At 53.1% G+C, this 70600-nt stretch overlaps 2 protein-coding genes across 4 annotated transcripts; both read left to right on the forward strand.

Annotated features, from left to right (window-relative positions):
• Positions 1–6777: 6777 nt before the first annotated feature.
• Positions 6778–43135, forward strand: MAP3K1 (mitogen-activated protein kinase kinase kinase 1). Of its 2 annotated transcripts, none has more exons than XM_069745894.1 (20): positions 6778–7083; positions 29021–29171; positions 29424–29618; positions 29899–30099; positions 32301–32417; positions 33205–33353; positions 34581–34702; positions 35855–35936; positions 36013–36211; positions 36332–36616; positions 36693–36814; positions 36899–36990; positions 37213–37402; positions 37665–38925; positions 39197–39349; positions 39647–39809; positions 39895–40026; positions 40134–40276; positions 40357–40488; positions 40670–43135. In XM_069745894.1, the coding sequence occupies exons 1-20, from the start codon at positions 6824–6826 to the stop codon at positions 40817–40819; spliced, it is 4299 nt and encodes a 1432-aa protein (XP_069601995.1). In that variant the 5' UTR covers positions 6778–6823; the 3' UTR covers positions 40820–43135. The 2 variants fall into 2 exon arrangements, with proteins under 2 accessions (XP_069601995.1, XP_069601996.1); XM_069745895.1 differs by having other exon boundaries at positions 36016–36211.
• A 15836-nt stretch (positions 43136–58971) lies between these two features.
• On the forward strand, positions 58972–66572 carry SETD9 (SET domain containing 9). 2 transcript variants are annotated; one of them, XM_069745898.1, is made up of 6 exons: positions 58972–59268; positions 60260–60565; positions 64453–64512; positions 65393–65508; positions 65617–65722; positions 65823–66572. In XM_069745898.1, the coding sequence occupies exons 1-6, from the start codon at positions 59165–59167 to the stop codon at positions 65908–65910; spliced, it is 780 nt and encodes a 259-aa protein (XP_069601999.1). In that variant the 5' UTR covers positions 58972–59164; the 3' UTR covers positions 65911–66572. The 2 variants fall into 2 exon arrangements, with proteins under 2 accessions (XP_069601999.1, XP_069601998.1); XM_069745897.1 differs by having other exon boundaries at positions 58986–59268; positions 60260–60603; positions 64389–64512; positions 65823–66104.
• Positions 66573–70600: the final 4028 nt, after the last annotated feature.

Consider the following 70600-nt stretch of genomic DNA (forward strand, 5'->3'; position numbering starts at 1 on the left):
CTGCGCCCTCTTCCCCGCACTCCTCGCCCCGCACGCTGCGCCCTCTCCCCCGCACTCTGCGCCTTCTTCACCTGCACGCTGCGCCCTCTTCCTCCGCACTCCTCGCCCCACACGCTGCGCCCTCTTCCTCCGCACTCCTCGCCCGTACACTGCGCCCTATTCCTCCGCACTCCTCGCCCGCACGCTGCGCCCTCTTCCCCCGCACTCCTCGCCCCGCACTCCTCGCCCGCACCCTGCACCCTCTCCCCCCACACTCCTCGCCCGCACGGTGTGCCCTCTTCCCCAGCACCCTCTCCAACGCACTCCTCGTCACGCACGCTGCGCCCTCTTCCCCCGCACGCTGCATCCTCTTCCCCCGCACCCTCTCCAACGCACTCCTCGCCCCGCACCCTGCGCCCTCTCCCCCCACACTCCTCGCCCGCACGGTGCACCCACTTCCCCGCACTCCTCGCCCCGCACCCTCTCCACCGCACTCCTCGTCCCGCACGCTGCGCCCTGTCCCCCGCACGCTGCGCCCTCTTCCCCTGCACCCTCTCCCCACCCCGCACGCTGCGCCCTCTTCCCCGCACTCCTCGCCCGCACTCTGCGCCCTCTTCCCCCGCACCCTCTTCACCGCACTCCTCGTCCCGCACGCTGCGCCCTCTCCCCTCGCACCCTCTGCCCTGTTCCCCGCAAGCTGCGCCCTCTTCCCCGCCCCCTCTCCACCACACTCCTCGTCCCGCACGCTGCACCCTCTTCCCCCCCACCCTCTTCACCGCACTCCTCGTCCCGCACGCTGCGCCCTCTTCCCCGCACTCCTCGCCCCGCACGCTGCGCCCTCTTCCCTCTTCACCGCACTCCTCGTCCCGCACGCTGCGCCCTCTTCCCCGCACTCCTCGCCCCGCACGCTGCGCCCTCTTCCCCCGCACCCTCTTCACCGCACTCCTCGTCCCGCACGCTGCGCCCTCTTCCCCCGCACGCTGCGCCCTCTTCCCTCGCACCCTCTTCACCGCACTCCTCGTCCCGCACGCTGCGCCCTCTTCCCCGCACTCCGCGCCCTCTTCCCCCGCACCCTCTTCACCGCACTCCTCGTCCCGCACGCTGCGCCCTCTTCCCCGCACGCTGCGCCCTCTTCCCCGCACTCCTCGCCCCGCACCCTCTTCACCACACTCCTCGTCCCGCACGCTGCGCCCTGTTCCCCGCACTCCTCGCCCTGCACGCTGCGCCCTCTTCCCCGCACTCCTCGCCCCGCACGCTGCGCCCTCTTCTCCGCACTCCTCGTCCCGCACGCTGCGTCCTCTTCCCCGCACTCCTCGCCCCGCACGCTGCGCCCTCTTCCCCCGCACCCTCTTCACCGCACTCCTCGTCCCGCACGCTGTGCCCTCTTCCCCCGCACCCTCTTCACCGCACTCTGCGCCCTGTTCCCCGCCCTCTTCCCCCGCACCCTCTTCACCGCACTCCTCGTCCCGCACGCTGCGCCCTCTTCCCCGCACTCCTCGCCCCACACGCTGCGCCCTCTTCCCCCGCACCCCCTTCACCGCACTCCTCGTCCCGCACGCTGCGCCCTCTTCCCCGCACTCCTCGCCCCGCACGCTGCGCCCTCTTCCCCGCACTCCTCGCCCCGCACCCTCTTCACCACACTCCTCGTCCCGCACGCTGCGCCCTCTTCCCCGCACTCCTCGCCCCGCACGCTGCGCCCTCTTCCCCGCACTCCTCGCCCTCTTCCCCGCACTCCTCCGCCCCGCACGCTGCGCCCTCTTCCCCGCACTCCTCCGCCCCGCACGCTGCGCCCTCTTCCCCGCACTCCTCGCCCCGCACGCTGCGCCCTCTTCCCCGCACTCCTCGTCCCGCACGCTGCGCCCTCTTCCCCGCACTCCTCCGCCCCGCACGCTGCGCCCTCTTCCCCGCACGCTGCGCCCTCTTCCCCGCACTCCTCGTCCCGCACGCTGCGCCCTCTTCCCCGCACTCCTCGCCCCGCACGCTGCGCCCTCTTCCCCCGCACCCTCTTCACCGCACTCCTCGTCCCGCACGCTGCGCCCTCTTCCCCCGCACCCTCTTCACCGCACTCCTCGCCCCGCACGCTGCGCCCTCTTCCCCGCACTCCTCGCCCCGCACGCTGCGCCCTCTTCCCCGCACGCTGCGCCCTCTTCCCCTGCACCCTCTTCACCGCACTCCTCGCCCCGCACGCTGCGCCCTCTTCCCCCACACTCCTCGCGCCGCACGCTGCGCCCTTTTCCCCGCTCGCTGTGCCCTCTTCCCTGCACTACTCCGCCCCGCACGCTGCGCCCTCTTCCCCGCACTCCTCGCCCCGCCCCGCACGCTGCGCCCTCTTCACCGCACCCTCTTCACCGCACTCCTCGTCCCGCACGCTGCGCCCTCTTCCCCCGCACCCCTCGCCCCGCACGCTGCGCCCTCTTCCCCGCACTCCTCGCCCCGCATGCTGCACCCTCTTCCCCGCACTCCTCGCCCCGCACGCTGCGCCCTCTTCCCCGCACCCTCTTCCCCTGCACCCTCTTCACCGCACTCCTCGTCCCGCACGCTGCGCCCTCTTCCCCTGCACCCTCTTCACCGCACTCCTCGCCCCGCACGCTGCACCCTCTTCCCCGCACTCCTCGCCCCGCCCCGCACGCTGCGCCCTCTTCCCCGCACCCTCTTCACCGCACTCCTCGTCCCACACGCTGCGCCCTCTTCCCCTGCACCCTCTTCACCGCACTCCTCGCCCCGCACGCTGCGCCCTCTTCCCCGCACTCCTCGCCCCGCACGCTGCGCCCTCTTCCCCGCACTCCTCCGCCCCGCACGCTGCGCCCTCTTCCCCGCACTCCTCGCCCCGCACGCTGCGCCCTCTTCCCCGCACGCTGCGCCCTCTCCCCTCGCACCCTCTGCCCTGTTCCCCGCACGCTGCGCCCTCTTCCCCGCCCCCTCTCCACCACACTCCTCGTCCCGCACGCTGCACCCTCTTCCCCCCCACCCTCTTCCCCGCACTCCTCGTCCCGCACGCTGCGCCCTCTTCCCCGCACTCCTCGCCCCGCACGCTGCGCCCTCTTCCCTCTTCACCGCACTCCTCGTCCCGCACGCTGCGCCCTCTTCCCCGCACTCCTCGCCCCGCACGCTGCGCCCTCTTCCCCCGCACCCTCGTCCCGCACGCTGCGCCCTCTTCCCCCGCACGCTGCGCCCTCTTCCCTCGCACCCTCTTCACCGCACTCCTCGTCCCGCACGCTGCGCCCTCTTCCCCGCACTCCGCGCCCTCTTCCCCCGCACCCTCTTCACCGCACTCCTCGTCCCGCACGGTGCGCCCTCTTCCCCGCACTCCTCGCCCCGCACGCTGCGCCCTCTTCCCCGCACTCCTCGCCCCGCACCCTCTTCACCACACTCCTCGTCCCGCACGCTGCGCCCTGTTCCCCGCACTCCTCGCCCTGCACGCTGCGCCCTCTTCCCCGCACTCCTCGCCCCCTTCTCCGCACTCCTCGTCCCGCACGCTGCGCCCTCTTCCCCGCACTCCTCGCCCCGCACGCTGCGCCCTCTTCCCCCGCACCCTCTTCACCGCACTCCTCGTCCCGCACGCTGTGCCCTCTTCCCCCGCACCCTCTTCACCGCACTCTGCGCCCTGTTCCCCGCCCTCTTCCCCCGCACCCTCTTCACCGCACTCCTCGTCCCGCACGCTGCGCCCTCTTCCCCGCACTCCTCGCCCCGCACGCTGCGCCCTCTTCCCCCGCACCCCCTTCACCGCACTCCTCGTCCCGCACGCTGCGCCCTCTTCCCCGCACTCCTCGCCCCGCACCCTCTTCACCACACTCCTCGTCCCGCACGCTGCGCCCTCTTCCCCGCACTCCTCGCCCCGCACGCTGCGCCCTCTTCCCCGCACGCTGCGCCCTCTTCCCCGCACTCCTCCGCCCCGCACGCTGCGCCCTCTTCCCCGCACTCCTCCGCCCCGCACGCTGCGCCCTCTTCCCCGCACTCCTCGTCCCGCACGCTGCGCCCTCTTCCCCGCACTCCTCGCCCCGCACGCTGCGCCCTCTTCCCCCGCACCCTCTTCACCGCACTCCTCGTCCCGCACGCTGCGCCCTCTTCCCCCGCACCCTCTTCACCGCACTCCTCGTCCCGCACGCTGCGCCCTCTTCCCCGCACTCCTCGCCCCGCACGCTGCGCCCTCTTCCCCCGCACCCTCTTCACCGCACTCTGCGCCCTGTTCCCCGCACTCCTCGCCCCGCACCCTCTTCACCACACTCCTCGTCCCGCACACTGAGCCCTCTTCCCCCACACTCCTCGCCCCGCACGCTGCGCCCTCTTCCCCGCACTCCTCGCCCCGCACGCTGCGCCCTCTTCCCCGCACGCTGCGCCCTCTTCCCCGCACTACTCAGCCCCGCACTCCTCGCCCTCTTCACCGCACTCCTCGTCCCCGCACGCTGCGCCCTCTTCCCCCGCACCCTCTTCACCGCACTCCTCGCCCCGCACGCTGCGCCCTCTTCCCCGCACTCCTCACCCCGCACGCTGCGCCCTCTTCCCCGCACTCCTCGTCCCGCACGCTGCGCCCTCTTCCCCGCACGCCTCGCCCCGCACGCTGCGCCCTCTTCCCCCACACTCCTCGCCCCGCACGCTGCGCCCTCTTCCCCCACACTCCTCGCCCCGCACGCTGCACCCTCTTCCCCGCACTCCTCGCCCCGCCCCGCACGCTGCGCCCTCTTCCCCGCACCCTCTTCACCGCACTCCTCGTCCCGCACGCTGCGCCCTCTTCCCCTGCACCCTCTTCACCGCACTCCTCGTCCCGCACGCTGCGCCCTCTTCCCCGCACGCTGCGCCCTCTTCCCCTGCACCCTCTTCACCGCACTCCTCGCCCCGCACGCTGCGCCCTCTTCCCCGCACTCCTCGCCCCGCACGCTGCGCCCTCTTCCCCGCACGCCTCGCCCCGCACGCTGCGCCCTCTTCCCCGCACTCCTCGCCCCGCACGCTGCACCCTCTTCCCCGCACTCCTCGCCCCGCACGCTGCGCCCTCTTCCCCGCACCCTCTTCACCGCACTCCTCGTCCCGCACGCTGCGCCCTCTTCCCCTGCACCCTCTTCACCGCACTCCTCGTCCCGCACGCTGCGCCCTCTTCCCCGCACGCTGCGCCCTCTTCCCCTGCACCCTCTTCACCGCACGCTGCGCCCTCTTCCCCGCACTCCTCGCCCCGCCCCGCACGCTGCGCCCTCTTCCCCGCACTCCTCGTCCCGCACGCTGCGCCCTCTTCCCCTGCACCCTCTTCACCGCACTCCTCGCCCCGCACGCTGCGCCCTCTTCCCCGCACTCCTCGCCCCGCACGCTGCGCCCTCTTCCCCGCACTCCTCGCCCCGCCCCGCACGCTGCGCCCTCTTCCCCGCACCCTCTTCACCGCACTCCTCGTTCCGCACGCTGCGCCCTCTTCCCCTGCACCCTCTTCACCGCACTCCTCGCCCCGCACGCTGCGCCCTCTTCCTCGCACTCCTCGCCCCGCACGCTGCGCCCTCTTCCCCGCACTCCTCGCCCCGCACGCTGCGCCCTCTTCCCCGCACTCCTCGCCCCGCACGCTGCGCCCTCTTCCCCGCACTCCTCGCCCCGCCCCGCACGCTGCGCCCTCTTCCCCGCACTCCTCGTCCCGCACGCTGCGCCCTCTTCCCCGCACGCCTCGCCCCGCACGCTGCGCCCTCTTCCCCCACACTCCTCGCCCCGCACGCTGCGCCCTCTTCCCCTGCACCCTCTTCACCGCACTCCTCGCCCCGCACGCTGCGCCCTCTTCCCCGCACTCCTCGCCCCGCACGCTGCGCCCTCTTCCCCGCACTCCTCGCCCCGCCCCGCACGCTGCGCCCTCTTCCCCGCACTCCTCGTTCCGCACGCTGCGCCCTCTTCCCCTGCACCCTCTTCACCGCACTCCTCGCCCCGCACGCTGCGCCCTCTTCCTCGCACTCCTCGCCCCGCACGCTGCGCCCTCTTCCCCGCACTCCTCGCCCCGCACGCTGCGCCCTCTTCCCCGCACTCCTCGCCCCGCCCCGCACGCTGCGCCCTCTTCCCCGCACCCTCTTCACCGCACTCCTCGTCCCGCACGCTGCGCCCTCTTCCCCTGCACCCTCTTCACCGCACTCCTCGCCCCGCACGCTGCGCCCTCTTCCCCGCACTCCTCGCCCCGCACGCTGCGCCCTCTTCCCCGCACCCTCTCCCCCGCACGCTGCGCCCTCTTCCCCCGCACGCTGCGCCCTCTTCCCCCGCACCCTGTCCCCCGCACCCTCTCCCCCGCACGCTGCGCCCTCTTCCCCCGCACCCTCTCCCCCGCACGCTGCGCCCTCTTCCCCCGCACCCTCTCCCCCGCACGCTGCGCCCTCTTCCCCCGCACCCTCTCCCCCGCACCCTCTCCCCCGCACGATGCGTTTCCTCTCCTGTGCTCTGCTCTGACCGACGCTGCTCTCCAGGTAGCTCCTAGGCTCCGACCGTTTGAACTACGTGCCCGGCCTCATGTGGGCGGTAGAGGACACGCCCACGCACAGATTACGCACTCTACGTAAGTCGCTACCTGTACTCTACTCATTTTACGTAAGATTGTGCGCGATTTGCGTAACACCGCAGCACAGGTGAACGGAGGATCCTTTATAGACATCCTCCTACCATAACCTGGCGGCTCTGTGCTCCTCCGCCCACACCGGAACCTACGGAGCGATTCGGCTGGCCAGTGAGCTGGGCAGTGTTACCACTGAGAGCTCTACGCCATTTACGTACCTGGCCAATCCATCCCAGGTTACGTAAACTGCGTCCATCCCAGTGGCCGCCCCTCGCTGACTTGTAGACTCCGCCCCCTTCTCCTGGGCGGCCCACACACGAATGTAAACCTGGCCCCAGGAAGATGGCGGCGGCGGCGGCGGGGAGTCGGAGCTCGTCGTCCGGATTATCCGCAGCCGCGGGCGGCGTCACGACCCCCGGGAGTCCGGAGACGGGGCGGCAGCACGGCGGAGAGGCGGAAACCGGGGCCGGGGAGACCAGGGCGGATGACTGGAGGCGGAAGCAGCTGCGCAGAGTGCGGAGTGTGGATGTGGAGAAGGAGCCCGGGGAGCTGGAGCCCGGAGGCAGCGGCGAGGCCGGGGAGCCCGGGAGCCTGAGTGCCGGGTACGTGCGGACTACAGCGCCCAGCATGGCCGGTCACAGGGGAGAGGGCTGCGGCTTCTCTCCGCACAGCGCTGCTGCCGGTCAGTGAGGGGTCGGTGCATCCAGCGCTACTGCCGGTCAGTGAGGGGTCGGTGCGTCCAGCGCTGCTGCCGGTCAGTGAGGGGTCGGTGCTTCCAGCGCTGCTGCCGGTCAGTGAGGGGTCGGTGCATCCAGCGCTGCTGCCGGTCAGTGAGGGGTCGGTGCATCCAGCGCTGCTGCCGGTCAGTGAGGGGACGGTGCATCCAGCGCTGCTGCCGGTCAGTAAGAGGTCGATGCATCCAGCGCTGCTGCCGGTCAGTGAGGGGTCGGTGCATCCAGCGCTGCTGCCGGTCAGTGAGGGGTCGGTGCATCCAGCGCTGCTGCCGGTCAGTAAGAGGTCGGTGCATCCAGCGCTGCTGCCGGTCAGTGAGGGGACGGTGCATCCAGCGCTGCTGCCGGTCAGTGAGGGGTCGGTGCATCCAGCGCTGCTGCCGGTCAGTGAGTGGTCGGTGCATCCAGCGCTGCTGCCGGTCAGTGAGGGGACGGTGCATCCAGCGCTGCTGCCGGTCAGTGAGAGGTCGGTGCATCCAGCGCTGCTGCCGGTCAGTGGTCGGTGCATCCAGCGCTGCTGCCGGTCAGTGGTCGGTGCATCCAGCGCTGCTGCCGGTCAGTGAGGGGACGGTGCATCCAGCGCTGCTGCCGGTCAGTGAGGGGACGGTGCATCCAGCGCTGCTGCCGGTCAGTGAGGGGTCGGTGCATCCAGCGCTGCTGCCGGTCAGTGGTCGGTGCATCCAGCGCTGCTGCCGGTCAGTGGTCGGTGCATCCAGCGCTGCTGCCGGTCAGTGAGGGGTCGGTGCATCCAGTGCTGCTGCCGGTCAGTGAGGGGTCGGTGCATCCAGCGCTGCTGCCGGTCAGTGAGGGGTCGGTGCATCCAGCGCTGCTGCCGGTCAGTGAGGGGTCGGTGCATCCAGCGCTGCTGCCGGTCAGTGAGGGGTCGGTGCATCCAGCGCTGCTGCCGGTCAGTGAGGGGTCGGTGCATCCAGCGCTGCTGCCGGTCAGTGAGAGGTCGGTGCATCCAGCGCTGCTGCCGGTCAGTGGTCGGTGCATCCAGCGCTGCTGCCGGTCAGTGAGGGGTCGGTGCATCCAGCGCTGCTGCCGGTCAGTGAGGGGTCGGTGCATCCAGTGCTGCTGCCGGTCAGTGGTCGGTGCATCCAGCGCTGCTGCCGGTCAGTGAGGGGTTGGTGCATCCAGCGCTGCTGCCGGTCAGTGAGGGGTCGGTGCATCCAGCGCTGCTGCCGGTCAGTAAGAGGTCGGTGCATCCAGCGCTGCTGCCGGTCATTAAGAGGTCGGTTCATCCAGCGTTGCTGCCGGTCAGTAAGAGGTCGGTGCATCCAGCGCTGCTGCCGGTCAGTGAGTGGTCGGTGCATCCAGCGCTGCTGCCGGTCAGTGAGTGGTCGGTGCATCCAGCGCTGCTGCCGGTCAGTGAGTGGTCGGTGCATCCAGCGCTGCTGCCGGTCAGTGAGTGGTCGGTGCATCCAGCGCTGCTGCCGGTCAGTGAGTGGTCGGTGCATCCAGCGCTGCTGCCGGTCAGTGAGTGGTCGGTGCATCCAGCGCTGCTGCCGGTCAGTGAGTGGTCGGTGCATGCATAGCTTGTGCACAGCTGAGGGGCCGTTACAGTTGTGTCTGGTACAGATTGATACATTTTAACCAGTCAGCAGAGATCAGGGGGATCCAAGCTCCGTTCGCTGCCAGCAAGCAGCCTGTGGTGTCCCTGCTCTGTGCGCCCTCGCTGCGGTGTCGTGTCAGTGTGTAACCTCTCGGGGTCCACACAACAGATGTGGAGGGTGGGCGACCAGGACGGGTCAGGATCTCTGCTTGCTGTGGGGTGACGTGTCAGTGTTGTTTCCATGCTGCTGGTTGTACGCTACAATGTTTCACACTGGATGCAATTGTGACAAAGCTTCAGCTGAGGCAGGAGGAGCCGTGCGCAGGGTTACGGCTCTGAATGGAATCGACAGTGTTGTCGTTCACTGCCAGCAAGCAGACAGCGCGATATTGGAGCCTGGCGTGCTGCAACGTTTAGGAACTTTCCCAGTTTAATGTTGGTGTCATCAGGTTACCTGCAGTCCTGTGTAACGGGCGGCGCGCGCTCCACACTGCTACATGAGTATTTTTATCTTTATGGATACTTCTCACATTCTGTGTGCGGCCCCTCAGGGTGGTCTGTAGGGGACAACTGCAGGAGGTGAAGCCTCTGGAGCTGTCACTCATTGCTGCCCAGTGACGGGGGGGACCACCGGGGCATGGTGACGACGGTGGGGACACCGTGGCATGGAGGGGGGGGGACACCGGGGCATGGTGACGACGCGGGGGACCACCGGGGCATGGTGACGACGGGGGGGACCGCCAGGGCATGGTGATGACGGGGGGGACCGCCAGGGCATGGTGATGACGGGGGGGACCACCGGGGCATGGTGACGACGGGGGGGACCACCGGGGCATGGTGACGACGGGGGGGACCGCCAGGGCATGGTGACGACGGGAAGGGACCACCGGGGCATGGTGACGACGGCGGGGACACCGTGGCATGGAGGAGGGGGGGACACCGTGGCATGGTGACGACGGGGGGGACACAGTGGCATGGTGACGACGGGGGGGGGGGGGGACACAGTGGCATGGTGACGACGGGGGGGGGGGACACACAGTGGCATGGTGACGACGGGGGGGGGGACGGGACACCGGGGCATGGTGACGACGGGGGGGGGGACCACCGGGGCATGGTGATGACGGGGGGGGGGACCGCCGGGGCATGGTGATGACGGGGGGGGGACCGCCAGGGCATGGTGATGACGAGGGGGGACCGCCAGGGCATGGTGACGACGGGGGGGGAGGGGGACCACCGGGGCATGGTGACGACGGGGGGGGGAGGGAGACCACCGGGGCATGGTGACGACGGGGGGGGGGGGGGGAGGATGACCACCGGGGCATGGTGACGACGGGGGGGGGGAGGGGGACCACCGGGGCATGGTGACGACGGGGGGGAGGGGGACCACCGGGGCATGGTGACGACGGGGGGGAGGGGGACCACCGGGGCATGGTGACGACGGGGGGGGGGGGGGAGGATGACCACCGGGGCATGGTGACGACGGGGGGGAGGGGGACCACCGGGGCATGGTGACGACGGGGGGGAGGGGGACCACCGGGGCATGGTGACGACGGGGGGGAGGGGGACCACCGGGGCATGGTGACGACGGGGGGAGGGGGACCACCGGGGCAAGGTGACGACGGGGGGGAGGGGGACCACCGGGGCATGGTGACGACGGGGGGGGAGGGGGACCACCGGGGCATGGTGACGACGGGGGGGGGGGGGAGGGAGACCACCGGGGCATGGTGACGACGGGGGGGGGGGGGGGGGGGGGGTGATGACCACCGGGGCATGGTGACGACGGGGGGGAGGGGGACCACCGGGGCATGGTGACGACGGGGGGGGGGGGGGGAGGATGACCACCGGGGCATGGTGACGACGGGGGGGGGTGATGACCACCGGGGCATGGTGACGACGGGGGGGGAGGGGGACCAACGGGGCATGGTGACGACGGGGGGGGGGGGGGGAGGATGACCACCGGGGCATGGTGACGACGGGGGGGGTGATGACCACCGGGGCATGGTGACGACGGGGGGGGGGGGGGGTGATGACCACCGGGGCATGGTGACGACGGGGGGAAGGGGGACCACCGGGGCATGGTGACGACGGGGGGGGGGGGGGGAGGATGACCACCGGGGCATGGTGACGACGGGGGGGGAGGGGGACCAACGGGGCATGGCGACGACGGGGGGACCACCGGGGCATGGTGACGGGGCGCCATGTGCATGCCACTGGTCATACGGCCGCTGCTGTGTGTACCACCTGTAATGTCCTGGTGGAGAGGGGTCTAGGTTCTGGCTGTCTGGGTCCTGGTGGCCCGCTGCCTCTGGCGGCCCGCTGCCCGGGTCATTGCTGCAGGCCGCGCTGCCCTCCTATATTGTGCATTCATTAATTAGGTAAATGCCTGCTGATGCCAGGCCGGGCACAGATGGACGGTGGCATTTCAGAAACATAACTGCTGCCGTCTGTTTACGGCTTGAATTCGTCTTTGTTTCTCCTCCCGCGGGGTCGGTTTGTGTGTGAGCCCCAGGTTGTAGCAGAGCGCTGGCAAGGAAAGAGTTAAGGGAGATCAAACCGTCCTTTTTTTTTTTTATCTGCTTTATGTGTAGCTGTGCAAACATTGGGGTCCCAGCAGCCTGTTCCTGTCACCCGCCTCCTCCTCTGCTGCACACAATGCTGCTCTGTCTGCGGTGGCACCGCTCTCCTGGAGACCTCACCTGTGCCCGGCGGCGGGGGGCAATGGCGGAGTGTGTGCAGGTAAGGCGTAGAATACCGCCACACCGTGCATGTTGTGCACTTGTGACACGTGTCGGACTGTGGCCCCTGGCTGAGACCTCGGGGACCCCGGTAATATTGCTGTGTCCGCTTCACGTACACCCCCTAGGCTTCTGTATACACATTGCTCCTAAATACTGTGAAGCGTCACTGAACATAGCGGAATTACCACGTAAAGCTTTGTGCTCCCTCGGTACAACATGAGCTCTGCTTGTCGTGGGGGACGGGTCGGATTTTGTGGTGTTTGCTCCTCTTTGTCCGTCTTTAGGTGGTCTTTGGACCTGGATTATGATTTATGTATTTATTTTGTTTTTACCCCCCCTTGCTCGGTATAACATGAGCTTCATCCGCAGTGTGGGGACAGGTGGGGATTAGTTGTGTTTGGTTTCTCCCCGTCCTCATATATTGACAAGTATGTAGAAACCTTAGGTGGTCTTTGGACCTGGACTATGAAATGTTTTCCTTTTTGTACCCCTTTCCCCTCCTTGTAGCACCTGGTATAACATGAGCTTCACGGCAGTCCTGGACAGGTTAGCTTTACTTGTATTTTTTTTTTCTTCTATATTTCTTTAATACTGTCGGCATATCTATATATACGTGTGTGTGGCATCTGCGACGTGTGACACTACAAGTCCCAGCGTTCCATGTAAGGAGCATGCTGGGCTTTATAGTGTCGCTGCAGAGCTTCCAGTGCTGGTGTATATGGTGGAGAACGGGGCTATAAGGCTTCATCCGCGCTGTGGTGGAACTAGCGGCCGCCCGCTGCATGCCCCGTCGCAGAATGCCGCACACGTTATATGCCAGCGGGAAACATTGCTCCACCGCCCTATAGCTGCTGCGTCATGTCCGCGGGGTCATCGGATGGGTGACTATTGGGGGTCACCGCAGCAGTGGGGTCGGGGGGAGGGCGTTTGTTTCTTTTCTTAGTATGTGTGCAGGGTGCTGCTGGCAGCCGCAGCGCTCGGGTAAGTGCTCCCGGTATAGCCGAGCCTCCGATGGGGGGTGGTGATCCTTTTAAACATATGTGTCAGGGCAGCGAGGGGGTCACAAGCGCAGGAAATGGCCCAGAGCTCGGCCCTCTTGCTGCACTTTTCTCCGCTTTTCTTCGGCCACTTTGTGTCGGAGTTCTCCTTAATCCCCTGAAATAAACGCGGACAGAAATAACATCTGAGCCATTAATAGGATGAGCCAGAAAGCCAAATAGTGCGGCTCATTGTGTCTTACCAGAAAATCAGGGAGCCTCGTGTTATCCCCCCCTTCCCGCTGGTGGTGGCCACGTCCTGGCTATTTATAGCCCCCTGTGTATCTGTGCCCCCAATGTTGGCTATGTGGCTGTGCCCCTAGTGTTAGGGCACTCAGATATTGCAGGGTCTCATACACTGAATCCCCGCAGGGTTTTATGCTTTTTCCGTTATTGCGCTATGATTTCTCAATGCTGCAGGGTTCTGGGGTCTTCCCTGCCCCACCATAGTGTGGTACAGACCGGCTGACGTCCTTCGGGCTGTCGGGAGGTCAGAGCAGCTGATCCGCGGCGTTCACCGATACAGTAGAGCTGCGGCTTTGCTCAGGATTTATCGCAGCGCGATCTGCACCAAAGACCGGGGTAGATGCAGAGTTCACACTGTGAACTCGATGTCTGCGCTGATTTTTTTTTTAGCGACCGGTTTGACATCAGTTGCAGAAAATCTGCCCGGTCTGAATATAGCAAATGTTCTAAACTTCTGCCTGCAGCCACCACTAGAGGGAGCTAATGTGTTCCAATGTCTGAAAATAGTTTTAAAAGTTTGGCCAAACTTTTCCTTTTTGGATAAAGCTAGGCGGCATTTCTGTGCTTTGTGCAATTCACTATGAATTATATTATGAATTTGTATGGATAGATGTTGCCAGTCGGTAACGAGTGTTGGGTGACGGCACTCAGTTTTACGGTAGTTTTGGTGCCTCCTTCGCTCCATTTGTAGAATGAGTGTATTGGTGTAATGGTGGATGATGTAATGTTAATGGAAAATGCATGGTCAATGTGTCCAGAAGAGGAGGGTCCCTGCACTGTCTCCCCCAGTAGATGTGTCTAGAAAAGGAGGGTCCCTGCACTGTCACCCCCAGTAGATGTCCAGAAGAGGAGGGTCCCTGCACTGTCACCCCCAGTAGATGTCTAGAAAAGGAGGGTCCCTGCACTGTCACCCACATTAGATGTGTCCAGAAGAGGAGGGTCCCCGCACTCTCGCCCCCAGTATATGTGTCCAGAAGATGAGGGTCCCTGCAGTGTCACCTTCAGTAGATGTCCAGAAGAGGAGGGTCCCCACAGTGTCCTGGATGTGTCCAGAAGGAGGGTCCCCACAGTGTCGCCCCCAGTAGATGTGTCCAGAAGGAGGGTCCCCACAGTAGGTGTCCAGAAGAGGAGGGTCCCCACAGTGTCCTGGATGTGTCCAGAAGGAGGGTCCCCACAGTGTTCTGGATGTGTCCAGAAGGAGGGTCCCCACAGTGTCGCCCTCAGTAGATGTCCAGAAGAGGAGGGTCCCCACAGTGTCGCCCTCAGTAGATGTGTCCAGAAGGAGGGTCCCCGCAGTGTCGCCCTCAGTAGATGTGTCCAGAAGGAGGGTCCCCGCAGTGTCGCCCTCAGTAGATGTGTCCAGAAGGAGGGTCCCCGCAGTGTCGCCCTCAGTAGATGTCCAGAAGAGGAGGGTCCCCGCAGTGTCGCCCCCAGTAGATGTGTCCAGAAGGAGGGTCCCCGCAGTGTCGCCCTCAGTAGATGTCCAGAAGAGGAGGGTCCTCGCAGTGTCGCCCTCAGTAGATGTCCGGAAGAGGAGGGTCCTCGCAGTGTTGCCCTCAGTAGATGTCCAGAAGAGGAGGGTCCTCGCAGTGTCGCCCTCAGTAGATGTCCAGAAGAGGAGGGTCCCCACAGTGTCGCCCTCAGTAGATGTCCAGAAGACTAGGGTCCCCACAGTGTCTCCTTCAGTAGATGTCCAGAAGAGGAGGGTCCCCACAGTGTCGCCCCCAGTAGATGTGTCCAGAAGGAGGGTCCCCACAGTAGGTGTCCAGAAGAGGAGGGTCCCCACAGTGTCACCCCCAGTAGATGTGTCCAGAAGGAGGGTCCCCACAGTGTCGCCCTCAGTAGATGTCCAGAAGAGGAGGGTCCCCACAGTGTCGCCCTCAGTAGATGTGTCCAGAAGGAGGGTCCCCGCAGTGTCGCCCTCAGTAGATGTGTCCAGAAGGAGGGTCCCCGCAGTGTCGCCCTCAGTAGATGTCCAGAAGAGGGTCCCCGCAGTGTCGCCCCCAGTAGATGTGTCCAGAAGGAGGGTCCCCGCAGTGTCGCCCTCAGTAGATGTCCAGAAGAGGAGGGTCCTCGCAGTGTCGCCCTCAGTAGATGTGTCCAGAAGGAGGGTCCCCGCAGTGTCGCCCCCAGTAGATGTCCAGAAGAGGAGGGTCCCCGCAGTGTCGCCCCCAGTAGATGTGTCCAGAAGACGAGGGTCCCCACAGTGTCGCCCCCAGTAGATGTCCAGAAGAGGAGGGTCCCCGCAGTGTCGCCCTCAGTAGATGTGTCCAGAAGACGAGGGTCCCCGCAGTGTCACCCCCAGTAGATGTCCAGAAGACGAGGGTCCCCGCAGTGTCGCCCCCAGTAGATGTCCAGAAGAGGAAGGTCCCCACAGTGTCACCCCCAGTAGGTGTCCAGAAGAGGAAGGTCCCCACATTGTCGCCCTCAGTAGATGTCCAGAAGACGAGGGTCCCCGCAGTGTCACCCCCAGTAGATGTGTCCAGAAGAGGAGGGTCCCCGCAGTGTTTTTATGTGGTCCCAATGATAACCTCCTGACCCATTGCATGTGGAGGAGTTTTTGGAAAATTGTCTGACGTGCCGCACCCACCGCGATACAAATAATGTTTCTCATTGTCAGGAGGCAGCGCAGCAGAACCGAGAGTCACAATCCATACATGAATGGGGCCGGAATTCAGCCTCGGTCGTGGCCTTCAGAACCGTCCACAGGATGGCACGCTGCATTACTCTGGATACGGAGGGAAATGAATGATGTGTGAGCTGCGCGGCACATAGGAGCACTCCACCTGCGCCCACAGACGTGGTGCTGTTCAGCTTCTAGGGGAGCGGTCAGTGTGGCTGCGCAGCGGAGCACGGACTCTGGGAGAGAAGAGTGTTTGGGCTTTATGTACAGTCGTGGCCGAAAGTTTTCACCTTTTGTCTTTTCAATGTTTTTCGGACTATCGGATGTTTCTACAGTTACTTACGATTATCAACCTTTCATAAGATTTTACACTTCTATTTACAAATGCATAAAGTTTTTGTAAAGACTCAGAAGTCTGGAGAATAAGGGGCAGCGCACAGAAACTTCATGGCTTTATCGCTATGTGCCCACGTTGCTGATTCGTGTGCAGATTTTTCTGCACCGTTTTTGCAAAATCCACATGTAAAACGCACTGCGGATTTACCGCATTTTTGTGCGGATTCCACCTGCGGTTTTACACCTGCGGATTCCTATACAGGAACAGGTGTAAAATGCTGCGGAATCCCCACAAATAATTGACATGCTGCGGAATAAACAATGCTGCGTTTCCGCGCGGTATTTTCCCCAGCATGTGCACTGCGGATTTGGTTTTCCATAGGTTTACATGGTGCTGTAAACTCATGGAGAACTGCTGCGAATCTGCACCGTGTGCACATTCCCTAGAAGTGTAAAAAAAAAAATGTTTAACATTGTACTTCAGTAACCAGAGAAACCGCCAACTAAAAGGACAAAATTATGAAAGCCAAAACTTTTGACCACGACTGTGCCTGTCACTATATGGCTGCCGTGTGATTTCCGGGGCGGCCTCGTACGGCTGCAGGAGGCGCTGACCGCTGCGGCTCGGCTTCCTGTGTGGGTTTTGGTGCAGCGTATCCTCTTGTCATAAGACGTTCCCGTCCTTATCTGCGGATCAGAATGGGGCATCCTGTAATGGATGGGTGCTGGCAGGGCCCGGATCCACGTCCTGCTACCCAGTGCTACCGGGAAGTGACGGCCCGCCTCAGCCCGTGGCCGCAGCGCTGGGAGTCTGTTAATAGATCGCGGGTGCATGCCTGGAATATTTGGTTGCTGTCCCAGTTTCAGCACCGGGACCCGAAACTGACCTCGGGGTTATGTAAAGTTGATGAGTCCGTCAGTGTGGAGCACCTAACCAGGTGCTGGGCTCCTTCCAGTAGAGAAACGCGAGGGCGTCCGGCAGCCCCCGGGGGCAGCTTGTGCTTTCTCTGAATCTAAACGTCACCGACCGATGACCTCCTGCAGCTGCCTTCATCTCTCCGATAAGATGGCCTGGGAATCCGCACGCTGCCCCCATAGCCGCAGTCAATTCACTAAAGAGGATGATGGCAACTTAATTAGTTTAATTTCCTCACCATTTTCAAGACCTCTGCTTGCCGTCAGTGAAAGTAACACTTCTGTTCATTCAGAGGCATAACTGGTCCTGTTCTCAGTGGATACATTGTATCCAGTGTAGACGATGCTCTGTGAGCGAAATGTATCAAATGGGTTGTAACAAATGGCGAGCTGCCCACACACCCTGGATAGCGGGCAGGTCATCTCCTTTGACCCTCTGTGCCCCACAATGTAGACTTTTATTGTTTGTCCTGGTTGTATTATGGCCACTTGTGACATATCAGCACTTCACTGCTCTTCATGGATTACTTGGTGACCGCTGTGCCCAGTCATCATAGATCATAGGTCGTCTATAGCGCGTAGAGCGGGAAGATTGAGCTTTTTCCGAACTACATACTACCTGTGTAGAAGGAAGGTTCAGGGCTGTGGTAGATGACCGACCAACCCGCCACATTCACTGACTTCACCCAACTTTAGTGTTGCTCTATATCCTGAGAGCATGATGGTGCTTGTAGTTTTGCAAAGGCTGGAGAGCCACTGCCTAACCTCTCGCCTTATGGATCATTGCTTCGGCTCATGTAGGACAACCGCCATCCCCTATAATGTCTGTCACCTATGGACATGCCGGGGAAGGGTCCTCCTTCCAGATATTGGAGACCCTGACTATGCTCCCGGTCTGTAGTAGAGCCATGTATTAGCTAAGCATGTGCCAGCAGGAATGCCCCCTGGCAGCGCTGTGTCAGGGACACCTGGTTTGGGACTTATGTCCATGCCTGGCATCTGCAGCACAGTAATACTTCTGGCAACGTGCAGGTCACCGTGCGCCCGCCATGTCCTCGTGTGCAGATTTACATGGACGCTTTCACTTGGATTCTCTGGTTTGTCTGCAGCGATGCGCACGATGTTCTCTTGTGATTCTGGCTGCAGCTCAGACATGTGAGACCCCCGCAGGGTGAGACCCTGCATATATGAGCCTCTGACATTATCTCAGAATTCAGCAAGGGAAGTATATGAGCATGTGCTCTCTAAATGGGATCATCCATGTAATATATGTGTCTGTGGTCAGGTTCTGAGCTGAAGACCCCCACTCTCACATCCTGTAGGGGGGTCCATGCCTTTTGGGGTTAGGACACATAAAGAGAATTTATTCTTGGTAGCCGAGTGCAAAACTTGGATCAAAATGTCTCATTTGTGTCTATTCTTAATGCAGAAGGGACGTTATTAGCGTTAATGAGCCTCTTGCCCCATGCCAGGGGTCTGTCCTGGGAGCGGGGTCACTTCAAGGCTCCTATATACGGGCGGGCTGCATGAGACGCTCATAAGGGAGCTCCTATAGATCCCGAGATAAGACATGTAGCGTGTTCTCTTCACGTGGAGATAAGGACGTGCTTGACATTCAGTCATTCGTGAAGTAACAGGATTTACTTTCCTACCGAGTTTGCAGCGCGGTTAAGCTGTACGATTACGGTGACGCCGGCTGACGTGTGACCAGAGACCTAAAATGTCACTTGCTCCAAGCATGTGACTTCCCGAGCCTTCTGTCAACAAGCGTAGGGGGTTTCCTTCTCGTGGGGCGGCGAAGTGAGCGACTGGTGTGGACAGAAGAGGAAGGGGCTCCCAAATGTGGGAGATGTCATGCAGCCTGGATGACGACGTATGAGGTGACCCGCAGAGACATCCCTGAATATGATCTATCTGACTATTTCTCATTGGAATATATAATGAAGAAGGGGGACGGCGCCACAAATAAGCCTACAGGGCAGTGGTGTCTTAATGGTGCTGACATGGCAGGAATCTGGCACTGCTGTTACTTTGGCTGGGAAATACAGTGGCTTGCGAAAGTATTCACCCGTCTTGTGACATTACAAACTGTGTACATATTTTTGTAATCCGACTTGTCTGTGATGCATTTGCACTAAACAGTCTTAAGTTGGTGAAGTGAGAAAAATATAGGTGTAAATGAAATGTATGGGATCAAATAACTAAAAATTGGCATGTGCATATGTGTTCACCCCGTTTGCGAAGAAGCCCCTAAAAATTTCTGGTGCAAGCAATTCCCTTCATAAGCCCCATGCTTTGTGACAGGATGTCCCCTGTATGCAATCTAAGTGTCACATGTCTGTCAGTATATACTGTACACTTTACTTTTTCTGAAAGGCCACAGAGGCTGCAACACCATTAACAAGAGGCTCCACTAACCAGACACCATGAAGACCAAGGAGATCTCCAGACAAGACCATGAAGACCAAGGAGATCTCCAGACAAGACCATGAAGACCAAGGAGATCTCCAGACAAGACCATGAAGACCAAGGAGATCTCCAGACAAGACCATGAAGACCAAGGAGATCTCCAGACAAGACCATGAAGACCAAGGAGATCTCCAGACAAGACCATGAAGACCAAGGAGATCTCCAGACAAGACCATGAAGACCAAGGAGATCTCCAGACAAGACCATGAAGACCAAGGAGATCTCCAGACAAGACCATGAAGACCAAGGAGATCTCCAGACAAGACCATGAAGACCAAGGAGATCTCCAGACAAGACCATGAAGACCAAGGAGATCTCCAGACAAGACCATGAAGACCAAGGAGATCTCCAGACAAGACCATGAAGACCAAGGAGATCTCCAGACAAGTCAGGGACAAAGTTATTCAGAAGCACAAGTCAGGGTTGGGTTATTAAAATAAAAATCCCAGTCTCTGATGATCCCTCGGACCACGATCAAATCCCTTATCAAATGGAAAGAACATGGTACCACAACAAACCTGCCAAGAGAGGGCTCTCGCCAAAACTCACAGCCCGGCAAGTAGGGCATTAATCAGAGAGGCAGCACGGAGACCAAAGGTAACCCTGAAGGAGCTGCAGAGTTCACGAGCAGAGACTGGAGGATCTGTCCATACAACCACAATAAGCCGTACACTCCATAGAGAGTGAGCAGAAAAAAAGCCTTAACTTACTCAAATTGTAAGGCTTGTTATCAGTTTGCCAAAAGACATGTGGGAGACTCCCCAAATATACGGAGGAAGGTGCTGTGATCAGATGAGACCAAAATTGGAACTTTTTGACCACCAAGGTAAACGCTGTCTGGTGCCAAACCAACACAGCTCATCACCCCAAGAACACCATCCCCACAGTGAAACATGGTGGTGGCAGTATCCTGCTGTGGGGATGTTTGTTGACAGCAGGGACAGGGAAAATAGTCTGAATCAAGGGGAAGATAGATGGTGCGACATACAGGGATATTCTTTAGCAAAACCTGTTTGTCAGTGATTTGAGACTAGGACGGAGATTCACCTTCCAACAACTCAAATGATCCAAAGCATACTGCTAAAGCAACACTCGAGTGGTGTAAGGGGAAACGTGTAAATGTTTAGGAGCGGCCGAGTCAAAGCCCAGACCTTAATCCAATGGAGAATCTGTGGTCAGACTTGAAGATTGCTGTTCTCCATAGGAAACATCTAACGTCAAGAAGCTGGAGCAGTTATGCATTGAAGAACGGGCAAAAATCCCTGTAGAAACCTCAGAGACTTAACCAAAGTGACTTGCAGCTGTAATTGCTACGAAAGGAGGCTCTACAAAATACTGACTTTTTAGGTTGGGTGAATAGTCCTGCACACTGAAGCTTTCAGTTTTGTCCTATTTGTTTGCCTAATGTTCCCAGTTGTCGGCATGTTCTTTACATGAACTGATGCTAACCCTAAAAACCAGTGAAATTCCAGGTTGTGAGGTAGCAAAACGTGGAAAATGCCAAGGGGGTGAATACTTTCGCAAGCTACTGGAACACAACGGTGAACACGGCCAGAGCTGTACGTGGAAATGCTAGTGTAACAAACCAAAGGGCATATGACTAATCCATTGTAACCGGTGTGCAAAGTATTCAAGCAGTTCCACGCCATTGTCTGACTTTGCATCACGTCTTGGTCGGTGCCAACGTTTTGCCACATGATTTATTCCTTTTTCCTTTTTGTCATGTCTCCCGTCTGTCAAGAGGGAGCTAAAAAGTGTGTGAGACACATAATATATGTGGTACAAGGCACAGGAGGCAGTTGTTTGTTTTTGTTTTTCTGTTTTTTTATTAAGCGAATTGAACCAGAATTTTTTTTCCACTTTTCTAATATTCCTATGGCTCCATGTGGGTGCGAGACCCCGCGCCCCTCACTGTACTAACAGCTACCATCTTGATCAGCAGGCTGCCACCCCAATATTATCGGATTCCTGCCCAGCCTTCTCCTCTATGTGGCCGAACGCCGCCTGCTAACATTCAGCGCCACTTATGGCGACTCTCACAAGTTTTCTGTTTGAAAAGTTCCGTAAAGTTTCTTTATCCAGAATTCTGGAACTGGGCACAACGTGGAATTTCACTGGGGCTTGCAAATCATTTTTTTTTTGTTAAGCTTCTTGCTGGAAATCCTGAGACTGCAGCGATAGAGGAGCGGTGAGAGATATCACAGGTCACAAGGAAATGTCTGCGGCTCTGAGATACGGACGACAAGCGAGCGGGGAAGTAACGCCACCCTCGCTGCTTTGCCCTCTTGCCCCCTCCTGCTTTAGGGACATATTTTGAATTTGCCCTTTAGTCAGAGTCGCTCCGGATCAGACCCCATTTGACTGTTTTGTGTTGCAGATTCCTGGCTTTAGCTGATGTTTCAGGGCTCTGGGAAAGCTGTGTGACTGATTCTATTCAGAAGGCCTTAAATTTTGGGGGCTGTTTCTAGATTTTTCTGATTCTGGCTGAGGATAGGTCACTTTAAAGCCATTCTGCGATTTCTAGAACGGGGGCGACCGTCAGGAGCCGTAAAAGAAGTGGCTGAATAGTGAGAATCGTACGCGGACTCTTTGTTGGCCTCCGCTGCCTCCCCTTACGTTCAGGGAGACTGATGTGCGGTGACAGCTGTCAGGGTTTGTCGGATGGATTAATCCCGACCCATGGATGGTGAGACATCATTGACCTGACATTACGGACCCCTCGGGCTTCAGAGCCCCTCCTAATGAACGGGCAGCGTGTATAAGAGCCAATCTGCCTTATCACTGGCCATGCATGTGAGAGGAAAAAAAAGCAATAATCTGCCAGTCCTTACAGGAGTTACCCGGGGTCAGCTCGGTCAGGAAGCAGCCATGTTTTCCTGATCTGCACACCTTCTTTAAGCAATTGTTGATTGCAGATTATGAAACTGCAAAGCTGGAAAGCTGTTGGATCATGCCCGGTCACGAGTAGGATTTCGTTATTACCATGATTACTATGACGCATTGATTCTACAAGATGGGGGGAGGTGTAATAGAGGCACTTGGGGAAACCCTGCGGCTGACCCCTCTAGTCCCGTGACTTTCATTATGGTCACGTGATCCAAGTTCTGTCCATCTACACGGAGGGATCTTCTTCCTTCTGTGCTATTTCTGCAGCAATCAGCAGCCTAAACCTCTGCCCCATAAATATGACTTTGCTCCATGTGACTGGTGATTCCTTATGGTAATGAGGGCGCTATTAAACTGTGCGCGCTACTGATCACCGGCGAGAGACCAGGAGGTACGTGACTCCACCCAGATGGGACCGCCGCACTGCACATCCCAGCATGCCCATATATTGCGCCATCTCGCCACCTTTCGCTTTCTGCGTGCGCAGCGATTCCACCGGTTTTCTTGCCCTCGCCTCCTTTCATTATTAGGCTGTGTGCACACGTTGCGGTTTTTTCGCAGTTTTTCCCTATAAAACCGCAAAAAAAAAACCGCATACAATAAGCATCCCATCATTTAGAATGAATTCTGCATGTTTTGTGCACATGATGCGTTTTTTTTTCGGCGAAAAAACCGCATCGCGGTAAAAACCGCAGCATGTTCATTAATTTTGCGTGGTTTTTTTGTGTGGATTTCCCACTCCAAAATGCATTGGGAAGTGTCTGGCAAAAACGCATCAAAACCGCGGCAAAATCGGTGGCAAAAACGCATGCGGTTTTCTCGTGGATTTCTTGCAGAAAATGTCCGGAATTCTCAGGAATTATCTGCGAGAAATCCTGAACGTGTGCACATAGCCTTACTGTGTCCCGTTCGTGAACTTACAATTTTTTTTTTTTTGTCCCTTGCTTCCCTCTTCACCTGGAGGTTGATGAAGACCGCGCACGCTCAGATCGGAGGCGCTGCATGTTCCCAGCCAGAGTTTCCATTTGTGTTTTTATTTTTTTTTTAAGTTTTTTTTTTTTTTCCTTATTTGTTTGTAAGAATGGGTCTTTGTGTGTCGTGGTCCGTAAGGGGAAGGCCTATTGTAAGTGTCTTCTGCTGCAAAGGTCACAAATGGAAAATCTCTGAAAAGACAGCAGCCTAAGAGGAAACTGGAGATTAGTAGTGCGACTTAAGACTTGAAAGACGAAAAGGCAGGTCAGGGGGTGGGAAAAGAGAAGAGCGCACCGGCCGGGCGCAGGGCTCCACGGATCTGGCTGATTAAGGAGCGGTGCATGAGTTAAGAGCAACAGAAAGGATCAAACACTAAAACCCTGACCACCTGCAATTAGAATTCCTTTGTGAAGGTTCAAGACGACTTCAAACAGAATTTTTATTTTTAGCCAATCTAAAGCCTGAGGTTCTGCGTTAACCTCTGCGCCGCCGGCGGAGCCCGCGCTTTGTCTCTCCACCATCAACGGCTCAATTAAAACTCCTTGTACAGTAATATTCCTGGAGGATGTCAGGTCCCCTCTTGTGTACGAGCCTCATTAGTTAGTGCACCCTCTCAACCCCCCAAAAAATGCACTATTTCCATTTAGTCCATGGTGGCCTTTCTTGTTTACAGTGTGCCCCAAATGCAAGTTGTCACATCATAATGCTGCGTCAACACCACCGCCACCTGTGGGTCCTGCTCTCTCTGCGGGGTCCTGCTCTCTCTGCGGGGTCCTGCTCTCTCTGCGGGGTCCTGCTCTCTCTGCGGGGTCCTGCTCTCTCTGCGGGGTCCTGCTCTCTCTGCGGGGTCCTGCTCTCTCTGCGGGGTCCTGCTCTCTCTGCGGGGTCCTGCTCTCTCTGCGGGGTCCTGCTCTCTCTGCGGGGTCCTGCTCTCTCTGCGGGGTCCTGCTCTCTCTGCGGGGTCCTGCTCTCTCTGCGGGGTCCTGCTCTCTCTGCGGGGTCCTGCTCTCTCTGCGGGGTCCTGCTCTCTCTGCGGGGTCCTGCTCTCTCTGCGGGGTCCTGCTCTCTCTGCGGGGTCCTGCTCTCTCTGCGGGGTCCTGCTCTCTCTGCGGGGTCCTGCTCTCTCTGCGGGGTCCTGCTCTCTCTGCGGGGTCCTGCTCTCTCTGCGGGGTCCTGCTCTCTCTGCGGGGTCCTGCTCTCTCTGCGGGGTCCTGCTCTCTCTGCGGGGTCCTGCTCTCTCTGCGGGGTCCTGCTCTCTCTGCGGGGTCCTGCTCTCTCTGCGGGGTCCTGCTCTCTCTGCGGGGTCCTGCTCTCTCTGCGGGGTCCTGCTCTCTCTGCGGGGTCCTGCTCTCTCTGCGGGGTCCTGCTCTCTCTGCGGGGTCCTGCTCTCTCTGCGGGGTCCTGCTCTCTCTGCGGGGTCCTGCTCTCTCTGCGGGGTCCTGCTCTCTCTGCGGGGTCCTGCTCTCTCTGCGGGGTCCTGCTCTCTCTGCGGGGTCCTGCTCTCTCTGCGGGGTCCTGCTCTCTCTGCGGGGTCCTGCTCTCTCTGCGGGGTCCCGCTCTCTCTGCGGGGTCCCGCTCTCTCTGCGGGGTCCCGCTCTCTCTGCGGGGTCCCGCTCTCTCTGCGGGGTCCCGCTCTCTCTGCGGGGTCCCGCTCTCTCTGCGGGGTCCCGCTCTCTCTGCGGGGTCCCGCTCTCTCTGCGGGGTCCCGCTCTCTCTGCGGGGTCCCGCTCTCTCTGCGGGGTCCCGCTCTCTCTGCGGGGTCCCGCTCTCTCTGCGGGGTCCCGCTCTCTCTGCGGGGTCCCGCTCTCTCTGCGGGGTCCCGCTCTCTCTGCGGGGTCCCGCTCTCTCTGCGGGGTCCCGCTCTCTCTGCGGGGTCCCGCTCTCTCTGCGGGGTCCCGCTCTCTCTGCGGGGTCCCGCTCTCTCTGCGGGGTCCCGCTCTCTCTGCGGGGTCCCGCTCTCTCTGCGGGGTCCCGCTCTCTCTGCGGGGTCCCGCTCTCTCTTTGAGGCGTCCTGCTCTCTCTGCGGCATCCTGCGCGCTCTGTCCCTCCATCTCAGACACAACCCCCGTCCTACCAGAGCCATTTTATTTCCTCAGTTTATAGAAATCTCCACACCGTTCCCATCTGTATGAGGCGAACAAAAGGGCTTTGTGGGGATAGAGAAAGTAAATTGTGCTCCTGTCACCTGAGAGGACGGAGCCTTCTCTATTATGCTCCAGGTCATCACATCGCCTTTTTCTTTTTCCTGCTGAAGTTGCAAAATGTCTGCTCAGCCTCTATGTTCTCACCGTCTCAATTTCTTTGTCTTGTCATGCATTCACACTTCTTTGATTGACCTTGGCGGGTGTGCCCCCTCAAATGTTTGGCCTCAGTATGCATACCATACATGTGCACCCCCTTGACTGCTTGTCTCATGTGTGTTTGCATGCGTGCATGTTTGCGCGCCCCACTTGGCGGACATGCTTGTGTGTACGTACTTGTGCGCACTACTCAGCAGGCTTGCCTGTATACCTGTGCACTTGCATGTGCGTCCCGCTCAACTGGCGTGCTTGCGTGTTTACCTGCACAACCCACTCGGCAGGCTGACGTGCGTGTGCGCCCCGTTTGGCAGGCTGGCGCTTGCGCCCCGTTCGGCAGGCTGGCATGTGCGTGTGTGCCCCGTTTGGCAGGCTGGCGTGTGCACCCCGTTTGGCAGGCTGGCATGTGCGCGTGCGCCCCGTTTGGCAGGTTGGCGCGTGCGTGCGCCCCGTTGTGCGTGCGTTCGCTCCGTTCAGCAGGTTCTGTGCGCCCCACTTGCTGTGTGTACGCCCTTCCCCCTCGGCTATGTGTCCTCGTCTGTGGCTCTCAGAATAGATGCCTTTGCTCAGCCTGGCTGTCATGTGTCGCATCGTGTCAGTGTATCGGTGCGGCCGGAGGCCTGGCTTTCATGTGACTGCTGGCCGTCCATCGCTCGCCCCAGTTCCCCCACCTCCGGCGGCCTCCGCTGTGCGCGGCTCTGCAGCACTTCCTTTTTTTGTGTTGCGCTGACAGGATCTGTGCAGCTGTCTCCTCGCTGTGTTTTCTCTGTGCAGGAAGTCTGAACAAGAAAGGAAAACAAGGTCTTAAAAAAGAAAAAGGAAGTGGCGCGGCCATCTATTTCACTTTTTGTAACTGTTAACGCCTGCACTGCTGCTCCTTCTGCCCGCAGCATGAAATGCGTCGTTACCGCCATGTCACCAGGGATCTGACTAATGCAGAGCGACACAACGTCCCCCGCGGCTCAGGGAAAGCATCTGACCATTACACAACTCTGCACCTAATCTGGATTATGTCCATTAAGTGCAGGCAGCGCAGTGACTGCAGGGGAAAGGCAAAGGGACGACCTTAGGGCCGCAGCCACACACCGGACTTTTGGTAGAGTTTAACTCATTATCCGCAGCCGGGATGAACACACAGCTTTATATATTGAAATCTCGGCACCAGAGCGTTTAGCCCCAGACGGGAGTCTCCATTGTTATTATTGTGCATGGAGTTCCTCAGTTATTCCTCCTGGAAATGTATCACAGCTAGGAGTCTCCTGCCCATTGTGACACCGGACAGTGCAAGGAGACTGGTAATGTCCAGCGGTCAATCAGTTATGTCTTCAGGAGACATAACTGAGGAAGAGCAAGAAAAGATGCTCCAAAATTTGCTAAAACAGGCGGCAGTGCTCCCATCTCCGGGGCCCAGACCAGTGCTCCCGGGGCCCAGACCAGTGTTCCCGGGGCCCAGACCAGTGCTCCCCGGGGCTCAGGCCAGTGCTCCCCGGGACCCAGGTCAGTGCTCCCATCCCAGGGCCCAGACCAGTGCTCCCATCCCGGGGCCCAGACCAGTGCTTCCATCCCCGGGGCCCAGACCAGTGCTTCCATCCCCGGGGCCCAGACCAGTGCTCCCGGGGCTCAGGCCAGTGCTCCCCGGGACCCAGGTCAGTGCTCCCATCCCAGGGCCCAGACCAGTGCTCCCATCCCGGGGCCCAGACCAGTGCTTCCATCCCCGGGGCCCAGACCAGTGCTTCCATCCCCGGGGCCCAGACCAGTGCTTCCATCCCCGGGGCCCAGACCAGTGCTCCCATCCCCGGGGCCCAGACCAGTGCTCCCATCCCCGGGGCCCAGACCAGTGCTCCCATCCCCGGGGCCCAGACCAGTGCTCCCATCCCCGGGGCCCAGACCAGTGCTCCCATCCCCGGGGCCCAGACCAGTGCTCCCATCCCCGGGGCCCAGACCAGTGCTCCCCGGGGCCCAGACCAGTGCTCCCATCCCCGGGGCCCAGACCAGTGCTCCCATCCCCGGGGCCCAGACCAGTGCTCCCGGGGCGCAGACCAGTGCTCCCATCCCCGGGGCCCAGACCAGTGCTCCCCGGGGCTCAGGCCAGTGCTCCCCGGGGCCCAGACCAGTGCTCCCATCCCTGGGGCCCAGACCAGTGCTTCCATCCCCGGGGCCCAGACCAGTGCTCCCATCCCTGGGGCCCAGACCAGTGCTTCCATCCCCGGGGCCCAGACCAGTGCTCCCATCCCCGGGGCCCAGACCAGTGCTCCCATCCCGGGGCCCAGACCAGTGCTCCCATCCCCGGGGCCCAGACCAGTGCTCCCATCCCCGGGGCCCAGACCAGTGCTCCCATCCCCGGGGCCCAGACCAGTGCTTCCATCCCCGGGGCCCAGACCAGTGCTTCCATCCCCGGGGCGCAGACCAGTGCTCCCCGGGGCTCAGGCCAGTGCTCCCCGGGGCCCAGACCAGTGCTCCCATCCCTGGGGCCCAGACCAGTGCTCCCATCCCGGGGCCCAGACCAGTGCTCCCATCCCCGGGGCCCAGACCAGTGCTCCCATCCCCGGGGCCCAGACCAGTGCTCCCATCCCTGGGGCCCAGACCAGTGCTCCCATCCCGGGGCCCAGACCAGTGCTTCCATCCCCGGGGCCCAGACCAGTGCTTCCATCCCCGGGGCCCAGACCAGTGCTTCCATCCCCGGGGCCCAGACCAGTGCTCCCATCCCCGGGGCCCAGACCAGTGCTCCCATCCCGGGGCCCAGACCAGTGCTCCCATCCCCGGGGCCCAGACCAGTGCTCCCATCCCCGGGGCCCAGACCAGTGCTTCCATCCCCGGGGCCCAGACCCAGTGTCCCCTATCCAGTTTCTCGTCCCAGTTTACTGATAGGGATTTTCTGAGGATTTCTGTCTCTCCAGGGCGGTGGTGTTCTGGGGCCGCCGGCCATATGCTGCATCTTCTCCGGGCTGTTCCCATTGTGCGTGTTGCTCTTTTTACACCCCCTGAAGACGTATTGGGCACATACTTGGGTGCTCAATAGACTCACTGTTTGTTAGCGCAGCACACCCTGCAGTGCTCAGCGATGGGGGCGTCCCGGACAGGGTGGGGGGCTGCGGTGCAGCGCTTCTGCTTAGCTGAATAGATGTATCATTTCCTGGGAAAGCTGGGTGATCCGCAGTGGATGTGGTTTGTCTGAATGAGAGCTAATACTGCCGCTCCTGTCTGCAGGTTTTTGCCGGTACTGCCGCTATATTCACTTTTATAGGCACACAACTGTAATACCCCACACTAAGAAAGTGTCCGTGCCTGGGAGGCCGTGGACTCCGGAATGGCAAAAAGAGCTGTTTGGCTGCAGCGTGTCGCCCCTCGGAGGGGCTGCAGCGTCTCGTCGCCTGTGTTTTCTGGCCGCTGGATCTGGTTATGGATGTGACCAGTTTGGGTGTCGCCCTCTTCTGTAAAGACTTTCTGGAGGGTTTCACCAAGTCTCTGCAGATTGAGCCGCGTCCGTATATTTGGAAAGGTTATTGATTTCTCTGGCGCTCGATCTCCTCCGCTTCCATGCGATGCTCGCGGCACTTCTGCTCTAAAAAACTTCTGCTCTAAAAAGCAAATGTTTAGTTGCGCTGCAGACGTGCCGCTCCGGCCACTAGGCAATAATTTCCCAGTTATGTGAGGCGGTGGAGGAGCCGGGCGCTGTGTGCTGCACAGGACGTCCTGCGTACTCACTTCTCCCTGTGTTTTATTTCTTCCTGCAGCCGTGACATGGAGAATAAAGAAACACTCAGGGGGCTGCAGAAAATGGATGACCGCCCAGAGGAGCGCATGATCAGGGAAAAACTCAAGGCCACGTGTATGCCAGCCTGGAAGCACGAATGGCTGGAGAGGAGGAGCAGGCGAGGCCCCGTGGTAAGTGCCCGCTGGGGTCGGGAGTGCGCAGGCGAGGGCAAAAGTCAGAAATAAAAGCACTTTCCTTCCCAATCTCCTGCCGCTTCCTTGGTCTCCTGCTGATCTTCCATTGATGACATGTCGGGTGGGAATAGAGGCCATCCAGGAGACCAGGGAAGGTCCAGGGTTTTTGCAAATTTCCCCTGCGTATTTTTGCTGCAGCGTTACCCTATAAGAACCCGTCCTCATTTCTGTATTTTTTTTTCTTTGCAGGTTGTAAAGCCAATCCCCGTGAAAGCTGACGGCTCGGAGGCTTCCAAATCGGACTTGTCTGTGGAGGGGACGGTAAATGGGAGCGCACAGACGGTGAAGGGCAGGCGCAGTCCGTCCCCCAGCAGCTCCTCCAGTTCTTCAAAGTCGAAGCCGGAGTCTCCGGGAGTGCGGCGGAGAGGAGTGTCTCCGGTCCCTGTAAGTTCCTCCATGTAGGCTATTGCAGATGTCATAGTGGCTACTGAGGGTCTCAGGGGGTCTCGCCGTAACCTATTATTGGTGATGACCCCATGTAGATGATCAGTCACACATCATGTACAGTGCATTGTCCAAATCTCCATGATGCCTTTAAGCTGGAAAGGAAAGAGTTATAACCACAGTTTTGTGGCGCTAATGAGCCTGGTGGCGGCTCTGCCCTTCTGCCCCTACACCCAGAGACGTGGAAATATCTTGTGGGTTTTTTTTTTTTTTCCCCCAGTTTCAGAGCGGCAGGGTTACGCCGCCCCGGAGGGCTCCTTCTCCCGATGGCTTCTCGCCCTACAGCCCAGAGGAAACCAGTCGACGCGTCAACAAAGTGATGCGAGCGCGGCTGTATTTACTGCAGCAGATTGGACCCAATTCCTTCCTGATTGGAGGCGACAGCCCCGATAATAAGTACAGAGTGTTCATCGGACCCCAGGTTTGTGTGTCGCTTTATCATTACTGCCATTTGTGGAAAGTTATAGAGCGGACGGGGGAGATGTGAGATATAGAAGTGTTACACGTGCACTACTGTTATCAGAAGGCAAAACATTCACCCTCTGTCTCCACACAGGAAATGGTTAATGGAAATCCTAAACTCTTAACTTAGCCCTCCTCCTCCAGGCTTCCCACTGATCCTCCTCCTCCAGGCTTCCCACTGATCCTCCTCCTCCGGGCTTCCCACTGATCCTCCTCCTCCGGGCTTCCCACTGATCCTCCTCCTCCGGGCTTCCCACTGATCATCCTCCTCCGGGCTTCCCACTGATTCTCCTCCTCCTCCGGGCTTCCCACTGATTCTCCTCCTCCTCCGGGCTTCCCACTGATTTCCCCCCCTTCCTCCTCCGGGCTTCCCACTGATCCTCCTCCTCTGGGCTTCCCACTGATTTCCCCCCCTTCCTCCTCCAGGCTTCCCACTGATTTCCCCTCCCCCTTCCTCCTCCGGGCTTCCCACTGATTTCCCCCCCTTCCTCCTCCAGGCTTCCCACTGATTTCCCCCCCCCTTCCTCCTCCAGGCTTCCCACTGATTTCCCCCCCCTTCCTCCTCCAGGCTTCCCACTGATTTCCCCCCCTTCCTCCTCCAGGCTTCCCACTGATTTCCCCCCTTCCTCCTCCGGGCTTCCCACTGATTTCCCCCCCTTCCTCCTCCAGGCTTCCCACTGATTTCCCCCCCCCTTCCTCCTCCAGGCTTCCCACTGATTTCCCCCGCTTCCTCCTCCGGGCTTCCCACTGATTTCCCCCCCTTCCTCCTCCAGGCTTCCCACTGATTCCCCCCCCTCCCCCCCCTTCCTCCTCCGGGCTTCCCACTGATTTCCCCCGCTTCCTCCTCCGGGCTTCCCACTGATTTCCCCCGCTTCCTCCTCCGGGCTTCCCACTGATTTCCCCCCCTTCCTCCTCCGGGCTTCCCACTGATTTCCCCCGCTTCCTCCTCCGGGCTTCGCACTGATTTCCCCCGCTTCCTCCTCCGAGCTTCGCACTGATTTCCCCCGCTTCCTCCTCCGGGCTTCCCACTGATTTCCCCCCCTTCCTCCTCCAGGCTTCCCACTGATCCTCCTCCTCCGGGCTTCCCACTGATCCTCCTCCTCCGGGCTTCCCACTGATCCTCCTCCTCCTCCGGGCTCCCCACTGATCCTCCTCCTCTGGGCTTCCCACTGATTTCCCCCCCTTCCTCCTCCAGGCTTCCCACTGATCCTCCTCCTCCGGGCTTCCCACTGATCCTCCTCCTCCGGGCTCCCCACTGATCCTCCTCCTCCGGGCTTCCCACTGATTTCCCCCCCTTCCTCCTCCAGGCTTCCCACTGATCCTCCTCCTCCGGGCTTCCCACTGATTCTCCTCCTCCTCCGGGCTCCCCACTGATCCTCCTCCTCTGGGCTTCCCACTGATTTCCCCCCCTTCCTCCTCCAGGCTTCCCACTGATTTCCCCCCCTTCCTCCTCCAGGCTTCCCACTGATCCTCCTCCTCCAGGATTCCCACTGATCCCCCACCCCTCCTCCTCCTGCAGGCTTCCCGCTCGTTCTCTTCTCCTCCCTTCTGTATTAATTGGATGGTGGAACTTTTTCTCCCCTAGCATTCGAGAGACCCTGGAACCTTAGTGGCAGGCGACACCATTTGCTGCCAGCATGGCGGGATGTGGCGGCGATGCCGCGATATTTGGCCATGCTCTGTTGTCACGGGTATCCCCGGCTGGTTCTGTGCACAGATGCGGTGGCGGTGACACGGCGGTGGCTCTGGTGGTTTTTATTTTCCCTTGTGAGTCGTCTGTTGATGTTTTGTCTGATACAGTTATGTGCTTCTTCATCAACTCGTGGGAACACCAATGTGTGCACACAGCGATTGCCCCGCGGGCAGCACCGGCGCCCAATCTCCTGTACTCGCCTCATAGGACCCGGTCCCCAATGGCGGCTGTGTCCCCGTCTGATCTGTGGGTGCTGGCGGACCACCTGTCTTGTCTTGTAATGGAGGCACGGTGATAATGGACGGTGGTGACCACATGGTATGGGGCAGACGCACGCCGGTATAAGCCCGTCGTCCCCTGTGCGGATTCCTGGCTGGGATAACTGCGCCATGCAGAGCCGCGTGTTCCCCCGATGTGCTGCATTATATCCCCCAGGATGACCTATATTTGCGGCTTCTCTCTTGCAGACCTGCAGCTGCGGCCGAGGCACGTTCTGCATCCATCTCCTCTTCGTCATGCTGCGAGTCTTTCAGCTGGAGCCCTCCGATACGATGCTGTGGAGGAAAACCCTGAAGAACTTTGAAGTACGCAGCTCCTCTGCTCATTGTTTCAAGGAAATGATTGTATTGTAATTATCCTCCCCTCCCCCGTCCTGCGCTGAATAGGAAGGGAGCGCTGGGAACTGGGGGTATAATTACGCCGCAGGCTGTAAAATGAGCTTCTCGTGGAGCCAGAGCACAGATTCTGGGGGAAAGGAGGGATTGTACAGTCCGAAAGTTATAGACCACGGCTGAGGACGAGCGCTAGACGCTCCATGTGCCGCCATGTGGTGCAGTAGATTTCAGAGATCCTTCCCTAGAAGCGACGTGATATGGGGGTGGACGGCACCGTTTATACACACAGATGCTGTACGGCCCCTTGTGCTTCTCCGGCCCGTGTACTAGAACAAGCGGCCCACCGCCGGAGACTCTGGCGATCCTTCCATGAAGGGATGGGGAAAAACTGCAAATGGCTGACTAATAAGTGGCAGCATATCTGAAAAAATTACTTTCCATTGGGAAACCTTTTTAAAGGGGTTAGTCCACTCTTGTACGTTCATGGGCTATCCACAGAATCTTATGGAGACCAGAAAGGGATACTCCATACCGTCCCCTTAGCACAGCGACGGTTTCTCCAGCTCTGCTGCATCGGCTCCAGGTTTCCATCCTGCACTGATTCCGTGATCCCCTTGTTGCAGTATCGTGCTCATTTTCACCTTCTTCTCATATTTCAGCCGCTCCATCAGATTTTCCTCGCCGAGCATCGTACAATCTTCATGGTTATTTTTCATTTATTTTATTTTATTTTTTTTGTTACTTTCTTTTTCGTCAGGTTGAAAGTTTGTTCCAGAAATATCACAGTAGACGTAGCTCCAGGATCAAAGCTCCATCTCGTAACACCATCCAGAAGTTTGTGTCACGCATGTCCAACTCTCATACATTATCCTCATCCACCACCTCCACCTCTAGCTCAGATACCAGGTTTGTACCAGGCGGAGCGCCCCCCGCAGTCACGGGGATGATTGTCTGCACCCTGTGTGATGGGATTACTTGTGTCTGCGCTCATCTGATCTCATTAGAATTCATTACAATACATCTTCCCTTTACTAGATGCCCTTTATTTTGAGACCTTCAAAATAAGGGGTTTTCCATTTTCAGGAAAGTGGCTCTAGAACAGGGGTCCCCAACTCCAGGCCTCGAGGGCCGCCAACAGTGCAGGTTTTCAGGATTTCTTTAGTATTGCATCGGTGGTAATGTGATCATCTGCACAAGTGATGATTCCAACCCCTGTACAATACTAAGGAAATCCTGAAAACCTGCACTGTTGGCGGCCCTCGAGGCCTGGAGTTGGGGACCACTGCTCTAGAATAACACCACCGCCGGCCCTCACCCCTTCCCTGGGGTCTGGTCGCCGGCCCTGGCCCCTTCCCCGGGTCTGGTCGCCGGCCCTGGCCCCTTCCCCGGGTCTGGTCGCCGGCCCTGGCCCCTTCCCCGGGTCTGGTCGCCGGCCCTGGCCCCTTCCCCGATCAGTGTTGAGCGCGGTCCACCACTGTAGCCAATCACTGAGCTCAGCGGCTTGTGCTGAAAACGCCAGCAGCAGGGAGGCAGTACAGGACCCAGGGAAGGGCGAGGACCTGCTCAGTTTTAGGTGGTTGAGGTCCACTTTCCTGAACGTTTAAAAACGCATTTAGTACCACGCGACTCCATTTCTTTAAGGGGGCAGGTAATGAGTATTGATCACTGAAGGGCGAAGTAATAAGACCCCTCTTGATCACATGGGCAGAGGTCCCGTGTTCCCTGTCGGGATGGATCGATGGCAACGCCTGCACGGTGCTGCTCATACACAATGTATGGGATTGATGAGCGATGTACTTGGCTCTGGCCGATGAAGATCTACCGTTTTGTGCCTGCAGCTCCTTTACAGATGTGTCTCCATGGTAACAGACAACAAGCCCAGTGTAGTCTGACTCTGCATTTGTGTTGCTCTCTACTAGGATGGAAGACATTAAGACCAATGGATCAGACTACATAGGGTTTGTTGTCTGTTACCATGGAGACACACCGCGCTGCAGAAGAGCTGTAGACCAAAAAAAGTGTACCTTCCATTAGGTTGTGTGACTTCTGCTGTAGGAAGTGATAGGATTTGGCTCTTCTGCCCCCATCTTATCGCACGTTTTTTTTCACACTCTTCATTTGTTTCATCTTCAGCATAAAGGATGAAGATGAGCAGATGTGTCCGATCTGTTTGCTGGGGATGCTGGACGAGGAGAGCCTGACCGTATGTGAAGAAGGCTGCAGAAACAAGCTCCACCACCACTGCATGTCCATCTGTACGTCACCGGCCCCTGTGCATGACACTGAGGCACACACACCAGACCGCACCGTGCACCCCCCAGGGGCAGCAGGATAGGGAGACCGCCGGGCGTTTAATTCACTGAGCACCCGCTTCATCATAAAACAAGTTTCCACCTTTTTTAACAGCAGGAGTTTAACCAACTCAATGATACTGGATCCTCTGCAGCGACCGGATTCCATCAGGACAATGTGTAGTCACCACTAGGGGGAGCTCAGCCGCATACACTGAACTCGGAGCGGTGGTCTCCCCCTAGTGGTGGCTGCAGGCATGAAACTGGCCCTGCAGGGGATCCTGTGTCAGGAAAAGCTCTCGCTGCTAAAGGCATATAATGGGAAGTAAATCCGCACAGAACGGACACAGGCACATTAATGAAGCAAGTAATATGGAGTTATTATAGATAAACACATGCACTCAGAGCCCGGGCTGCTGGGATTTATCCGCCAATAAAAGCCACAAATATTGCACACTGCTCATGTATCGCCCACTTATACTGCAGCGCTGCACAGAGGCAACGTGTCTAATCTGCGTGCAGACAGCGCCATCTAGTAGCCGCATTCATCATCGCTCCTGAATCATTCTTAGGTTAGCGACGTGGTGGGAATGAATGAGCGCAGGCAGACTGCAGGCTAGGAGACCGGTACTACAGTAATGAATGATGGGAAGCGTCCTCCCGCTGGTTCCTGCACCATCACATTCACTATTCATACCTTTGCAATTTTAACCCCTTGACAACTCAGCCATTTCTCATGTTTTCTTTCCCCATAACTTTTATTTTTCCGGCTCCGTACAAGGGACTTGTTTTGGGGGACAGTTTATGGTTACGAAAGACGCCATTTGCTGAAAAAAGGGAGGAGGAATCCAAGCCGTGGCAGCAGCCGTTTTGTTATTGCGACGCTCACTTTGTATACAGTACAAACGACCCATGTCCTGCTTTACTCCCCCCAACATAAGCCTTTAACTTTGCTTCAGTTTTCCTGCCGTAAAACTCAAATCCACAGATAAACGACTCTATTTGATACAGATGATTAGTTCCATTAGTGACCAGCGTGAGGCGCTCTTGAGCAGAGCCGCAGGTAATATGGCGGCATTGGGCTCTTACTTATTACGTTCTTGTCTCTACTTTTAGGGGCAGAGGAATGCCGGAGAAACCGCGAGCCTCTCATCTGCCCCCTCTGCCGCTCCAAATGGCGATCTCAGGACTTCTACAGGTCAGTGGTAATTTCAGGGGTCGCCCTCGTCCCTGGGGGTCCGGGCCGCTTGGCTGACACTGGTTCTGTCTGTTAGTAGTCACGACCTGCCGGGGCCTGTGGATTCTCCCCCCATCCTCCGCGCTGCGCTGCAGCCGCCCCTCCAGCAGCAGCAGCCGACGCCGCCAACAGCTGGATCCCAAAGACGATCCCAGGATCCCAATCTAAACCTCACTCATTATGGCGTGCAGCAGATTCCTGCCTCTTACAAGAGCATGGCCGAGCCGTGGATCCAGGTACCGCGTCCGCCCGCTTGTCTTATAGGGAAAATGCCCCATTTTGGCTCCATCGATGAATTGGTTGTGGAGCCGGAGACAGGCGTTAACCCCTTATCAGAAAATGATTTTTCCTTGTAGGTTTTTGGCATGGAGCTGGTCGGCTGCTTGTTCTCCCGGAACTGGAATATCCGAGAAATGGCGCTGAGGCGGCTGTCTCATGATGTCAGTGGGGCCCTGCTGTTGGCGAACGGTGAAAGCACTGGAACATCCGGCACTGGCAGCACTCCGGGCAGCTCGGCGCCGCACCCTGCCAGCGGCTCATCTCAGTCCAGTATCTCAGGGGACGTGGTGGTGGAGGCGTGCTGCAGCGTGCTGTCCATGGTGTGCGGAGACCCCGTCTACAAAGTCTACGTCGCTGCTTTAGTAAGCCTCCTACGTGAGCGTCCGTGCGTTTTTCTCCCACTTTACGTTCGACTAACCCAGACTGTCCCGTCTGTAGAAAACCTTACGGGCCATGTTGGTGTACACTCCCTGCCACGCCGCGGCGGAACGTCAGAAGCTGCAGCGACTTCTCAACCCCGTGGTGGAAACCATTTTGGTGAAGTGTGCCGATGCCAACAGGTGATGTAGAGCGAGGAGCGCTGGTATTCATGGAGGACGGGTGGCGGATCTCCTATACTGACACCATGTGTTCTTCTCTTGCAGCCGCACCAGTCAGCTGTCTGTGTCCACCCTGCTGGAGCTATGCAAAGGACAAGCCGGAGAGCTGGCGGTGGGGAGAGAAATCCTCAAGTCAGGTCAGTAACGATCCACACTCGAGGGTAAAGGTGCGTTCACATGATGCGGAAATCACGGCAAAGCCTCGCAGTATGTGAGCCCACCCTGATGAGGGGAATCTGACCCTAGTGCTGTGTACGGCCTCATTACCATTGGACGGTAGACACAATAGTGCACACGTCTCGGCGGGTCGTAAATGTCATCGGAACCGCTCTAACCTGTCACTTTCCCCTGGATTTTAGGCTCCATCGGCATCGGGGGTGTGGAGTACGTGCTGACCTGTATCCTGGCCACCCAGCCGGAGTCCAACAACTGGCAAGCGTTACTGGGCCGCTTGTGTCTCATCGACCGGCTGCTGCTGGAATTTCCTGCTGAATTTTACCCCCACATCATCAGTGGAGACATCGTCCAGGCGGACGCCGCAGTGGAGAGGTAACTGGGGCGTATGCTCATATGTATCACACATTCTATGGGGTGCAGGGGCAGCAAGGTCACCCGGGCCCAAAGGCTCCTTGACCACGAGTATCAGGGCGTCACCATTTTCCAATGCGGTCCAGGAGTTTTATGTTCTATGAAACGTCCCCAGTCTCCATTGGACCCACATGAGGGCAGGAGGTCGGCGGTGCCACGTTAGGTAACCGTATTAATGGGGAGTCTGTGTCCGTGCGGCTCTACTGACGCCTTTCTTTTGTAGGTACAGGAACCTGCTGTCCTTGCTGAATTTCGCATTGCAGTCCATTGACAATTCGCATTCGATGGTTGGAAAACTGTCACGCCGAGTGTTCCTGAGCGCCGCGCGGATGGTGGCCCGAGTCCCCCACGTGTACGTCAAGCTGCTGGACATGTTAAGCGCCACGAGCTCCACACATTACAGCCGCATGCGGAGGCGGTTAATGGCCATTGCTGAAGAAATGGACATAGTTGAAGTCATTCAGCAGGGACTGGAAGATGCACAAGCCTTCGAAAGCCGGCGGGAAGCTTTTTTGCAGCCGCCGGCCCCCGCAAACTCCCCCGTCTCCTCACAAAGTAACTCCCCAGAACATACTATGCAGCTATCAGGGAAGGACGTTGGTGTCTCAAAAGCGGCTTGCAGCCCAGTGGACTTGGCTGAGACCCTTGAAGTTCTGTCCCTGGCGCCTCCACTGTCCACTGCACCAACCGAACAACCAAAGCCCACCATCCAGACGAAACGCAGACCACTCAGTCAATGCTTGAACTCTCCCTCCTCCTCTCAGCCCCATTCCTTATTCCAAACGTTGCCTTCCCCTTCCTCCACCCCATCAGGGACAGCTGGCCCTGTCTCTGATGCCACCAAACCCAAACCTCAGGGATTTGCTCCCTGTAAGCTTTCCTCCGCTTCCCCTCAGACTCAGAGGAAATTCTCTCTTCAGATTCAGAAGCATGCAGGGGGTAAAGAACCTGAAAAACTCTCGCCCGTGTTCACCCAAGCTAGACCATTGCCATCTCCTCAAATACACAGGCCAAAACCATCCCGGCCCACGCCAGGGGACATGGGCAAAGCCGGAGAGTCTCCGAAAGGAAACTTGACTCTGGAGCTAAATGTCTCCCACTGTGATAATGGGGGTAGTAGTACCAACGCTGTTATACCGAGTGACGACACGGTGTTCACCCCCGTAGAGGAGAAGGGCCGCCTGGATGCCAACACCGAGCTCAACTCCAGCATGGAAGACTTGCTGGAAGCCTCCATGCCAGCGTGCGACAGCACCGTCACCTTCAAGTCCGAGGTGGCCATCCTGTCGCCGGAGCGTGCAGAGATCGATAACACGTACAAGGAGGATGTCAGCCATAATCAGAAGTGCAAAGAGAAGATGGAAGCTGAGGAGGAGGAGGCGCTGGCCATAGCTCTGGCCATGTCTGCTTCTCAGGACGCCCTGCCGGTCATCCCACAGCTACAGGTGGAGAACGGGGAGGACATCATCATCATCCAGCAGGATGTAAGTGATCAGCACTGCCGGGGGGTGGTACATGTTGTGGGAGCTGAGACTGACCATATTGTCCTTATGATCTGCATCTGCAAGGAACGGAATCTGTTGTGAAGCTTCAGTTTGTGACTTGTGCGGAGACCTCACGGCGGTTTGATTTTTCTGGTGCTTTGTGAATTCTCTTATAATAGAAGTCCTGATCCCTCTGGTATCACGAACGCCGGCCGGTCACAACATCTCACAGCTGCCACCAGAACCCAACATTGTGCTCTTCTCCTCACAGACCCCGGAGACGCTGCCCGGACATACCAAAGCAAAGAACCACTATCGGGAGGAGGGGGAATGGCTGAAGGGGCAGCAGATCGGACTGGGAGCCTTCTCCTCCTGTTACCAGGCCCAGGACGTCGGAACCGGCACCTTGATGGCTGTTAAGCAGGTGAGACAGCGCCCGGTGTATCAGTGGCTAACGTGAAGGCTCATGTCCCGGGTGATGGGGCAGCTCTGATCGTGGCGGGTCATGTTCTGTGCCAATTGGGTCTGCGGCTGCTCACTCATGCTCATGTTTGCTGTACTTGAAGATGGCAGGGTTTGATCACTAGGAATCAATCACCTTTGGGCTGGGGGTCCTGCATAGATCTAAGTGAACCAAAAGCCCATGGGATGGGTCTGGCCGGCCCTCCGTCGTCATGGTTGGCCCTCCGGCATCATTGTACCTCTCTTCTGCCTCCTGCAGGTCACATACGTCAGGAATACGTCAACCGAGCAAGAAGAAGTGGTGGAGGCTCTACGTGAGGAGATCCGCATGATGGGTCACCTCTGTCACCCCAATATCATCCGGATGTTGGGGGCCACCTGTGAGAAGAACAACTACAACCTGTTTGTGGAGTGGATGGCAGGTAAGGAGGGTCCTGGTCCCCCGCGGGTGGCTCATCCTGCTGTGATCCCGGAAATTTTCCTTACGGTCTTCTCCTTTTTTCCCAGGTGGTTCTGTCGCTCATCTGCTGAGCAAATATGGAGCCTTCAAGGAATCTGTGATCATCAACTACACGGAGCAGCTGCTGCGCGGCCTGGCGTATCTGCACGAGAACCAGATCATCCACCGAGACATTAAAGGTAAAGTGTTGATGTACAATGGGGGTTGTAGTCCACGATTTAGCATGTGTACCCCATGAATAGAGATGTCCCTGACAACCGTCCGCCATCTGCTTGGTTTTTTGCAGGCGCCAATCTACTGATTGACAGCACTGGACAGCGACTGCGCATCGCTGACTTTGGAGCAGCCGCCAGACTGGCCTCGAAGGGCACAGGCGCTGGAGAATTTCAGGGCCAGCTGTTGGGGACCATCGCATTTATGGCACCAGAGGTACGGGCGTGACGTTGGCGCGGTGTGATTACACGGTCGTCAGTGACTGCACCATCTCATCATGTTATGTCTGTGTCCAGGTGCTGCGGGGGCAGCAGTACGGGAGGAGCTGCGACGTCTGGAGCGTCGGCTGCAGCATCATCGAGATGTCCTGCGCCAAACCTCCGTGGAACGCAGAGAAGCACTCCAACCACCTCGCCCTCATCTTCAAGGTAAGGAGTCGGGGTCCCCAGCTTCATGTATGGGTGTACCCCCACGTGCCCTCTCCACGAACACACAGATGCGGAGCTCACGGTTTTCTGTATTTTCTGTATTTACTTATAGGCTGAACTGGATGGACAAATGTCTTTTTTCGGCCTTACTAACTATGTTACTATGTTACTTTGCATTCAGATTGCGAGTGCGACCACCGCCCCGACCATCCCGGCTCATCTCTCACCCGGTTTACGGGATGTGACCCTCCGATGTCTGGAGCTTCAACCTCAGGACCGGCCTCCATCCAGAGAACTACTGAAACACCCGGTCTTCAGGACGAAGTGGTAGAGAAGCCGAGAGGCTGTCGTCCTCCACGTGCTACTGACCCCGCGGGGGGCACATGACCCCGCACCGGCCCCGCCGCAGACCATACCTGTGCACCATGCAGCCGCGCCTCAGTACAGAGGACCTCGGGCCGGAGTCCGGGCTCAGTTCCAAAAATGAGGCCGTCGTCTTCCTGTTTATTTATTTTACGTGAGATTTGCATCTCTTGGAGCGAGCGGCAGACGGCGGCGAAATCCTGGAGTGACAGCGTGCGGCCATAGAGACGACTGCCATGTGTAAATACTGTCTACACTGTACAACACCCGACAACTTGACCCCCGTGTTCTACATCTATAGGTCAGGAGCTGACGGCATTTCATGTTTTGTTGGGGGAGTTTTTAATCTTTTTTTTGTTTTTGTTTTTAATATATTTCCCTCTGAGAAGAGCAACCTGGAAATTGTAAGGATGAAAACCTGATTTGTAGTCTTAAACCCCCCATGCTTTACACTGCAGCTCATCTTATTCAGGTTGGCTCCGCCCCGTAGGATGAACCATCATCTGATCTGTCTTCTCTCCGCCCAGTGACGGGCTATCCCCTACTGGTGAAGTGTGGTACTACACAGCAGACATTTCTTCTTACAGAACTGTCGTCCATATGCCCCAATTAGTCATAAAGGGGTGGGGTTCATATGACAGCCCTTTATGAATTCGCTGTGAAGTCATACTATCCAAAATACATCTCCGGTGAGGGACATTGGCTGTTCCTGTGTCTGTCCCCCATGCTTTACCCTGCAGGCTCCTGTGTATGTGACCTTCGTTCCTGGGGAGGGTACATGGCACCACGTAGAGGGAGCTGGTCCCAAGATATGCTGTACATTACCCTGCCTCTCTGCGCTGCACAGACTTGTTTACGGGGGCGTTCGTTTCCAGGTTGCTCTGCAGAACGGGACCCTTGGTGCACATCTCCTTCCTGTTGTCGTGTCTTGGTTAGGACGGGTTTTTCGGGTGACTCTTCTTCTAGCACGGATCGGTCTCAAACCAAATCACAATGATTGACTTGACTACGATCTGTTATGTCTTTAATTTTGCCAACTTGCTGCTGGTTTCCTTCTGTAATACACGAGGATCACAACGCGCAATTTCCCGATAAAGGCGCCTCCTTGGCCACAGGTTGTACCTGGTGTCGCGTGCCAGGTCTCCCACGGTCGCGGGGGGGGGGGGAGGGCCAGGTCTCCCACTGTCGCGGGGGATTCCTCGTCTCCCACTGTCGCGGGGAAGGGCAAGGCAGCACTCCGCTGGTGGGCTGCACGGTGCCCCCTCGGCATCACTCACGCGTACTACTGAAGGAAATCAGCCGCCCGGCCTTCGTCGTTCCAATCAATCCAATGATTTTAACTCCTTGGAAGCCAGGTGAGGTTGTTGCACAACGAAAAAGAAATCCAGATCTTCTGGAACTCAGGATCAGCTCTCGATAAGCTACTGTCCGTCTCAGCCGCCGCCGCCGAGAGCGTGCTGAAAGTGGCGTCAATGTGAATTTTCGTGACACCGGACATTCCTTTTCGTGCGACAGACAAGCAAATTCCAAAGAGTTAAAGTGACTGTTCCTTAATGTGAAGTCTCGTAGCTCTGACTGTCTCGTACTTGATTCCTATATATATATATATATATATATTATGGTCTTGCACTCTTTCCAATGTACTGGAAGATGGATCGTTGTGGCCGCTGCCCCTCCCCCCCGCCTGAATCAGTATTACCCCCTAGATCTCCGCTCCTCCAGGGCTTGTGCTTCGTTTCCTCGCTTGCCACCATTGTGGTTGCGTTTTTTGTTTTTTTTATTTTATGCAGATTTTTGGTGCAACCTTCTCTCCTTTTGGATCAAAGCTGGACTGCAACCGGTGCCGGGCGGAGATTAATGTTACTGGTACTTGTGAGTCTGTACATAGCGCTCCTGCTCCGTTTGATTTCAGCCTCTACTACCTCAGGTCTCCTATAGATTTTCTTCTACCAAAGTTTTGATTTTATTTTTTTTTATTATTTTTTTTTGCTGTATGACTGATTCCTAAGACTTCCAGGGCTCAAGGGCTAAAAAATGAAAAAAAAAATAAAATAAAAAAAATGTCTCTTAGCACCTTACCTGTGCGAGCGAAATGTTGCCGAAATCTCTGGGTTAAGATGAAAAAAAAAAAGTTTTAAATTTGGCTTCAATGTATCCAATGTTATTTTAAATATATCGAGATATTTTAATTATTAAAGGTTTTTAACCCTTGAAGCGATTTTTCTAGCATTTGTACGGATTTCTGGCGTTCTTGTCTTTATAGTAAATAAAAGTTTTGAAGAAACGTCTGCGAGTCATCTGTGCGCGTGGCGGTGGCCGAGCGTCCGATATAGCGGAACCGTCCAGTGGCTACAGCGACAGGACAGAAACCCCCACAGATCTGATTTTTGATGCCCCATGCTAAGGAGAGGTCATCAGTCTCATGAGGGCGAACAACCCCTTTAAATCACAAGGATCTCTTCGCTGAGTGTGTTCTCTGTTCTCAATGTTTGCAGGTTTCTGTGGTGAAGCTGCAGCTGAGGGTCTCTCCATTCGGATCTGCTCCACAAATTACGGCCATAGACCTCCTCCACTCCCCCCCCCCCCCTTCCCACACACTCACGTGTCTCACATCTTCAGCACCGTGCGGTGTGAAAAAGCCGAAGCACAAAGAATCTGTTCTTCACCACTATCTATAAAATGCTTTATGAATGTCCCCCACATTCTACACAACAGTTGCCTGTCTGGGGGGGGGTGAAACGCGGCTTGTCTTGAGTTACTTACTGTGTAAAATCAACTGATCTGCATGGAGCCACCGAAGGAAGAAAAGAATCCACGCTATCCATAAATAGAGAGATGGTGAGGGAACACTTAGCTAATTTACATCTCCTAGTCCAGATGAAGTACATCTTAGGGCACTGAAAGAGTTAGCAGAGGAAATTGCAGAACCACTATCCTTCAAAGAGGGAAAGAAGATAGAACCAGGAAATTTCAGGCCAGTGAGCCTTACTTCTATACCAGGAAAGATATTTGAACAAATTATTAAACAGCATGTATGTAAGTACTTGGATAAGAATACAGTAACTAACCAGAGCCAGCATGGGGTTGTGGCAAACAAGTCATGTCAGACTAATCTAGTTTCCTTCTGTGATGGAATCACTGACTGGGTGGATCAGGGAAATGCGGTATAGTATATATCAACTTCAGCAAAGCATTTGATAAGGTATCTCATACTATTCTTATTGAAAAGTATGAGAGTGACAAGACTACAGTTAGGTGTATTAATAACTGGCTCAGTGATCGTACTCAGAGTGGTAATAAATGGTTACACATCCAATTGGAAGAGTGTTTCAAGTACCACAAGGCTCTGTTCTGGCCCCAGTGTTCTTCAACATTTTTATAAATGATCTAGATAAGGGAACTGAAGGTAAACACATTTGCGTATGATGCAAAGCTAGGAGGGATAGCTAACACTAGAGAAGACAGGATTCAGAAGGATCTAGAGAAGCTTGAACAATGGGCAACGACTAATAGAATAGTATTTAACAGGGAGAAATGCAAGATTCTACATCTGGGCAAGAAAACCGAAAATTACATCTACAGAATGGGAGGAATAGAACTAAGCAGCAGCAAGTGTGAAAAAGACTTGGGTATGCTAATAAATCACAGACTGCACATGAGTCAACAGTGTGATGCAGCAGCAGAAAAGACAAACGCAGGTCTAGGATGTATTAACCCTTTAACGACTGCCGATGTCTTAACGGCGGCAGTTAAGGGTACTTATTCCTTAGCGCCAATTTTTAACGGTGCAGAGAAATAAGTGTATAGTGCCCCCCAGCGTTGGAAAATCTCCGGGGTCTTGACTATTGGAGGTAGCTGAGACCGCGAAGAACATGATTCGGGTTGCTTTTTACTGTCCCCTCCATGATCGCCATTGTTCACTGAATAACGGTGATAACAAACAAAAGCAAATTTTTCATTCATTTCTCTCCTCTGATATGATCTAGCATACCAGAGGACAGAGAAATGGGGTCCCCCCCTGGTACCTGCGCCATCACTGGATCCTCCTGCTAAGGCCCGCCACATCATCTTCCTAGAACAAAATGGCAGGTGCATGCGCAGTGCGCCTGCCAATATCTGCCGGCCGGTACCTGGCAACAATAGATTTTTCCTATTGGTTCCTTTTGATCACTGTGATACACCCTATCATAGTGATCAAAAATAGTAATTCAAACCCCCCTTTATCACCCCCTTAGATAAAAATTTTAAAATGATTTTTTTCCCCCCATTCTTTGCAGTTAGGGTTGGGTTTAGGGCTGTGTTAAGGTTGGGGTTAGAATTGCAGGGTACGTCAGGGGTAGAGTTGAGCGACTTTTACTTTTTTCGGATCGAGTCGGGTTTCGCAAGGTGAAATCGGCCGATTATTGTGAAAAGTCGGCCAAGTGAAACACGAAACCCAATGCAAGTCAATGGGGAATCAAAGTCTGCAGTGAGTGGAGGACAGGAAAACACAGTGCCCATGTGAATGCCAAAAACATCAATTCTTATTTCTTAAGCTTGTCAATGTTAATTTACTTTATAATAATAGTTAGGCATTGAAAACTGGGGGTCATTTGGCTAAAGTTGTGGGGGGGTAGGGCTGGCTCAAGATTTTCGTGGGCCCAGGAAACGCGGAATACGTCACGGCGGTGGAGCAGGGAGAGGTAAGTATTTCAACTTTGCAAGTGCTTTGATCCTGAGCAAGCAGGGGGGGCCCACTAGTTGGCACTGGCACAGGGCCCCTCATAGTATGGCGGTGTGTTTGATGGCGGGTGGCGCCTCCCACTGGCAGAGACACTTTTGCGTACTATGAGGGGCCCTGTGCCAGTGACGTCACCAACGAGTTTGCCCCCCCCCCACCTGATGAAGGAACCTGCACTTTCACCTGCACCTTCCTCTTTGTCGCCGTGTAAGGTGGTATAGTATGCGGGAAGGGGAACCTGACTTTCAGCAGGGTCAGATTTTGGCTGTGTAGAGTGCAAGGGGAATGTAGTGGTCTGGGTCAATGTACCAGCAGACTCATCTAGCAGTGGCCGGGCAATGGGCAGGATGAGGAGGAAACACAGATATAGGCCCAAATAAGAAAGTGGGCTAAAAGCAGTTCAAAATTGGTAACAGGACTAAATAGGCGGCATTGCTTTGTTCAGTGGAGGACAACTGTAATAAGTGGCTGACACAGTTAGTAGGCCCAAATAATAACGTGGGCTAAATGTCAGCCCAAAAAATGTTCCAAAATAAACAGGTGGCATAGCTAGGTACAGGGGTGGGCTCCTCTGCTGAGTAGCAGACAGTGGTAGTAGGCGCAAAGTATTAACTGGTCTAAATGGAGGCCAGGGCCCCTGTATATTTTTACTATCATCTATCATTTCAACAAATTTGTATTGGCAGTGCCATTGAAGGATTTACCAGCACAGACTACACAGTGGTGGAGCAGGGAGAGGTAAGTATTGCAAGTGGTAGAGCACTGTTCGAGCTGGGGGGGGAACACTCTCTCGTGGGCGGCGGTACTGGCACAGGGCCCCTCATTACGACGGTGTGTCTGACGTTGGTTGTGCACCACCACTGTCAGAGACACCTCATTGTACTATGAGGGACCCTGTGCCAGTGCCGTCTCCCAAGAGGGGGCACACCCACCTGTCCAGGCAAACGGCACTCGCACGGGTGCTTGCGCCAGGTGGTGACCACGGCCCTGTGGGGGGAGTCAGCCCATTTAGGGAGGTATAAAAATGGCCCATGGTGGACATTCAGCAGCTGCAAATGGAGGAATTGGAGAAGTCAGTAAGAGGAGGCCAAAAGCAAGACATTTTTCAGGCAAGCTACGTGTCTGCAGGTGAAGGTGGGGCAAAATAATTCGAAATCCATGAGTGGTTCATTTTAATGAAGGTTAGATCATCAACATTCTGGGTAGCCAGACGTGTCCTTTTTTCGGTCAGTATTGAACCAGCAGCACTGAATACTCTTTCTGATAGCACACTAGCAGCTGGGCAAGCAAGCTCCTGCAATGCATATTCTGCCAATTCAGGCCAGGTGTCTATTTTAGATGCCCAGTAATCAAATGGGAATGACGGGTGAGGGAGAACATCGATAAGGGAGGAAAAATAGTTCGTAACCATACTGGACAAATGCTGTCTCCTGTCACTTTGAATTGATGCTGCAGTACCTGTCGTGTCTGCGGTCATTGCGAAATCACTCCACAACCTGGTCATAAAACCCCTCTGTCCAACGCCACTTCTGATTTGTGCACCTCTAACACCTCTGCCATGTTGCCCCCTGCAGCTCGTGTGAGAACCACCACCGGCGCTGTGTGCTGGGAATGCCTGAATCAAACGGTCAACAAGAGTTTGGTAGCCAATATTTGCTCAAGGTTCTCATGTGGCATAATATTTTGTAATTTTCCTTTATATCGTGGATCCAGGAGGCAGGCCAGCCAGTAATCGTCATCGGTCATCATTTTTATAATGCGTGGGTCCCTTTTTAGGATGCGCAAGGCATACTCAATACTCAGCGATGTGGGCCAATGTTCCAGGTGTCAATTCACTGCTTGTGCTGGGTTGAGGAGCACTTTCTTGCAAATCAACATCACTTGTGGCCCGCAAAAACCCTGTACCTGACCTTGCAACGCCACCAGTTTCTATTGCCCCCTGGGAAGCATCCTCCTCCCATAAATATTCATCCCCATCATCCTCCTTGTCCTCCTTTTCGTCCACCACCTCGTCCAGGAGACTTCCCTGAGCAGACAATGGCTGACTGTCATCAAGGCTTCCCTCCTCCTCGGGTGCAGACGCCTGCTCCTTTATGTGCGTCAAACTTTGCATCAGCAGACGCATTAGTGGGATGCTCATGCTTATGATGGCGTCATCTGCACTTACCAGCCATGTGCATTCCTCAAAACTCTGAAGGACTTGACAGGTCTTGTAGATTCGACCACTGCACACCAGACAACTCCATGTCTGCTATCCAATTGCCTGCCCGTGTATGTGTATCCTCCCACAAATACATAACAGCACGCATCTGTTCGCACAGCCTCTGAAGCATGTGCAGTGTGGAGTTCCACCTTGTTGCAACGTCGATGATTAGGCGGTGCTGGGGAAGGTTCAAAGATCGCTGATGGTTCTGCATACGGCTGGAGTGTACGGGCGAACGGTGGATATGCGAACAAAGTCTGCGCACTTTGAGGAGCAGGTCGGGTAACCCCAGATAACTTTTCAGGAAGCACTGCACCACCAAGTTTAGGGTGTGAGCCAGACAAGGAATGTGTTTCAGTTGTGAAAGGGCTATGGCAGCCATAAAATTCCTTCCGTTATCACTCACTACCTTGCCTGCCTCAAGATGTACACTGCCCAGCCATGACTGAGTTTCTTGATGGAAGAACTCAGACAGAACTTCCGCAGTGTGTCTGTTGTCGCCCAAACACTTCATTGCCAATACAGCCTGCTGACGCTTGCCACTAGCTGTTCCATAATGGGACACCTCGTGTGCAACAGTGGCAGCTGCGGATGGAGTGGTTGTGCCACTGCGATTTGTGGACGAGCTCTCGCTTCTGCAGAAGGACGAGGAGGAGGAGGAGGGGGGGCGAACGCCTACAGCCAACTGTTTCCTAGACCATGGGCTAGGCAGAACTGTCCCAATATTGCTGTCCCCTGTGGACCCTGCATCCACCACATTAACCCAGTGTGCCGTGATGGACACGTAACGCCCCTGGCCATGCCTACTGGTCCATGCATCTGTTGTCAGGTGCACCTTTGTACTCACAGATTGCCTGAGTGCATGGACAATGCGGTCTTTTACATGCTGGTGGAGGGCTGGGATGGCTTTTCTCGAAAAGAAGTGTCGACTGGGTAGCTCGTAGCGTGGTACAGCGTAGTTCATCAGGGCTTTGAAAGCTTTGCTTTCAACTAACCGGTAGGGCATCATCTCTAATGAGATTAGTCTAGCAATGTGGGCGTTCAAACCCTGTGTACGCGGATGAGAGGATGAGTACTTCCTTTTCCTAACGAGAGTCTCTTGTAGGGTGAGCTGGACTGGAGAGCTGCATAGGGTGGAACTAGCGGGGGTGCCGGTGGACATGGCAGACTGAGAGAGGGTTGGTGATGGTATTCTTGCTGTTGGCCTACATACAGTGTTTCCTACCAAGAACTTGGTGATTCCCTGACTGCTTTGGCCTTGCGACGAAACCTCCACATTTGCCGCAGGTGGTGCGGTAAACGGTGGGCTTACAGTGAGGGAAGGGATGTAGCATTGCTGACTAGCTTCATTGGCAGAGGGTGCTGCAACCTTAAGGGACGTTTGGTAGTTAGTCCAGGCTTGCAAGTGCATGGTCGTTAAATGTCTACGCATGCAACTTGGATTTAGATTTTTAACATTCTGACCTCTGCTGAAGGTCCTTGAGCATTTCTTACAGATGACTTTGCACTGATCATTTGGATCTTGGTTAAAAAAAATGCCAGACTGCACTCTTCCTACTATCGGATACCTTTTCAGGCATTGCACACTGAGCTACTTTAACCGGATGGCCACGCTGTCCTACAACTGTTTTTGGTTTCGCCACACATTTTTGGCCAGTTACGGGCCTGCCAGATGGAACCTGTTGCGATGTTGATGCCTGCTGCGGCTCCTCCGCCTCCGCTTCAGAGCTACTGCTGCCTGCACCCTGTTCCCCCCATGGCTGCCAATCGGGGTCAACAACTGGGTCATCTATGTCCTCCTCTTCTATGTCCTGTGCACCTTCCTCTGTGTCACCGTGTAAGCCGGTGCTATAATGTTCGTGACGGGGCTCCATAGTCTCATCTGGGTCAGATTCTGGATCAGTACACTGCGAGGGCAATGTTGTGATCTGAGTCAAAGGAACAGCATAATAATCTGGCTGTGGATGTGCATCTGTGCACTCCATGTCCGATTCATCTTGTAATGGGCATGGCCTGTTAACAATTTCCCTTTCTAAGCCAGGAACGGTATGTGTAAAGAGCTCCATGGAGTAACCCGTTGTGACGCCTGACGCATCCTTCTCTGTTGTTCTGGGTGAAGAATGGTGAGATCAGTCAAGGACAATCCTCAGACCACCTCCAGAGAGCTGCAGCATCAACTTGCTGCAGATGGTGTCACTGTGCATCGGTCAACTATTCAACGCACTTTGCACAAGGAGAAGCTGTATGGGAGAGTGATGCGAAAGAAGCCGTTTCTGCAAGCACGCCACAAACAGAGTCGGCTGAGGTATGCAAAAGCACATTTGGAGAAGCCAATTTATTTTTGGAAGAAGGTCCTGTGGACTGATGAAACCAAGATTGAGTTGTTTGGTCATACAAAAAGGCGTTATGCATGGCGGCCAAAAAACACAGCATTCCAAGAAAAACACTTGCTACCCACAGTAAAATTTGGTGGAGGTTCCATCATGCTTTGGGGCTGTGTGGCCAATGCCGGCACCAGGAATCTTGTTAAAGTTGAGGGACGCATGGATTCCTCTCAGTATCAGCAGATTCTTGACAATAATGTTCATGAATCAGTGACAAAGTTGAAGTTACGCAGGGGATGGATCTTTCAGCAACACAATGATCCAAAACACCGCTCCAAATCTACTCAGGCATTCATGCAGAGGAACAATTACACTGTTCTGGAATGGCCATCCCAGTCCCCAGACCTGAATATCATTGAACATCTGTGGGATCATTTGAAGAGGGCTGTCCATGCTCGGCGACCATCAAACTTAACTGAACTGGAATTGTTTTGTAAAGAGGAATGGTCAAAAATACCTTCATCCAGGATCCAGGAACTCATTAAAAGCTACAGGAAGCGACTAGAGAATGTTATTTTTGCAAAAGGAGGATCTACTAAATATTAATGTCACTTTTCTGGTGGGGTGCCCATACTTATGCACCTGTCAAATTGTGTTTGAATGCAGATTGCACATTTTCTGTTAGTACAATAAACCTCATTTCAAGGCAGAAACATTACTATGTCCAACAGTTATTAGATATATGAAACTGAAATAGCTGTTGCAAAAGAAACAATTTTTATAAAACATTAAGCTTAAGATTGATAGGGGTGCCCAAACTTTTTCATATATCTGTATATGTCAGCGAGACACACACATATATATATACATTTATTAGTATATCATACAGCGCTAGATAGCTTTAAAGCCGGTAATTCAATTGCCGGCTTTTGCTATTTCCTTCCCAAACCCGACATGATATGAGACATGGTTTACATACAGTAAACCATCTCATATCCCTTTTTTTTGCATATTCCACACTACTAATGTTAGTAGTGTGTATGTGCAAAATTTGGGTGCTCTATTAATTTAAAGGGTTAAATCGCGGAAAAAATTGGCGTGGGCTCCCGCACAATTTTCTCCGCCAGAGTGGTAAAACCAGTGACTGAGGGCAGATATTAATACCCTGGAGAGGGTCCATGGTTATTGCCTCCCCCCCGGCTAAAAACATCTGCCCCCAGCCACCCCAGAAAAGGCACATCTGGAAGATGCGCCTATTCTGGCACTTGGCCACTCTCTTCCCATTCCCGTGTAGTGGTGGGATATGGGGTAATGAAGGGTTAATGTCACCTTGCTATTGTAAGGTGACATTAAGCCAGATTAATAATGGAGAGGCGTCAATTATGACACCTATCCATTATTAATCCAATAGCATGAAATGGTTAAAAAACACACACACATTATTACAAAGTCTTTTAATGAAATAAATACACAGGTTGTTGGAATAGTTTATTATACTGGTAATCCACCTGAAGACCCTCGCTCTGTAAAAAAGGTAAAATAAAAAAACAACAATATTCCATACCTTCCGATGATCAGTCTCGTCCCACGATGTAAATCCATCTGAAGGGGTTAACTAATTTTACAAGCAGGAGCCTGCTAATGCAGCTGTACTCATGCCAGTAAAACCCCAGCGAATGAATGGAATGTAGGTCAATGACCTGTAGTTCACAGACACAAAAAGAGGACTTACAAATCCTCCAAAAAATTCAAAAAAGTCACAGAAAAAAGCAGAGATGTTTTACCTGCTGAAGCCTCCAACTGAATGCACTAGCAGGGCGCAGCGGACCCGATAAATGATGGCAAACACACAGGTGCAAAAAATACAGATGAAACAACCACTTTCAATCCAGTGTTGGCTGTTTGGCATTAGTGCACAAAAAGATAAAAGATACTAGTCTGTATATGGCATAATTCACACACGCAATGCAAGGCATCTGGTTTGCAGCCTATTAGTAACGCACATATAGGCGGGCTGCCCAGTGCTACAAAATGCATGCTGTGTGAACAGAGGCCAATAGTTTACAGAGCCATCATGGTCCGACTGCGCCCTGCAAGATAAAGTGCAAAAAGAAAACCACATATCAATGTATGTAAGGTATTAGTTTATATTGGGGCCTCAATACGTAAGCTGGCAACCCACGTCACGGGTCCTTACAATTTGCCAGTCCTAACGCTAAACATTGAATAAAAGCTCACAGACACAAAAAGAGGACTTACAAATCCTCCAAAAAATTCAAAAAAGTCACAGAAAAAAGCAGAGATGTTTTACCTGCTGAAGCCTCCAACTGAATGCACTAGCAGGGCAATATACAGATTAGTATCTTTTATCTTTTTGTGCACTAATGCCAAACAGCCAACACTGGATTGAAAGTGGTTGTTTCATCGGTATTTTTTGCACCTGTGTGTTTGCCATCATTTATCGGGTCCGCTGCGCCCTGCTAGTGCATTCAGTTGGAGGCTTCAGCAGGTAAAACATCTCTGCTTTTTTCTGTGACTTCAATGACCTGTAGTTACCTCGAGTTGCAGCAACCTCTCCCTATGCTAAGATTGGCAGAAGTAAGATGGCGGTCGGCGTGCACGCCCCTTTATAGCCCCTGTGACGCCGCAGAAAGAAAGCCAATCACTGTCATGCCCTTCTCTAAGATGGTGGGGACTGAGAACTATGTCATCACGCTCCCCACACTCTGCTTCCTCCTTCATTGGCTGAAAAATGGCGCTGAAAGCGTCATACGAAACGCGACTTTTGTGCGAAGATCGCCGACCTCATGGCCGATCCCACACTAGGATCGGGTCAGGTTTCATGAAACCCGACTTTGCCGAAAGTCGGCGATTTTTTAATTTGTCCGATCCGTTTCGCTCAACCCTAGTCAGGGGGTCTCCAAACACGACATGGTGCCCCGCCATTGATTCCAGCTCATTTTGCGTTCAAACAGTCAAACAGCGCTCCCTCCCTTCTAAGCCCTGCCATGTGCCCAAACAGTGGCTTTCCCCCATGTACGGGTTATCGGCGTACTCTGGAGAAATTACACAACAAATTTTGTGGTCCATTTTCTCTTGTTACCCTTAGGGTAAAAAGTTAGGGTCTAAAGTAAATTATTTGTGAAAAAAGTTAAATACTATTTGTTTCCTTCCACCTGAAGGGTTAATAAACTTCTTGAATGTGGTTCTGAGCACCTTGAGGGGTGCCGTTTTTAGAATGGTGTCACTTTTGGGGTATTTTCTGTTATATAGACCCCTCAAAGTCACTTCAAATGTGAGGTGGTCCCTAAAAAAGAGCTTAAGAGAAGCATAGAATCCAGATCACATGAAGTCATTATCTCCTCCTTGGTCAGACCTCATCAGGAATATTGTGTCCAGTTTTGGGCAACACATTTTAACCCCTTAATCCCATATGATGTACTATCCGTCGAGGTGGGGTGGGCCTTAATTCCCACCGACGGGATAGTACGTCATAGCGATCGGCCGCGCTCACGGGGGGCTCCCTGCGGGCTTCCCTGAGACGATCGGTACAAGGTGATGTGCTCACCTTGTACCGTGCGTCTTCTCCCTGCAGTCCCCGGATCCAAAATGGTCGCAGGGCTGCATCCAGGTCCTGCAGGGAGCACTTCCGGGTCAGGAGCAGGCAGCAGCTCTGTAAGCCTGCAGCGATGTGAGTGAGATCGCCGATCTTACAGAGTGCTATGCAAACTGTGAGATCGGTGATCTGTGATGTCCCCCCCGGGACAAAGTAAAAAAAAAAATTTCTACATGTGTAAAAAGAAAAAAAAAAAAAATTACTAAATAAATAAATTAAAAAAAATATATATATTATTCCCATAAATACATTTCTTTATAAAAAAAAAGCAAAAAAAACAATAAAAGTACACATATTTAGTATTGCCGTGTCCGTAACGACCCGACCTATAAAACTGTCCCACTAGTTAACCCCTTCAGTGAACACCGTAAGAAAAAAAAAAAACGAGCCAAAAAACAATGCTTTACTATCATACCGCCAAACAAAAAGTGGAATAACACACGATCAAAAAGACGGATATAAATAACCATGGTACTGCTGAAAGCGTCATCTTGTCCCGCAAAAAACGAGCCGCCATACAGCATCATCAGCAAAAAAATAAAAAAGTTATAGTCCTGAGAATAAAGCGATGCAAAAATAATTATTTTTTCTATAAAATAGTTTTTATCGTATAAAAGCGCCAAAACATTAAAAAATGATATAAATGAGATATCGCTGTAATCGTACTGACCCGAAGAATATAACTGCTTTATCAATTTTACCAAACGCGGAACGGTATAAATGCCTCCCCCAAAAGAAGTTCATGAATAGCTGGTTTTTGGTCATTCTGCCTCACAAAAATAGGAATAAAAAGTGATCAAAAAATATCACGTGTCCAAAAATGTTACTAATAAAAACGTCAACTCGGCCCGCAAAAAAACAAGACCTCACATGACTCTGTGGACCAAAATATGGAAAAATTATAGGTCTCAAAATGTGGAGACGCAAAAACTTTTTTGCTATAAAATAAAGCATCTTTTAGTGTGTGACGGCTGCCAATCATAAAAATCCGATATAAAAAACGCTATAAAAGTAAATCAAACCCCCCTTAATCACCCCCTTAGTTAGGGAAAAATAATAAAATTAAAAAAATATTTATTTCCATTTTCCCATCAGGGCTAGGGTTAGGGCTAGGGTTAGGGTTGGGGCTAGGGTTGGGGCTAGGGTTGGGGCTGGGGTTAGGGCTAGGGTTAGGGCTAAGGTTAGGGTTAAGGCTAGGGCTAGGGCTAGGGTTGGGGCTAGGGTTGGGGCTAGGGTTAGGGGTAGGGCTAGGGTTAGGGGTAGGGTTGGGGCTAGGGTTAGGGCTAGGGTTAGGGTTGGGGTTGGGGCTAGGGTTAGGGCTAGGGCTAGGGTTGGGGCTAGGGTTGGGGCTGGGGTTAGGGTTGGGGCTAGGGTTAGGGCTAGGGCTAGGGTTGGGGCTAGGGTTAGGGCTAGGGTTGGGGCTAGGGTTAGGGCTAGGGTTGGGGTTAGGGTTGGAGCTAAAGTTAGGCTTAGGGATGGGGCTAAAGTTAGGGTTAGGGTTTGGATTATATTTACGGTTGGGATTAGGGTTGGGATTAGAATTAGGGGTGTGTCAGGGTTAGAGGTGTGGTTAGGGTTACTGTTGGGATTAGGGTTAGGGGTGTGTTTGGATTAGGGTTTCAGTTATAATTGGGGGGTTTCCACCGTTTAGGCACATCAGGGGCTCTCCAAACGCGACATGGCGTGCGATCTCAATTCCAGCCAATTCTGCGTTGAAAAAGTAAAACAGTGCTCCTTCCCTTCCGAGCTCTCCCGTGCGCCCAAACAGGGGTTTACCCCAACATATGGGGTATCAGCGTACTCAGGACAAATTGGACAACAACTATTGGGGTCTAAGTTCTCTTGTTATCCTTGGGAAAATAACAATTTGGGGGGCTAAACATCATTTTTGTGGGAAAAATAAGATTTTTTTATTTTCACGGCTCTGCGTTGTAAACTGCAGTGAAACACTTGGGGGTTCAAAGTTCTCACAACACATCTAGATAAGTTCCTTGGGGGGTCTAGTTTCCAATATGGGGTCACTTGTGGGGGGTTTCTACTGTTTGGGTACATCAGGGGCTCTGCAAATGCAACATGATGCCTGCAGACCAATCCATCTAAGTCTGTATTCCAAATGGCGCTCCTTCCCTTCTGAGCTCTGCCATGCGCCCAAACAGTGGTTCTCCCCCACATATGGGGTATCAGCGTACTCAGGACAAATTGGACAACAACTTTTGGGGTCCAATTTATCCTGTTACCCTTGTGAAAATACAAAACTGGGGACTAAAAATCATTTTTGTGAAAAAAAAAAAGAATTTTTATTTTCACGGCTCTGCGTTATAAACTGTAGTGAAAAAGTTAAATGTTCATTTTTATTTAAACATTCAAAAACAGCTAACATAGAAAAAACTCAGAAAAAATACATACCATGAGATACGGCCTTCCCAAAACCCTGTCTGATGACAAATGCACACTAAGCAGGATGCAGCCGGCCTCCACTGATAAAGGCTAGGGGCGGCACAGGTGCAATCTACTTGATAAAAACAGCCACCCCAACCAAACATTGCAGAGGTTGGCTGCCTAGCAGAAAAAATGCACATTGATATGACTCACATAGGACGCCAGTCACACTGATAAGTGTAGTGCACAGTGTCTGTATGCAACCTATTGATGACGCCCCTTGTATTAACAGGCGGGCTGCCCAGCACTAAAAAAATGCAGCACACAGTGACAGACGCCCCAGAAAAACCTAGCCAACATAAAGAGGCCTGGCCACATACTGCAAAAAAGGATATGATAAAGTGCAAAAAAATGCATGCATATGATAAATGCATACACTATATGGGGTATTGGTTTAATATTTTGGCCAAAATAAAGTAAGCCCGCAACCCAACGGCAAGGGTCCCCATAATATTGCGGGTCCTACCACTAATATCAAAAACAGCTAACATAGAAAAAACTCAGAAAAAATACATACCATGAGATACGGCCTTCCCAAAACCCTGTCTGATGACAAATGCACAGCTTTGGGGGTTCAAAGCTCTCAAAACACATCTAGATAAGTTCCTTAGGGGGTCTACTTTCCAAAATGGTGTCACTTGTGGGTGGTTTCAATGTTTAGGCTCATCAGGGGCTCTCCAAACGCAACATGGCGTCCCATCTCAATTCCAGTCAATTTTGCATTGAAAAGTCAAATGGTGCTCCTTCCCTTCCGAGCTCTCCCATGCACTCAAACAGTGGTTTACCCCCACATATGGGGTATCAGCGTACTCAGGACAAATTGCACAACAACTTTTGTGGTCTAATTTCTTCTCTTACCCTTGAGAAAATAAAAAATTGGGGGCAAAAAGATCATTTTTGTGAAAAAATATGATTTTTTTATTTTTACGGCTCTGCATTATAAACTTCTATGAAGCACTTGATGGGTCAAAGTGCTCACCACACATCTAGATACGTTCCTCAAGGGGTCTACTTTCCAAAATGGTGTCACTTGTGGGGGGTTTCAATATTTAGGCACATCAGTGGCTCTCCAAACGCAACATGGCGTCCCATCTCAATTCCTGTCAATTTTGCATTGAAAAGTCAAATGGCGCTCCTTCCCTTCCGAGCTCTGCCATGCGCCCAAACAGTGGTTTACCCCCACATATGGGGTATCAACGTACTCAGGACAAATTGTACAACAACATTTGGGGTCCATTTTCTCCTGTTACCCTTGGTAAAATAAAACAAATTGGAGCTGAAATAAATTTTGTATGAAAAAAAGTTAAATGTTCATTTTTATTTAAACATTCCAAAAATTCCTGTAAAACAACTGAAGGGTTAATAAACTTCTTGAATTTGGTTTTGAGCACCATGAGGGGTGCAGTTTTTAGAATGGTGTCACACTTGGGTATTTTCTATCATATAGACCCCTCAAAATGACTTCAAATGAGATGTGGTCCCTAAAAATATTGGTGTTGTAAAAATGAGAAATTGCTGGTCAACTTTTAACTCTTATAACTCCCTAACAAAAAAAAATTTTGGTTCCAAAATTGTGCTGATGTAAAGTAGACATGTGGGAAATGTTACTTATTAAGTATTTTGCATGACATATCTCTGTGATTTAAGGGTATAAAAATTCAAAGTTGGAAAATTGCAAAATTTTCAAAATTTTCGCCAAATTTCCGTTTTTTTTTCTCAAATAAACGCAAGTTATATCGAATAAATTTTACCACTAACATGAAGTACAATATCTCACGAGAAAACAGTGTCAGAATCGCCAAGATCCGTTGAAGCGTTCCAGAGTTATAACCTCATAAAGGGACAGTGGTCAGAATTGTAAAAATTGGCCCGGTCATTAACGTGCAAACCACCCTCGGGGCTTAAGGGGTTAAAAAATACATTGAAAAACTGGAGCAAGTTCAGAGAAGAGCGATCAGAATGGTGACCGGTCTGCAAACCATGTCCTAAGAGGAACTTTTAGAATTGCTACTTCCTATAGGAGGCACAAGAGTTCTAGTCCTCTTCCTCTCTGAAGAGACGTATTTCACGGAGGAGCATTGCGGCTTTAAAGTCTCCTAAACTTGGCATGTCAGGCTTGTAGTGTCACTCTCCGCAAGGAGAAACGTTACCCCTTGGATCCCAAACAAGAGGGAAGCAATGTACTACTTTAGCCACATGTAATTCGATAAAGTGACCACTAGATGTCACCAGTGTGTACCCTGAATCACACGCACATTTTCAAAAATGTAATGCTATATAGTCACCACAAGGTGGCGTCTGGTTCAGCTCTCCCACAAGGAATTTGTTATGGTGGTCAGTGATGATCACTAGAAGACACTCATGCAATCTTCTTACAGAACACACATTTCCATAGATTGTAATTCCAAAAGGAACCTCTAGAGGATGTCTTGTTACGATAGTCTCAAATAATAAGATAAAACAACCACTGGGAATCACCCAAGTAACACAGTATCTACATGGCTTACATTCCATTACATGTAATTCTGGAATGTCACCACTAGATGGCGCAGAGAAATAATTGAGCTACTTCTAATTTCATAAAGTGACCACTAGATGTCACTCGAACATGACCTGCTAGGCATATATTCAGTTATATGCAGTTTCATAAACGTACCACTAGATGGCGACTTGGCCATTATATGTGTAATTTGATTAAATGACCACAAGGTGTCGCTCGTTCATCACATATAGTCTATTACATGTAATTTTAAAATGCTACCACTAGATGGCACCTGAACACGATTTTTTTTTGCGTGTAATTGGAAAAACTAACCACTAGATGTCACTCGTACATGTCGTCTGGGGTATACATTATAATACATGTAATTATGGAAACATACCACAAGGTGGCGCCTCCTCGGAGCTTGTAGACACACAGAATAAAACGTCACAGCTCCTCCTCCATTTTATGACGTTTGTAATCTCCTCCCTCTCTGAGTCTGAACGTCACTGCCCCGTCGGTAGGCGACATGCCCGCTCCGAGCACGGTTTTGCGGGCGATCCTTTCCCGCTGGAGATCGTACAAATATCGGTTTGTCCCCTGGGTGGCGCTGAACCTGACTCGTAACCGCAGGTCTGGTATATGTCATTGCCGGGTATATTGGGGTGCACTAATTATGCAATTACCCGAGGAGACGCATCGCACCGGGAGATGGTACTAGCGCCCCCCGCAGACTGATTGCATTAGTATCTGTACACCCCGCAGCAAACACTAGTGACCGCCAGGTGGCACCAGAGTTGCTGCCGCGACCTTTCATTTTTCTGCTTCCGTGTAATTTTATGCAGCTGCCACAAGATGGAGGACGTGTGCAACTTACATGTAATTGCACAAACTGCCACGAGATGGCGACCGTGTACATTTCTTGAAGCACCTTTTATAGCGTTGATTATGCAGATGAACAAACAACCCAGTAGATGGCAGCCGTGAGGCACTTACGTTCATTCACTGCCGTGTACTTACACTAGAGGGCAGCAGAGTAATACAATGCATGCCATTCAATAGATTAACCACTAGATGTCGCCCGTGTATAAGATATATCTACTTGTGGAGCTACTGCTTGGCGATCTGAAGGAACTACAACTCCCATCGTGTCCTGGATTAAGGGGACTAAGAGGGAAGTTATTCATATGGATTCCCTCTCAGCAGCCACATTGTACGGAGAAAAATCCTACTTAGAACATACAGATTATACAAATAAAATATTAAATTAATATAAATTAAATACAATTGTAAGATTAAAATATGTATAAATATACAATTAATATTAATACAGTAATAAATCGCCATCAATGCAATAAATAAAAGTGCAAAGACGTGACATAGTATATTCCCGTGCAGTGTCGGTGAGCGCTGCGGCACATTTGCTTTTTTCTTTGCATTTTTCCTCTATAGGAATTAATACAGGTGAAGACTATAAAGCCGCGAGAATAAAGCACAATCCTCTCCACGACTCCAGAATAAAGTACTGACCCGCAGAAAGCAACGAGGCGGAATAAGCCCATTGCTCGTGTCCTCGAGGGGTTAATACCTCGGCTCCTCACTTCTGCTCTTCTCTCTCCTCCAGGACGCTGCGCTGTGTGTCCGCCGGGCGCGCTGACAAGGTCGTGGCGGATGATGACGTCTGCTCCTCGCTCGTCACTTTCTTTCGGGTCCTGTTCACATGGGATATAAATGCACAGACGGATCTGCTGTCGCTGCTGCCCCCGACCACCCGCGCCATGTACCCTGCGCCCGATACCAGCGGTCAGCAGCACAAACATCATCACTCGCTGCACCCCGCGGACGCCATCTACGCAAGTCTGGGATTCTACATCGATCGGCAGCCGAGCACCATGGAGGCCGCAGGAACCGGAGTGTTCGTCTCCAAAGGGTTTGTGCCTAAAGGAGCCGTAGTGTCAATGTATCCGGGTAATGTCCTAAATGTCCGCACCCAGAACATCCTGTGCACACGAGCACCCCCTCCGAAATCACAAAAATGTACCGCCAAGAACAGCAAATCTAAGAACATTACTGATCCTGAGTTACATCCTGTATTATACTCCAGAGCTGCACTCACTATTCTGCTGGTGCAGTCACTGTGTACATACATTACATTACTGATCCTGAGTTACCTCCTGTATTATACTCCAGAGCTGCACTCACTATTCTGCTGGTGCAGTCACTGTGTACATACATTACATTACTGATCCTGAGTTACCTCCTGTATTATACTCCAGAGCTGCACTCACTATTCTGCTGGTGCAGTCACTGTGTACATACATTACATTACTGATCCTGAGTTACATCCTGTATTATACTCCAGAGCTGCACTCACTGTTCTGCTGGTGCAGTCACTGTGTACACACATTACATTACTGATCCTAAGTTACATCCTGTATTATACTCCAGAGCTGCACTCACTATTCTGCTGGTGCAGTCAGTGTGTACATACATTACATTACTGATCCTGAGTTACATCCTGTATTATACCCCAGAGCTGCACTCACTATTCTGCTGGTGCAGTCACTGTGTACATACATTACATTACTGATCCTGAGTTACATCCTGTATTATACCCCAGAGCTGCACTCACTATTCTGCTGGTGCAGTCACTGTGTACATACATTACATTAATGATCCTGAGTTACATCCTGTATTATACCCCAGAGCTGCACTCACTATTCTGCTGGTGCAGTCACTGTGTACATACATTACATTACTGATCCTGAGTTACATCCTGCATTATACCCCAGAGCTGCACTCACTATTCTGCTGGTGCAGTCACTGTGTACATACATTACATTACTGATCCTGAGTTACATCTTGTTTTATACCCCAGAGCTGCACTCACTATTCTGCTGGTGCAGTCACTGTGTACATACATTACATTACTGATCCTGAGTTACATCCTGTATTATACCCCAGAGCTGCACTCACTATTCTGCTGGTGCAGTCACTGTGTACACACATTACATTAATGATCCTGAGTTACATCCTGTATTATACCCCAGAGCTGCACTCACTATTCTGCTGGTGCAGTCACTGTGTACATACTGTTATGATCTGGTGGCCTTGGAGCCGCATGGAACTTTCTCTGGAGTTGGTGGAACCTATACTGACCGCAAATCCTGAACTTAACACTGCAACTAGAAGTAGCCGTGGGGTGTGCCTAACAAATCGTAGACACCACGACACAGCCGGAGGACTAAATACCCCTATAGATGGAAGTAGGAATTCTACCTTGCCTCAGAGCAGAACCCCAAAGGATAGGCAGCCCCCCACAAATATTGACTGTGAGTAATAGAGGAAAGATACACGCAGGCAGGAAACAGGATTTAGCAAAAGAGGCCACTCTAGCTAAATAGGAAAGGATAGGACAGAATACTAAGCGGTCAGTATTAAAACCCTTCAAAAAATATCCACAGCAGAAGATACAAAAAGTTCCACCATCTAACTAAAGATGTGGAGCGTATATCTGCAACTCCTGAGAATCCAACAAGACTGAGAAAATACTGACACAATCTAAGCTGGACAAGAAACAAATGAATAGCACAAAATTATTAGAACACAGCAAGTGTGCCACAGGAAAAAAACAAACAAACACTTATCTTTGCTGAATTAGCAGCAAGGCAAGAGGAACCAGACAGAGAACCTACTCCTCCCAGAACCATGGACAACTGGCAAGGACTAATGAATCCTGCAAACCTAAAAACCCCAGTCAGAACTGCAATCAGCAGAAACACCTGACCAAGACTGCCCTTCAGGGACAACAGCATTACCACCTACAACCACCGGAGGGAGCCCAAAAGCAGAATTCACAACAACATACATTACATTACTGATCCTGGGTTACCTCCTGTATTATATTCCAGAGCTGCACTCACTATTCTGCTGGTGCAGTCACTGTGTACATACATTACATTACTGATCCTGAGTTACCTACTGTATTATATTCCAGAGCTGCACTCACTATTCTGCTGGTGCAGTCACTGTGTACATACATTACATTACTGATCCTGAGTTACCTCCTGTATTATACTCCAGAGCTGCACTCACTATTCTGCTGGTGCAGTCACTGTGTACATACATTACATTACTGATCCTGAGTTACCTCCTGTATTATACTCCAGAGCTGCACTCACTATTCTGCTGGTACAGTCACTGTGTACATACATTACATTACTGATCCTGAGTTACCTCCTGTATTATATTCCAGAGCTGCACTCACTATTCTGCTGGTGCAGTCACTGTGTACATACATTACACTACTGATCCTGAGTTACACTCTTTATTATACCCCAAAGCTTCACTCAATATTCTGCTGGTGCAGTCACTGTGTACATACATTACATTACTGATCCTGAGTTACCTCCTGTATTATACTCCAGAGCTGCACTCACTATTCTGCTGGTGCAGTCACTGTGTACATACATTACATTACTGATCCTGAGTTACCTCCTGTATTATACCCCAAAGCTTCACTCAATATTCTGCTGGTGCAGTCACTGTGTACATACATTACATTACTGATCCTGAGTTACCTCCTGTATTATACTCCAGAGCTGCACTCAATATTCTGCTGGTGCAGTCACTGTGTACATACATTACATTACTGATCCTGAGTTACATCCTGTATTATACCCCAGAGCTGCACTCACTATTCTGCTGGTGCAGTCACTGTGTACATACATTACATTACTGATCCCAAATTACATTCTGTATTATAATTCAGAGCTGCACTCACTATTCTGCTGGTGCAGTCACTGTGTACATACATTACATTACTTATCCTGAGTTACATCCTGTATTATACCCCAGAGCTGCACTCACTATTCTGCTGGTGCAGTCACTGTGTACATACATTACTGATCCCGAATTACATTCTGTATTATAATTCAGAGCTGCACTCACTATTCTGCTGGTGCAGTCACTGTGTGCATACATTACATTACTGATCCTGAGTTACATCCTGTATTATACTCCAGAGCTGCAGTCACTATTCTGCTGGTACAGTCACTGTGTACATACATTATTGATCTTGAGTTACATCCTGTATTATACTCCAGTGCTGAAGTCACTATTCTGCTGGTGCAGTCACTGTGTGCATACATTACATTACTGATCCTGAGTTACATCCTGTATTATACCCCAGAGCTGCACTCACTATTCTGCTGGTGCAGTCACTGTGTACATATGTACATACATTACATTACTGATCCTGAGTTACATCCTGTATTATACCCCAGAGCTGCACTCACTATTCTGCTGGTGCAGTCACTGTGTACATACATTACATTACTGATCCCGAATTACATTCTGTATTATAATTCAGAGCTGCACTCACTATTCTGCTGGTGCAGTCACTGTGTGCATACATTACATTACTGATCCTGAGTTACCTCCTGTATTATACTCCAGAGCTGCACTCACTATTCTGCTGGTGCAGTCACTGTGTACATACATTACATTACTGATCCTGAGTTACATCCTGTATTATACTCCAGAGCTGCACTCACTATTCTGCTGTGGATGTGATAAGTCATTGTACAGATATGAGGAAAGAAAAATTAAAAGTTATAGAAGCGGATTAGAGGTAAAACTAGGAATTAATTTCTTCTCTGATCCGGAATTTGCCTTTTTTTGCTTTGTCCTTGAGGAGTTTTTGTTTGGATTTTGCTCGCGCGTTTGAGGTCATCTCCTCCCTTATTTTGCAGGCGCCGTCTATCAGAGTTTTGAGCCCATCTTCTTTCAATCAATCGGAAATCCATTTATTTTCAGATGCCTCGATGGGATTCTCATTGATGGGAGCGACAAGGGAATTTCGAAGTCCGTGTACAGGTGAGAGGAGCTGTGACGAATGGTGGATGGCACCTGGAATTTTTTTTTTTACTTAAATGTATTTATTTTTATATAAAAATAATATGTTGTTATTAGGAATGTTGCAGTGCTCGCTTTCTACATCCTCTATGTATCACTGTACACAGCAGCTAGAGTTCCCAGCAATCTGCCAGTGAGCACATATTTCATTTTTCAACTGGTCATAAATCAACATAGAAGATGGTTCAGGAGAAGAGAGATAAGAGTTACAGATCGGAGAGCGCTGACTGACAAATCACTGGTAACTCATCCTCCAGTCTGCTATGTACCGTGATACATAGAGGATGTAGAAGACAAACGAGACAACATTTTACATAAAGTCCTACTGGAATAATTATGCTTAGACAAAAATTTGTGCATTGAAGTAACACAATTGTCCCAGAGGTGTCCGTGTCCTGTAATATTTTAGGATCCTCTGTCCCCCATGACACGCAAGAGACGTCACAATCTGCAGCAAAAAAAGCAGGAGGTTTCTATAAATGCCATCCACTTTGCTGGAAAGACGCTTGGTGTCTTCAGAAACCTGAAGCGATTAGAAGACGTAGGAAAGCCTGAACATGTGAACAGCGAGTTATCGCTACCTAGGAACGCTCAGAATCTGTCTTCTCAGCAGTTTTTAATGTGTTTTTCGGACAGAAACTCCCTTATAATCTCGTAGGATGACATGGGATTCTCCATCTGCCCTTTTCAGCTTTTAGCCACAGGGTGGCGATGTGCAGACACTGAACAAGCAGGAATCATGCAGAATTGTGAATACAGTGCTTTCTTCCAAACGCAGTGTGATCTCGGCTTAAAGGGGATGTTCTGTATCGTGAAAATCTTACAGGGGCTTTTGTTTCAGGTCGTGCAGCAGAAGAGATCAACTCGGACCCCTGAAGATGTGTGACATCACCTGGCTGACCAGCGCCCCCCTCAATCCCCTGGCGGTGGGGCAGTATGTGAATAACTGCTCTAATGGTAATATACCCAGGTGTCATCTGCGGCCCCCCGCTCACATCACACATTTCCGCTACATGTGCAGCTGTCACACAGGTGGGGTCACTGCTTCACGTCTTCTCCCCGCAGAGCGCGCGGCCAACGTCTCTTACCAGGAATTCGATGTCCCGGAGTCTTTCCCAGTGGAGCTGAGGCAGTACATCCCCAATATCCGCTACTCCCATGATGTGGAGGGGTCAGTATGGACATATACATCCTCGGCGGGGGTCTCACCAATATAGCAGGGCGCATTTTTCACCATTTTTGCCACTTACTCCTCGTCTTCTCTTTCGTAGGCCGTTGCGCTGTGTGGTCCTCGTCGCTCTCAGAGACATTCGCTGCGGAGAAGAACTTTTCTCAAACTACTTTACTCTCGTACAGTGAGACCCGGACGGAGATGGGACGCCGCAGGAGATGCTTCAGTTCTCTGGAGAAGGACCGGCTCCGAGTGGGGAAGGGGCTCTGCGCTTGTTTTTTACATGCGGAGGATGCAGGATACATTATTTATTTTTTTATATATATAGAAAATATTTAAGAAAATGCCATTTTTGCTAAATAAATACTGTAGATACAATAAATCCATTATTTGAAGGGGGTGAATGATAATCTGCATAGTGAAGGGGTCGCAGCGCGAGGAGGGAGGCCGAATCACAGCTGCACCTGTCCAACAGCAGTCTCTTCCCCAGGATCTGCACCTTCTCTGTGTGCCACTAATTAATAACCGTTTATGAAGATATCCCACCACTGCCACCAATCGTTAGGACCAAGAGATTATGAAGATATCCCACCACTGCCACCAATCGTCAGGACCAAGAGATTATGAAGATATCCCACCACTGCCACCAATCGTCAGGACCAAGAGATTATGAAGATATCCCACCACTGCCACCAATCGTTAGGACCAAGAGATTATGAAGATATCCCACCGCTGCACCAATCGTCAGGACCATCACACAATTGCCTGATGATCGATGGACAAGTCAACAACTACTATGGCTATTGGGCAGGTGAATGTATAAAATATATACTGTACATCCGGTTCCAAACTCTTTCTCCGGTTATTAGAGGCAAATTGGACACCCATTACTGGTAACGTTGAGCCTCACGTGGCTTCCGGGATGCGGTTTATAGAACAAGAGGAACAAAGCTAATAAATATTTTATGTTTAATCCAACAATTAGGCCAAAAATATACAAGACCATATAGTATATACAGTCACTTAAAAAGGATAAACAAAAGAAAATTGGTAGACTCAACAGTGAATATATGTTTCTTCAGGAGCAAAGATAACAGCTTACAACTGGTATTTGTTATAGCTTTGGCTTCTTTCACACTTCAGTCTTTTGGCATCAGTCACTTCCGACATAGTGACGGATCGACGGATCCATCACAATTGTTGAGAAAACGGTTCTAACGGATCCGTTTTTTTGACGGATCCGTTACTTGGGGGTTGTCTGGGAAAAGTATCTACTTTTTGGAGCATGCGCAATTGAAAAAGCGGATTGGGGCGACGGATCCGTCGCCCATAGGCGGCCATTCTATGGAATGGCGGACGCGACTGATCCGTCGCGATCCGCCATTTCGGCATTGACAAAAAACGTTATAATGTCCGTCTATTTCTAGATGACGTCCGCCAAATTTCGACGGATCCGTCGCATGGCGGATGGAACGGACGACCATCCGTCACAATCCGTCGCTAATGCAAGTCTATGGGAAAATAACGGATCCATCAAAAAAAAAGACGGATCCGTTATTTGAGGAAAATGGCGGTTTTAGACTGACGCCAAACAACTGAAGTGTGAAAGAGGCCTAAGGATCTTAACATTTTGTTTTACTTGCAGAGTGAAAGTAAAACTGTGCTCCAGCTGCACACACAGTGAGCAGGAACATCCTGGTTCTTTTTTTCTTAATGTATTATTGTCAATATAACATTACTGCTGGAGACAGAAACTCATCACTATTAAACAGTAGTAAATAGTAGTTGTTGCAATATACAGTCATGGCCAAAAGTATTCACACCCCTGCAATTCTGTCAGATAATACTCCGTTTCTTCCTGAAAATGATTGCAAACACAAATTCTTTGTTATTATTATCTTAATTTAATTTGTCTTAGATGAAAAAACACAAAAAGAATTGTCCTAAAGCCAAATTGGATATAATTCCACACCAAACATAAAAAAGGGGGTGGACAAAATTATTGGCACTGTTCGAAAAATCATGTGATGCTTCTCTAATTTGTGTAATTAACAGCACCTGTAACTTACCTGTGGCACCTAACAGGTGTTGGCAATAACTAAATCACACTTGCAGCCAGTTGACATGGATTAAAGTTGACTCAACCTCTGTCCTGTGTCCTTGTGTGTACCACATTGAGCATGGAGAAAAGAAAGAAGGCCAAAGAACTGTCTGAGGACTTGAGAAACCAAATTGTGAGGAAGCATGAGCAATCTCAAGGCTACAAGTCCATCTCCAAAGACCTGAATGTTCCTGTGTCTACCGTGCGCAGTGTCATCAAGAAGTTTAAAGCCCATGGCACTGTGGCTAACCTCCCTAGATGTGGACGGAAAAGAAAAATTGACAAGAGATTTCAACGCAAGATTGTGCGGATGTTGGATAAAGAACCTCGTCTAACATCCAAACAAGTTCAAGCTGCCCTGCAGTCTGAGGGTACAACAGTGTCAACCCGTACTATTTGTCGGCGTCTGAATGAAAAGGGACTGTATGGTAGGAGACCCAGGAAGACCCCACTTCTTACCCCGAGACACAAAAAAGCCAGGCTGGAGTTTGCCAAAACGTACCTGAAAAAAGTCTAAAACGTTTTGGAAGAATGTTCTCTGGTCAGATGAGACAAAAGTAGAGCTTTTTGGGCAAAGGCATCAACATAGAGTTTACAGGAGAAAAAAGAGGCATTCAAAGAAAAGAACACGGTCCCTACAGTCAAACATGGCGGAGGTTCCCTCATGTTTTGGGGTTGCTTTGCTGCCTCTGGCACTGGACTGCTTCACCGTGTGCATGGCGTTATGAAGTCTGAAGACTACCAACATATTTTGCAGCATAATGTAGGGCCCAGTGTGAGAAAGCTGGGTCTCCCTCAGAGGTCATGGGTCTCCCAGCAGGACAATGACCCAAAACACACTTCAAAAAGCACTAGAAAATGGTTTGAGAGAAAGCACTGGAGACTTCTACGGTGGCCAGCAATGAGTCCAGACCTGAATCCCATAGATCACCTGTAGAGATATCTAAAAATGGCAGTTTGGAGAAGGCGCCCTTCACATATCAGGCACCTGGAGCAGTTTGCCAAGGAAGAATGGTCTAAAATTCCAGCAGAGCTTTGTAAGAAACTCATTGATGGTAACCGGAAGCGGTTGGTCGCAGTTATTTTGGCTAAAGGTTGTGCAACCAAGTATTAGGCTGAGGGTGCCAATACTTTTGTCTGGCCCATTTTTGGAGTTTTATGTGAAATGATCAATGTTTTGCTTTTTGCTTCATTCTCTTTTGTGTTTTTTCATTTAAGACAAATTAAATGAAGATAATAATACCAAAGAATTTGCGTTTGCAATCATTTTCAGGAAGAAACTGAGTATTATCTGACAGAATTGCAGGGGTGTCAATACTTTTGGCCATGCCTGTATACAATAATAAGCATTTTTCCAACACCCCCTACTCAACAATTACTTATCCTGTTAGTCCCATAGTGGTTTTGAGTTCTTCAAATTTGTCTCTTTTAAGTGGCTTTGTCATAATATCGGCTATCATCTGATCAGTCTCTCATTAAACTCAATTATGCCACATACTATCAGATCATGTGATGATGTATAACATCAGTATTTTTGGTTCACCTATGGATCTCACTGCATGCAAGTTTCATGCATCCTCAGTTGTGTTCATAAACCGCCGTAGGTTGAGTTTACCTAGATCAATTAATAATTGATTTAATCAAATATCTTTGTGACTTGCATGGGCTGCAGACACCTACTCTGCTTCTGTAGAAGAGAAGGCTACAGACACCTGTTTTCTACTAGTCCAAGAAATTGAATTTTTCTCTAAGCTTGAACAAATAGCAGTTTGTCGATTTACAATCACCAAACCCCTTAACACGCAATGATGGACATAGCACGTCATGAGCGGACTTGACTGTCACTGCGAGTGAGTTCAGTGAAAACAGTTGAGCGGCACAGGAGGAGGTTCGGGGACCCATGCCATCGGTCCCAGCAACCAGATTGCTGACTGACTGATCTCAGCATGACCACACAGGAGGTGCTGGAATATCAGCACCTCGTGCCCAATCAGAGCAGGAGCTCGGCACTGCTAGTTTCCGAGCTTTTGCACTATCAGGGACCAGCACCGCTCCTGGCTGTTTAATTCCCCCCATATGCTGCATTTAGGAGGCAATCAGAGGGATGGAAGCTCCCTCTGCCTTCAGATCAGCGCTCCCGCTACATTCAATCGTTGCAATGGTGACCTTGCGTCACGATGGCGTCATTGTCCCCATCCCAGAAAGCGAAAGGTTTCAGGGTTTCTATTCAAACCTTCTCATCGTCCCAAAGAAGGACGGAAAGGTGAGACCCATACTAGACCTCAAACTTCTAAACAAGTTTGTCAAGGTCCGTTACTTCCGCATGGAGTCTCTGCATTCAGTTATCACTTCCCTGGAAGAGGGAAATTCTCGGCCTCAATCGACATCTGAGATGCTTACTTGCACATTCCAATTTTTCCCCCTCACCAGAGATTCCTGCGCTTTGCCATTCGCAACCAGCATTCCAATTCACGGCCCTGCCCTTCAGCCTTGCTACTGCCCCCAGAGTGTTCACAAAGGTCATGGCGGCCGTCATGTCCATCCTGCACTCTCGGGGCGTGATCGTTCTGCCCTATCTGGATGACCTGTTGACCAAAAGTCCGTCCTTACACGACTGCATGGAGTCCGTTCGTATTACTTGCGATACCCTTTCTCACATGGGCTGGCCGATAAACTTAAGCAAATCTTCTCCGGTCCCAGCCCAGCAGATCTCCTTTCTAGGAATGTCCCTGTACTTATCTCGGGGGTTGGTAATTCTCACTCCAGACAAAGTCTAA

The sequence above is a fragment of the Ranitomeya imitator genome, chromosome 1 (genome assembly GCF_032444005.1).
Source record: "Ranitomeya imitator isolate aRanImi1 chromosome 1, aRanImi1.pri, whole genome shotgun sequence".
Classification (NCBI taxonomy): Eukaryota; Metazoa; Chordata; class Amphibia; order Anura; family Dendrobatidae; genus Ranitomeya; species Ranitomeya imitator.

Bases quoted from the DNA above. Each gene is read 5' to 3' on its own strand.
- MAP3K1 (XM_069745894.1), top strand. From the start codon at position 6,824: ATGGCGGCGGCGGCGGCGGGGAGTCGGAGCTCGTCGTCCGGATTATCC. The intron at 32,418-33,204 runs GTACGCAGCTCC...CTTTTTCGTCAG, and splicing joins AAACCCTGAAGAACTTTGAA to GTTGAAAGTTTGTTCCAGAA. The intron at 40,277-40,356 runs GTACGGGCGTGA...GTCTGTGTCCAG, and splicing joins TCGCATTTATGGCACCAGAG to GTGCTGCGGGGGCAGCAGTA.
- SETD9 (XM_069745897.1), top strand. From the start codon at position 59,165: ATGCCCGCTCCGAGCACGGTTTTGCGGGCGATCCTTTCCCGCTGGAGA. The intron at 59,269-60,259 runs GTCTGGTATATG...TCTCTCCTCCAG, and splicing joins AACCTGACTCGTAACCGCAG to GACGCTGCGCTGTGTGTCCG. The intron at 65,723-65,822 runs GTCAGTATGGAC...TCTCTTTCGTAG, and splicing joins TACTCCCATGATGTGGAGGG to GCCGTTGCGCTGTGTGGTCC.